We start from the raw sequence: 72089 nt of genomic DNA on the forward strand, positions 1-72089 counted from the left end.
TTCCTCAGATTCAATTTCTTCTACGAAAAGATGTACTTGAGACTCTTATGGCCAGAGAAGACCTCAAAAGTCTCATCATATAAGTAGTGTATCTATAACTTTACTTTAGTGCAAACACCACTGCAACTAGTTTCAAGTCATGGGTCAAGTAATTCCGTTCATGAGTCATCAACTGTCTTGAAGCATACACGATTACCCTATCATGCTGCATTAACACACAACCCAAGCCAATACCCAATGCATCATTGTAAACAATAAAGCCTCCTAAATCACTGGGTAAGGCTAAAATTGGGGTTGAAGTCAGTTTCTCCTTCAAGGTTTTGAAGCTCCCATCACACTACAGCGTCCACACGTACTTCGCTTCCTTACATAACAATTTCGTTATAGGGACAAAAATTCTAGCAAAATCCTGAATGAATCGTCGGTATTAGCCTGCTAAGCCCAAAAAGCTATGAACTTCTGTGATGCTCTTCGATGGATCTCATGTCATCATTGCTTCCACTTTCGTTGGATCTACCTTGACACTGTTGCCAAAAATTATGTGGCCCAAAAACATCACTGTGTCTAGCCAAAACTCGCACTTTGAAACTTGGCATAAAGCTTATATTCTCGCAACATCTCTAAAATAATATAAAGATAAACTCGGTGCTGCTCTGCATCATCAGAATACACCAAGATATCGTCGATGAACATGATCACGAACTGATCCAAGTATTGAGAAAAATCTCGGTTTATCAGATCTATAAAAACTACAAGAGCATTCGTCAACCCAAATGACATCACCAAGAACTCGCAATGCCTATATCGAGTAAAAAATATTATCTTTGACACATATTCTTCTTTAATCCTCAACTGATGATAACCCGTCCACAAGTCTATCTTCGAGAATACTTTGGTCGTCTTAAGCTTATAAAGCAGATCTTCAATTCTAGGCAACAAGTACTTATTCTTAATCATCACTTAATTGAGCATCATGTAATTGATGCACAATCACAGAGATCCATCATTCTTCTTGACAAAAAGAACAAGAGCATCACACAACGAAACTCTCATCTGAATGAAACCTTGCTCCAAAAGCACTTATAACTACTTCTTCAATACTGCTAGCTCGATAGACGCCATACAATATAATGTTTTAGATACGAGAGTTGAAGCAAGCACTAGATCTATCAAGAACTCAACATCTCTCGACGATGGAAAACCAGGCAAATCTTCTAGAAAGACATTCGCAAACTCTTGAACAACCTCTACGTCAAATATCGATGTTTCCTCATGGTTCAGAGCAACCACACTGACGAGAAATATCTGACTTTCACGATGCATAAACTTTGAAGCTCTCAACAAAGAGATCACCCTCCTGTCACTGGAGGGTCAAACTACACAAAACTCGACTAAAGACTGACTAGGTCTCTCCAACAAGACCTTCTGCCTACAACACTCCAAACTGGCGAAGTGCTCTCAAAGTCAATCCATCACGAGAATGACATTGAAGCTCGTCATTTCAAGAATGATAAGGTTCATCGAGAATGACTGACCTTCAATTGATACCACAAATCTGGGGAGAAGCAACACACAGTACGTCTTCACTCCTAAAGGGGTGGCTATTGCCACACATCGATCTATCTCGACTGCTGAAATGTCCAACAACTAAGCAAAAACCTTTGACACAAATGAATATGTTACACCAAAATCAAACAATACTTCAGCGAAGAAGTCAACAATATCCAAAGTACCTTCTATGACCTGAAGGCTCGGGCCCACCCGCGACCCGCTATCTCTTCTGCTGTTGTTGGGCTGGTTGAGTCTGCTACTGTCGAGGAGTCTATTGAAGTTGAATATGTTGCGGCATCGACCATTGCTGCAAAGGCTGAAGAGCAACACACCTCCACAGATAAAACCTGATAAAGTGTCCCTTTCAGCTACCATGCAAACAAGCGTCAGTCTCTCTAGGACAAAGCTGCCTTGCATGGTCCCTGGTACCTCTCAATAGACTATTCCTACTGTCGCTGCTGTTGCTGCCTGCCCTGAGCCTCAACTGCTTTTGATATGGGGCTGGCCTCTGGTTCTTCTGAAATGTCTTTGTAAAAGACTTCTGTGAATCCTTCTTTGTCCCTAACGATGATGGTGGTGGCTCAACTTTGCTTGAATTCTTCTTGAAGGACTCAATAATGTTGGCTAGTTCGATCACCTCCAACCGTGTTTGAGAGTACCCAACTAAGACCTTGTTCTGTAGTCCATCACAAAATCCTCACGCAAGCTTCAGGGCTGGTCTCTTGTCGATAGGAAAGATGTTGAGACAATATCGCTCTAGGTGTCAAAATCTGCTTGTATACTCCAACAAAGTACTCTGTCTCAACTCCAAAAATTTATGGGCCTTCTTATCCCTGACGAAGTCAGGAAAATAAGTCTCCAAGAAGACAACATAGAACTCTTCACACAAAGTTGGTTTCAGAGCGAAGTTCTCAAAATGGTCCAAGAATCGATCAAAACGCTTGAGTTTCGCATCTTGCCTACTACCTAACCCGGTGGAATAGGTAAAAGTTGGTAAATTATGATATAATTGATTGTTTGATTTGCAGTGACTAATGGTTTATTTGTGCTTACGGGTAACGAATGACCTGATTGGTGTCCCCAATGAGATTGTTCACAAATATATTTATTGTTATTTCTATTTCATTTTAAAATACATGGCCTTATGATGATTCATCAAATATGATCCATCAGCGTGTTGTCTTCTGTAACAGGCAGTTTCTCACGCAACATTTCCCAGCACCTCCCAGGGGACCTCGGTTGGATGCTCCATTGTAATCTGTGATTTAAAAACAGAATTTTGCAGTAGCAGTCAGAAAGTGTATATGAGCTTCTCTACATGAGAATCACCATATGTGCAGCAAAGTAGTAACATTTACAATAGGGTTGTCAACTACCAGCGGGGGCTCTGCTCATTTGGTATGAGCAGTCACGTCACCATGTGATGGAATGTTGCAAGTTCAAACCCACTGGTATATAGTTGGTTGCATAACTGTTGTAAAAGGAAGGGGGGCATAATTCCCCCATCTGTCATGGAAAAAAAAAGAAAAAATAGGGTTGTCAACCAGTAATCATCGGAGACGACCTGGATCTACAGCAATAAAATAAGACCTAGCTGAAAAAGTAGAAAGGTTTTGAGAGTAAGGGCCCAAGTTCGATCAGATAAAGGTTCAGAGTTGAGCTGCTTAAAGGAGAACCAGGTCCAGCAAAATTTTTTGCTAATAGACGGTGTCCAATCACTAAAACATGCATTGTTCTATAAGAAAAGTCACTTTGTAAAGATAATTCAATGTCAGTTGAATGATAGCAACACTAGCCCACAAGGGCTCCTGCTCATCTGGTAGGGATGAATACTTGTGAAAGTCACCAAGCTTACAAGACATCACGAGTTTGAAACCCACAGGGAATCATGCATTGCTGCAAGGTCGAATGTGCACTCCCCATTGAGCAGGTGGGGCCTCAAGGGTTTAGCCAACCTGAGGCCTGCGAATGTGCAGTCGGTGATGGATGGGCGTTTTTTATTTAGCTGAGCCAAAAAAAAGTAATAGTAATAAAAAAATAATAATAGCAACACTAGTAAAACAGTTAAAGCAACTTTCTTTTGATAGTACATATGTAGATTTGCATACATGCATAAACATATGCATGAATGTGTCTTCAGTGCTCACAAGTTTCGGTGATGTGGAAATGTACAGTAATCCACTAAAGCAGACTAGAACGGAGATGAGTCAACCTGATACATTTAACAAAACTTCAAAGTTTGGTCAGGTACAGGATGACTCTATCTGACTCGAGGATACCTGAATATAATCTTAACCACTACATACGTGGGCAGATAAGGTTAGTCCCTGATCCGACCCATCAACAGCCCTAATTTAAAACTTTATAAATTGACTGAAACAATCCCAAGAATGAAGAAAATAAGGGCTTCAAACATGGGAAGCAGAATGCATTAGATATATGAGAATTAGTTTGGTACAGTCTAAAAGAGAACCAAAAGATTTCCATAATAATGTGACAATAGATATGCAAAAAAACACTCTCCAATTTCAATTCTCACTATTACTTCCTCATCTCACTCTCACATTTGGATCGTTATGCCAAACTTTGTAATCGAGTTGATTTATAGTACTTTTAATATAAAGAAAATAATTATACAACAATGCACCTTCCAACTATGTCCTCTTAATTAGGGGTTGAGGCAATGAATATTAGCACTATTTCCAAAAGAGCACTAATGTGATGATACTTTCGGCTCTGTTTGGGAGTGCGAGATGGGAGGGGACAGGGGAGATGGCAATTTAATAAATGCACCAATCTTCACCTACCCCACCTACCACTTCAGGTGTTAATCTGGATTTGGAAGATGGGAGTGATGATAAAAGTGGAGATGATAGTAGAAAAGACCACTTTTCAACTACATCCTAATAAAAATGTAGTTGACAACTCCAGCCTCATCACCCATTCCCTTCACCACTCCCATCACCCTTCTCATCTCCTCCCCAACTCTGTCTCCCAAAGAGAGCCTAAAGTGTGTTGCTCTCAGGTACATCACCAGTTCTAATTAAAACGGGTAGTCCTCACCTTAAACATGGGCACATCAGAGATATAGCTACAAATTTGTGTTGGGCCAAGTATAGTATGGAAAATGACAACTATATCCTGCAGAAGGTTAAGCAATAGCATATAAATTCTGCAGTCTGAAAAACATTTTTTTAGCATAGCGTTAATAATGCAAAATGTGATCTAAATGGGAGAGTAAAGCATACCCTTGGGAAATATGGCTTCAGGACTGCACCATAGCTTTCAAGGAACCGCACTTCCAAAACTTAGAGGCATGACATGACATCCTGATTCATGCAACATCATTTCAATATCAAAGGCAGGTTTATAAGCTCCTGTTCCAGAGGTTGGACAAAACTGCAGTTGATTTGGGTCTGTTTTATTTCTTTACACGTGCATGAACTAGTTTCTTTGACATGTATGTTATTTGACGAGTCGTAATAAAATGGTTGCAAAAGCTGAAGATTGACCCCAAAAAGTTTCTCCACTTTATCGTGCATGCTTTTTTGAATGTTCCCATCTACAAGAAGTGAACTATTTTTTGCATTCATGGAGATGTACTCAGTGCAGGGCCTATCCCCTTCAGTATCATCAACAACCATGGTTTCAGCATGTTTGCCTTCTTCTATGCACATGCACCATTCAATCTTTTCTCCCATTTAGCATCAGATGCATCAGTGATCAGTCCCATGTGCATGTAAAAATTTACTGTTTAACTATTCAGATCAATATCTCCAGACAACAAGAACTGCTCTGAACTTCCCCTAAATAACTCACTGGTTTGACTTCTCTCTCTCTGAACCAGAGGTACTACTGCTTTCTGATCTATGTTTTTTTTGTCTGCAATAAACTTCAATATCCCCCTCTCTAGAAATATGAGGACCACCTAGAATGCACATTTTGTGTTTTGAATCCGGTCCATCATTATCTGAATCAGAGAACATTCCGCATAAATCAGCTTTAATATCACCGTGAATTACATCGTTACCACCCTCAAGGGGTGTCCTAAATCTCAAATCTTGCTGAACCAGGCAAGTCTCACAATACTTATCATATTCAGTTGCCGAGGGTACTTCTGCAGAGCTCATAATATCTACTTTATCCAAAATAGGTAAAACTAAGCCAATATTATCTTTGAAATTTGATTGAAAAGCTCCCGAAGCATCAGATCCATTATTCTCAGATTCATTCATGTCAGCGACCTTTTCCAGACTATCTGCACTAGCAAGCATTCCCTCTGTAGAAGGAAACTCAAATGCATTGCTTTTCCTGTCTAATTCCAGCTCTGAAGTATGGCCATTGGTAGCAACTGAATTTATGTTAATTGAAAACTTATCTGACACCCTCTCAATAGTCTCCAAATCAGTGTGATCAAGTTCAACTTCTGGCTTTAAATTACAGGAAGTCTCAGATGACATAGTGGTAAGAGTTCCACCGTTTGTTGCGCCTGACTTGATGAAATTGTAGCAATCAGATAAAGGTTCTGGCTTCAAATCATATGAATCCTCAGGTGATGTCACTGATGATTCAACAATGGACAGTCGGTTAGTTGCCCAATTGTATACAGATCTCAGATTTCCTTCTAAAGCTTTCACAAGGATGTCCAATTCATTCAAATCATAGCGGAAGAGGAAATATCTCTTGCTTGGATCACATGAACAGAGTAGCTTTGAATGCTCTAAACATGAGAAGCGATTTGGTGAGCATTTGCAGCCACTTGCTGACAGATGTAAATCATAAAAGCATAAAAAACATTCTTGCTCATTAGTCAAATCAAAGTTTGTATGCATCCTCCTTGCTGTAAAAAGTTTGGGAAGTGACTCTCTTCTCCTCTGCTCCATCAAAACTCGTGTCTATAGAATAACAGCAATCACAACCAAGAAAACATTAGAACGGACACAGGTTAATTCGATATTTGATGCATAATGTATAAGCACACTTTTACCTTGATTGCATTTGTCAGTACTCCGTCCTTTCCACATGCACTTTCCCATTTCAAATTTTCTTTCTTACTTTCTTTAAGTAATAATAGCTTCCAAAGACCCTTGACTGCTTCATTAGCTGCACCGAGGAGCAATTTATCATGGGATATTGATGTCTTTCGACACTGTTCACGGTAAAGTTCCACAGCACTTTGACCATGTGGCAACCAGTCAACTGGAGCAACATTGACAGCCTCAGCGCAGTTAAAACCACAGTTGAATCCTGAGTGGTATGCCCTGGGGAAAGTAAGAACGAACTCCCCAGCATGTTGAACAGTACGATAAACAGAGACCCCTTCAGATTTTAAAACTGAAGGAGATAGTTGTGTGACCTGTTGCAAAACATGGTAGAAGATACTAATGATGAATTGAAAACACAACACAAACTCTGAAAAGCAGATTGAACTACTACAAAGATGAACACAAATGTGATGACTCATCTTTCAAAATGTGAAGCTGTTACATTTTGTCAAAGTGATGACGTATTAATACAACTGAGTTTTATCTGGATTTCTCCAAATTAAACCTCTCTTTCTATGGGACAAAGAAATACATAAGTGGGAAGCAGGTTGAATGGAGAAAAAATGTTTGTTCTAGGAACGATTACTCATCTCTCAAATCTTATTTTTACAATGTAGTGAAAAGGAGTTTGTTGCTCTTTCAATTTGTTGAAGTAAAAATGATTCTGGATCTCATTTGTCAGCTCACTTCTAAGAAGAGAAGTATGGCAGCAAGAGTTACAAGTAGCCTTTTAGTTCCCATTTATCCTTTATTTTTCTATACATAACAGCAATCATGAATGTGATCACCCATTTTGATGATTCCATATATCCATGATAATACCAGTATGTTAGTAATTTAAGTATTTTTTAGTACCTTAAAATTTTTAATTTTTACGGCAAGCACGACGGGACAACTTAGAAGCGAATCAGGAATCGTCTCAGAAGCGCGGGATGACTTAAAAGCGAATCAGGAATCATCTCAGAAGCGAACTGAAAGCGACCTAGGAAGCGAGGGAGAAGCGAAAAAATAGAAAAAAGAAAGAAAAATAAAAATAAAAACACAAAAAAAAATGAAAAAATAAGGGAAAGCGAGCTTCTCTTAGATTGTGAAGCGTGCTTCCCAATTTTTTTTGGTGCTTCCTAGCACATTTTGGAAGTGCCACGTTTCGCGCTTCCGAAACGCACTTCAGGGAAGTGCGCTTCCCCATGTACTATGGCGCTTCAGGTAACCCTGGTTATTTTGCAGATTTGTGTTTTTTGTGTTTGCCCATGTATTTGTTAAATTATGTAATCTAGTATATATATTCATATGTATATATATATTGAAATACATATACATAGGTACTATGTATATATGTATATGTATCTCAATATATATATATATATGAATATATTTACTTATTTCTTTTTTGTTTTTTTTTACCCGAAAAGGGTATTTCTGTAAATTTCTATTTTATGCATATTCCCCTTGGAATATGATTGTAATTCTTCTTTTTTTCTTTTACTTTTTCTTTTTCTTTCTTTCTTTTCTTTCTTTCTTTTTCTTTCTTGGTTTTTGCGCCACATAGGGAGGCTCACCAAAGAGTCATTGAGGAGCCTCCAACGGTCACATATGTGACCGTTGGGGGCTCCCAACGACTCTCTTGGGAGCCCCCTTTTGTGGCTCCTTTATGTGCTTATAAATAGGGGTTTCACCCCTTTGTATTTCTTATGGCTTTGAGTCAAAGCCCAAGTGCTCAATAAAGTGGTTCCAATATTTTTATGCTGTTGCGCATTTGTGAGATTTTGTGAGTTGTGCTTTTTTGTACAAGTGTTCTAAAGTGTTCTTATCGTGCATGTGTGCTGAGTTTGTTATCAAGAATATTAAGGTCTTGATCTTAGTATCTTGTTAGAGATACTTTTACATGGTATTAGAGCCTCGTTGAAGAAGGAAGATCGTGCATCTCTTTATTTTTTGAAGTGCCTCAAAAAGCGTGCCTTCAAGCTATTGGAATTTGAAGTGGATATTCTTCTTCGGGCAATATTTTAGAAGCCTCTTTTAGCAAGAAAGACTTGAAAATGTTTTGAGGTAAGTGTTATTTTCTATCTTCTACCCTCTCTAATGGGTGAAAAGGACTCCCACTTCTCCCTTGGTTTTAAACTTGGTGGTTCGAACTATCATATTTGGGCCGGCAATATGGAAGCCCATGTTAAAGGAAAGGGCCTTGGGGATACGTTCAAGATTCAATACCGGAACCCGAACCCAAACTTACAATCATTGAAAAAGGGGATATTAAGATTCTTGAAGGGGAAGATAGACAAAAAGCCCTAGAAGATTACTCAAAAAAACATGATGAGTGGGAGATGAAGAATCATCCGTAGAAACCAAGATCAACGCCAACATCATTAAGTTTAAAAATGCCTCTGAAGCTTGGTTGTACCTTGAAAAAATGTATACTTCAAGGGATTTATCTCACAAGTATTACCTTCAAAAGAAGACTTTGACCCTTCAACAAAACGATTTGTCTATTCGGGAATATTTTGCCGAACTATCGTCCATTTGGGACGAGCTTGCTATGCTCGAACCAAAATGGAGCGGAGAAGCAATTGAGTTAAGACACAAACAACTAGAAGAAGATCGATTCTTCAATTTTCTAAATGGATTTAGACCCGAATTTGAACAAATTTGGTCCTCTCTTCTATCAGCCTTTACATCTCCCTCTATTGAAGATGTAATCACCAAGCTAAGTGGTGAAAAAATCCGTATGGGGATTAGTAAGAATAATCCTAGCATCCTTGCTACATTATCTTCTCAAGATGATTGTGAAGGAGTTAATGTCGTGTCAAGACCTGAGAATAATATGAAGGCCTACAAACCTCCTCATTTCAAAAATCAAGGTCAAGGAGGAAATGATCGATATGGCAAAAGAGACTATAGCAAATTAACTTGCCATTTTTGTAAAGAACTCAGGCATATCAAACCCATTTGCCCCAAATGGAAGAAAATTCTTGTTGCGGCTATGGCATCCCAAACAGAAGAACGACCATCTTCATCAAATGGGTCTCTTTCCCTTCAACAAATTGTGGATGCTCTACAACCTCTTCTCAAGGGAGGCATTTCCGGAGCCGCTATGTCATCCTCCTCACCTCCCGGTAAGACGTCTTGGCTCTTAGATTCCGGTGCATCTTTTCATATGACTCCAAGTGCTTGTTCTTTTTTCGATTTTTCTAAAAAATCTCTTCCATCTTTTGTCTCAACGGTGGATGGAACACCTCTTGAAATTAAAGGAATAGGCAATTTTGAAGAACAAGACTTCTTTATTCCAAAAATTTTTCTTATACCAAAACTAATTTTAAATTTACTTTCGGTCTCTCAACTCTCGGACTATGGTTGCGATATAAAATTCTCTTCTAATAAATGTTAGATTCAGGATCGCCAGTCCGGAAAGATGATTGGGGAAGGCTCTAGGAGAGGAGACCTCTACTATGTTGATTTTCTCCAAATTCCCAAGAACCAGTTTTGTAATGTTGCTCAAAACAAAGATATTCATGTATGGCATAAGAGATTGGGGCATCCCAACATTGTTAAAATATCTTGTTTGCCTTTTACTAAGCATCTTTATAATGAGAATTTTGTATGTAATGAATGTATTCTTGGCAAAATGAAAAGTCTACCGTTTACTCAAAGATCCATGTTTACAACAAAATCTTTTGAAATTGTTCACTCCGATGTATGGGGTCCGGCTCCTGTGATATCTAAGGGAGGTTTCTCATACTATGTTATTTTTGTGGACGATTACACTAGATTTTGTTGGATATATTTTCTTAAACATAAACATGAAGTTTTTTCAATTTTTAAAACATTTCATATGATGATTTTAAATCAATTCAATGGAAGTTTAAAAATTCTTAGAACCGACTCGGGTGGCGAATATCTTTCAAATGAATTCAAAAGTTATCTTGAAAGTCATGGTATTCTCCATCCAAAATCTTGCCCAAAACCCCCACAACAAAATGGGTTGGCTGAACGAAAACATAGGCATATCATTGAAACTACTACCATGAAAATTGTATGGATCCATCAGCTGCTTGAAGATATGAGAATCACTATTGAAGGGCCCACTAAGTCATGCTGTGATAACAAAAGTGCAATTTATATTGCCAAAAATCATACTTTCCACGAGCGGACTAAGCACATTGAAATGGACTGCCATTATGTTCGTGAAGCTTATCTAAAAGGAATCATTGATCTACCTTATGTTACTTCAGAATATCAGTTGGCAGATTTCTTCACCAAAGCTTTATGTGCACCACCACGATTCAACTTTCTCCTTGGCAAACTTTCGGTCATCATGCCCTAAGTTTGAGGGAGGGTGTTAAATTATGTAATCTAGTATGTATATTCATATATATATATATATATATATATATATATATATATATATATATATATATATATATATATATTGAAATACATATATATATATGTACTATGTATATATGTATATGTATCTCAATATATATATGAATATATTTACTTATTTCTTTTTTGTTTTCTTTTTACCCGAAAAGGGTATTTCTGTAAATTCCTATTTTACGCATATTCCCCTTGGAATATGATTGTAATTCTTCTTTTTTCTTTTACTTTTTCTTTCTTTCTTTTCTTTCTTGGTTTTTGCGCTACATAGGGAGGCTCCCCAAAGAGTTGTTGGGGAGCCTCCAACGGTCACATATGTGACCGTTGGGGGCTCCCAACGACTCTCTTGGGAGCCCCCTTTTGTGGCTCCTTTATGTGCTTATAAATAGGGGTTTCACCCCTTTATATTTCTTATGACTTTGAGTCAAAAACCAAGTTCTCAATAAAGTGGTTCCAATATTTTTATGCCGTTGCGCATTTGTGAGATTTTGTGAGTTGTGCTTTTGTGCACAAGTGTTCTAAAGTGTTCTTATCGTGCATGTGTGCCGAGTTTGTTATCAAGAATATTAAGGTCTTGATCTTAGTATCTTGTTAGAGATACTTTTACAGTATTGTGCTTATATTGAGGTCAACGATGTTTGTCTTTTTGTGGACACTGTACTTAACACTGGCAGTCATGCAGGAACGGAACAGGAATCTAAATTAGGGTGGGCACAAACTACGCTCATAAAAGTAAAGCTATATGAAAAACCAAAAAAAAATCACATAAAGAACATGAAAAAAACCTAAAATCATAACGGAAATCAAACATGGAGTCATGATTATTGCAAATTGAAAAACACAAAACTCTAAAATCCTAATAAAAATCAAAGATAAAATCATGATTATTGTTAATTGAAAAGAAAAAAACATAGAAAAACAATCAAAACCCTAATTAGACATTCATGTCATTTGAAACAATGCAAATCGAAAACCTAATGCTAATTGAAAAAGAAAAGCACATAAAAACCCCAAAACCATAATTAAACATTCATGCCAATTTTGAAAAACTAAATCAAAACCCTACTTCGTACAAACATCATAAATTATGCATTTATGCTAATTGATAAAAAAACACAAAATCCTCAATATTATAACTAAAATCAAGCATTCATTATTCATGGATTCATGCCTAAATAATGATGAAAACCTTCAATTGGACATCATCAAACACTTTGGTAGTGTGCTCTCGCCATATCAATAGTTGATTCTAACATGATGCAACGATAATACCATAGATCAAAATAAGCAGAAATAATGGCACAAATGTGTTGGGCTCATTTGACCTCTAATTCAGATTCATGAAATTTTCTCAGACATGGATCCAAAGGTAGATATGTTGTAAGTAGAAAAAAAACAAAAATTGCTACATCGGACAATCATAAATTTGATTATGTACGACATTTGATCCATATTTATCACTTTTTCCTCGAACTTGAATAATTGTTTAAGGGAGAGAGAAAACTCATTTTAGTTTCAAAGATGAACTTGGAAAAGGATGAACTCAACAGAAATGCTAAATTGCTAGCATGCTTTTATATTACTCTTCTCTTGACTTATGGCACACATAACTATATGTCAGCAATATGCTACAGCGATTAGCACTCTTATAGAAACAAGAATTTTCATAACCCAGCAGTATTATCATGCTGGAGTTCTCTTATGAAACATGACCAAGCACATGACCTTCAGCTTGTCTTCAATCTTCACAGAAGTTCTGCCCTGTTCTGGATTTGTGTTGATCCTACATCCTTGGAATTGCTGGCGAGAATTATGTGCTCTCTTCTTTGTTCACAGTGCAACCACCACACTGCAGCTCTATGGTGCAAGGGACGACTCAAAGAGGTCATGTCCAGGTGGTGCCCACCCTGACACAACCTATTACTGAGTGGGCAGTTGAATCAGGGTGAGCAGTGGCCCCCCGTGACCTGACCTTTCATTTGGTCAGGGTGGGGGGCACAGACCACCCTGTCCAGACCCCTTTATTGGGGGGATTTTGGGGTCAGGGTGGGCACATGCCCACCTTGGCCCCAATGTGGCTCCGCCAGTGCAGTCATGTAATATTTCTTTAATGTGTTTAATATAAAGAAAGAAAAATAGGTTACAATGCCAGCAGGAAAAGTGACCTGCTAAGATGTTGCTCCACCAGTGCAGTCATGTAATATTTCTTTATCGTGTTTGATATAAAGAAAGAAAAATAGGTTACAGTGACAGCAGGAAAAGTGACCTGTTAAGAGCCCAACTGTCCATCTTTTACGTTCTCTCGTTCTACACCTCAAGATTTAACCATCCATAATGGTACCATAAATAATTCAGCATTAGCAAAATTTAGGCGTCAAATACCATGGTAAATAAATGCATGATTTACATTCAAATTTAGCAGATCCAAAACAGTTTTATGTCCTCAATGCCTTAAACACTTCTAAAAATATATAATTGCAAGTGTTTCTTGCATAATCCAAAACCGAAGATGCACTTATCATTGCTTCTTTAATAAAAAAACATGCTTTGGATTGAATCAATTTAACAAGAAATTTTGATTTTTACTTCATTAAGTTTAAGTGCAATATGAGCCATTGTTTTATTATCACACTGAAACCACCTCTAAACATGAAACTTGATTTTTACTTCATCAAGTTTTAGTGCAACTTTCATCCTCAGCTAAGCCATAGAGAATATATTTGTAAGTTCAAATTAAGCAAACACCCAAAATTTTGCCCTATGAAGCCAATTAGGAAGGTTTGGGAGATAAAATTGTTTAATACCTACTTATTACTCACTATATATATATATATATATAGATGAGTGGGGTGTAACGTCAAACACACAAAATGTTCAACATTACATCGGATGCACGCACACCGCTGATCACATGTGATCAGCAGATAGCGTGCAATCTTAAAAAAAAGGTTTTTAGTGGCTATTGCGACCGCTGCTAAAGACCCTAGAGGAATTGACTGCGCTAATGCCTCCTTTTTGCACCAAATCAACGTGCAGCCCACGTTCGATAGGAGTCCACTATTATGCCCAATTGATATATATATATATATATATATATATATATATATATATATATATATATATATATATATAGTCAATTGTAAGTACAATCTAATTGGAATCTCATCATGGTAGTTATTTTGACTCAATCTAACCTCATAGATGTGTTCAAAATGGTCGATTTAGTGGGAATAGACTGTTGGATCATGTTTTTTTTTGGCATAAAAAATGTTTCTTAAGTTGAAAAGAAAAAAAATTGGTGCATTTACAACCTTTGACTTTTTTATTATCAGAAAAACCTGCAAACAGGTCGGATTAAAGATATGATCTACATGCTTGGTTTTAAAGGGACCAGATCCGTTTTAAAGGGACCAGATCTTGAATCATCTGATTGTGATAAATAAGCAGGATTTTTTATGGCTTGAAGATCGATGGCTCAGAATTTTCATAAATATTCACACACCCAAAAATCATATTTTTTGTCGAAAAAGCATGATCCATCTAAACACATCTGTAGGGTCAGATTTGCCGAAAAAATATTGGAAATGCCTAGTCCACACTCTAGTTCTCATATTCTAGTGGCCCTATATATATAACTTTAAACTAGTAATATTACGGTTAGCAACATCAACCAATTAGAATGACTAAACCACCCTTAAAAGTAATCACATTTTTGAAATTACATAGTTACTTTTGGGGTGTAGAGTGAGATTCATTTTGGAAGAAAACCAACAAACCATATTTTTAACATGTTCCCCACTTTTTTGTTAGAATTAACATTATAGATATGATGTATATAGTTTCCTTAGTAGAAAACAGGTTTAGAATCATGTTTTTGCAACATGTAAGTTGGTTTTCCAAGGCTTCAAAAATCAATGGTTCGGAATATACCATAATTTCATGACTCAAAAAATCATATAAGTCGAAGAAAGATGAATTGAAGTGTGATCCCTAGCAAACAAACCATGCTGAACACATCTCTGAGGTTAGATTGAGCGGATACAACTTGCACTTATGATTTTCAAATAGATGATACATAGAGTACACAGCAGCAAGTATATAAACATCTCTCTCTCTCTCTCTCTCTCTCTCTCTCTCTCTCTCTCTCTCTCTCTCTCTAGAGAGAGAGAGAGAGAGAGCTGTCACACGAACACTCCATTTTCCCTCCGTCCCCATGTCAACACGCATGTCCCCATGTCGACACCTGGACACGCCATTTTACCCTCCTTACATACAAGTTTGTATTCAATTTAGAATTTATAATTATATTTTCAGTATATAATATATATTTTAGATATAGAACATATATTTAGACTATATTCAGTTTATTTTGAATTTATTTTGTATTTATGTGATATTTAATATACATATAGCCATGTACCCATACCCCCATTTTTTGAAATTTCCGTGTCGTACCCTCCATACCCGTACCCATACCCATACCACATAGGGAGAGAGGACTACAAAGGGCTTCTACTGCTGGCCTTTGTTTGAAGTGTTCATTCTGTATCAATACTAACTACAACTACGCCCGGCTCACTATAGAATCTAAAATTAGCCAATATTACAGCAGTCAGCCTAGCCACCACATCATGATGGAAAGGTTACATTTTGCATCTCCCAAAGGGTAGGGGCTGCTCACATAAGTAGGGGGCTTTGCCAGCCTAAATCCAGTAGATGGGCCAAATGTGCTTAAATTTTACAAAGCAGTGTAATAAGTGAATGACAAATGATAGATAACTGTCAATAATAATTTGAATACCACAGTATGTGATAAACCACGTAATCAGTCAGAGGTATAACACATAATCAGCTAGACGTATATCTATATCATATAATCAGAGGTATATCATACTCTTTTAGCATGTCAATGGTTGCCAAAGCCAATAGAAAGTGAAAGTCCAATAGGTTCATGCTAGATTAATAAACAAAATTACCCTTTAGCAGCACCATTGCAAAAAAACTTCCTAATCTAGTACATTCCAATGATATAAGAAGGATTGAATGTTAAATCGATGAAACAAATTTGTAACAGGATATTGCTTTTGTAGTTTGTAATCAAGTTCTTAGGAAATTTTCACTTCAGAAATCAGCTGCCAGCCAATTTATATAACCTGGTGGCCTATGCATGATTCAATGATCCCAAATTATTTATCAGAATATACGCTTCTAGCACCATCTCTGACCCTCCCCGCCCACATATCCTACTGGAGATTGCAGCTTAATTTCACATAGTACAATTCAATCTTCAAAATACATTTTGGACCCAAAGAATTGCGCTTTATATTTTCTATATTAAATTTTTAACACTGATCTGTTTGCAATGCTATAGTACATCTGGCCTATCATTTTTATTCATAGGAATCAATTGTCTTTTCCACAAAATTCCAAATCAATAATGTCAAGTGTTTGTTAGATGGTCTAGGTGTGAGGCTGAGGCAGGCAGCAAGTCAGTTTCTAAAACATTGTTAATCACAATCTAGGGAAGGCTGGTGGATAAGTTGCATTTGTCCTTGAAGATATGTTTAGAAGTCCCATACACGGTTAGTTCCTTAGAAGAAATCATGTGTAAAACAAATTTGCAAGCACAAAGTGGCACAGAGCAAGAACTCTTTGTGAAAAGTGAAATGAGTGATACCATGCAGTAAGAACAGCAAGTGCACAGAATTTCTGATCAGAAAAAAAAACGTGACTCACAAGTTCATTCAGTAAAGCAGGTTGTTCTTCAAACAGATCCGGTAAATGTTTTCTCATTGCATTTTCCAACTTCAAAGCGTCACTTCCTGGGGCCCCATACCATAGCTTTGGATCCCCCCAGTGGAGATAATTCAATGAGCATAGGTGGTGATCCTCAACATGCTACCACAATAAAGAAATAAATTAAAAGAAGGTACCAGAAGAACATAAAACCAATTAATGTCAATACAAAATGGTAAACATATCAAACTGTGTCCAGTATGGCATAAATAATATATTTGTAGAGCACGTATTATTCAGAGTGGGACAGTAATTGATACTACACCAAGTGAAGAAAGTTTCAACCAGACTATAGGTTCCATAACATAATCTCATGTACCTACCCAGCAAAATGATGAGAAACACATTCCTATGTATAGCCATGGAACCAGAACACCAGAAATATCTGCCTGTTCAAAAGCAAGTATAGATCTAGGAAGGCGTGCAAAATTGTTCAAGTTCCAACCAGATGTTACGTAATAATCAGAATCACATTGACAAGTCAAAGCCTCCTTTGGAAACCCACTACCAAAATTTTCAGTAACCAAATCAGCACCATAATGCACCTACAACAAAAAGATATGAATTTAAGTTAAAATGACAATTTAAGGGACAACCGGCTTCCAGATGTAGACTAGAGGGTACCTCAACTTCATCAGATGCTTTCTCAACCAATCTCCAGTATTCACCTTCAATATCGTCAACCGACAATTCCAACTTCCTTTTGGGTTCATCGTCACTGGAGGATAAATTCTTAGAGGAATCTTTAACTCCAAAATATTGTTCCTTAAAATTGTCTGCATATTTTTGAAAAGCTTCTAGAGTGTACTCTGGACCAGGATGGAAGCCAAATCTTTTATCCTTGTCACAAGCTGCAGATTCACTGACTTCAGATCGGCTAGAATTATTATGCCTACGAGGCACCATTGTCCATGACTGTCTCCTTTTCCTCCTCCTGCAGGTTTTAGTTTTCTTTCTTGCGGGTTCTCTATTCTGAAGTTTGTCAACTTCTTGAATTCGAGTCTCAAACTTAGAATTTTGCCACAGGTTTCTCTCTTTTAAAAGACAGGGTGGCTTAAAGGAAGAAGGTGGGACAATGCGGCATATACCAACCACTTCCACCTTCGAGTAGATGCTTTCAATGTATTTAAGTGTATCTTTGAACTCCTGCAACAAGAATGATTTCATTTTTGGTTGCTTTACGGCAAAGAAATTTTTACTCAAAAATGATAAGACAATAACCTTACCTCTTCACTTGGATAAAATACAGGGGCTTCATCGATGATCGGCCTACAAGCTTCTTCAGGTCGCCATTGTGAAAAGACCTTTCGTAATATCAGACAATAGCCCAATCATGACATGTGTGTGCAAAAAAGAGAAAAATATATAAGCATGAAAAAGTTCTGATAACAGAAAACTTTTGAATCAAACAGATCTTGCAATGTCTCATTATCTACAAAAATTAATCTGATGAACACCATTTGTGACAACAAAAACCAACATAAATATGCTATATATGTGGAGTAAGAATTTCAACAACAATGTGATGATAATATGACATTTTAAACTTTTCATATTTCTTGATTTCCTAACATCAATAAAACTTGTGCTTTTCTAAATTTTTTAATTTTATTTTTTTCAAAAGTTTTCACATTTAATATTATTTGAGAACATCAATAAAATGTTTTTAATTCTTTCTTATTTTCCAAGACTACCAGAACTTTATTAACAAGAACTACCGGTTTCTAAGAACTTGCAGATACCCATTATGTTGCCAAGAAGTTGATATTCATTGACTATGTTTAGTACCAATTATGCCCCACACCAAGTGATTTGGATGTTAAAATAAGCTCTCGAATAGTGATAACGTACCTGCCTAGATTAAGCTATGATAAACATCTTAATAAATAAATCACAGTATCAGTAGTGCTTGACCCAATGCATTCTGGACCCCAAATGAATGACACTGTTTGGATCCACTAGACCTTTTATAATCAAAATTCAAGGTAATCATTGTTTATTCTTTATAACATACATATATAATCATTAGTACAAACATTGTTTCATCCAAGGCATTCTGGATATACTTATCGCTTATTCTTTAGAGAAACACATATATAATCTAATCATAGTATCAATATTGTTTGGTTCAAGCCATTCTGAATATCTAATGAATGATGAAATAACATCTGATGCTTCTTTTACAGTCAGAACCAACAACCCACATGCATGATGCATGCACACATCCATACACATGTCTGCACATGCACACACGCACATGTGCTTGTTAAAATATGTTGTAATTTCGTATATATATTTTATATATATAAGGTGATACATATACATATATTACATATGTATATGTATCTACCTATATATATATATAATATATATATTGATAAGGGTAGTTTAGGTATTTTACACATTCATTTTCGTGAATATGGTTTTGTAATTTTATCTTTTTTCTTCTTTTACTTTTTCTTTTTCATTTAATGCTTGTACTTGCATTGGGAGGGGCCCAACCCACTAGTCGTTGGACCCCTCCAACGGTCACATTTGTGACCGTTGGAGGGGCTCCAACGACTATGTGGAGCCCCTCTCAATGCCTCCTAAAAGCCCTATAAATATGGGCAGCTCCTCTTGTATTTTCTCAAGGGATTTGGGATTATAGCCCAACCTCTTTAGTTGTTTATGAATCTTATGAGTGCATTTGCACATTTGTGATTCTGTGTGTTGTGCTTGTTGTGCACAAGTGTTCTTGGGTGTGTATGTTCACACATTTATTCTCAAGGTTATTGCGTTATCGACTAAAGTATCTTGTTGAAGATACTTTTACATGGTATCAGAGCCTCGTTGAAAAGGAAGAATTGCGATTCGCCCTCTTTTGCATTCCTCGAAAAGCGTGCCTTCAAGTTTTTTGAAATCAAAGAGGATCACCTTCTTCGAGCAATATTTTAGGAGCCTCTCTTGTCAAGAAAGACGCGAAAAGTAATTAAGGTACGTATTATCCCTTGAATTCTTTCCTCTCTAATGGGCGAAAAAGACTCTCATTTCTCTCTTGGGTTTAAGCTTAATGGCTCAAACTATCACGTTTGGGCCGGTAATATGGAAGCTCATATTAAAGGAAAGGGGCTTTGGGGTTACGTTCATGGATCCATACCGGAACCGGAACCCAAAATTACCATTATTGAAGGAGGGGATATTAAGATCCTTGAAGGGGATGAAAGACAAAAGGCCCTTGAAGAGTATTCTAAAAAACATGATGATTGGGAAATGAAGAACTTCAAGATCTTATCTTGGATTTTCTCATCCGTTGAGACCAAGATAAACGCCAACATCATCAAATTTAAAAAAGCTTCCGAAGCTTGGGTATATCTTGAGAAAATGTACACCTCAAGAGATCTATCCCACAAGTACTTTCTCCAAAAGAGGGCTTTGACCCTCCAATAAAATGACATGACCATTCGGGAGTACTTTGCCGAATTATCCTCTATTTGGGACGAGCTCGCAATTCTTGAACCTAAATGGAGTGGTGAGGCAATCGAATTAAGGCACAAACAACTTGAGGAAGACCGGTTCTTCAATTTTTTAAATGGCCTTAGACCCGAATTTGAACAAGTTTGGTCCTCTCTTCTCTCCGCCTTCACATCCCCCTCACTTGAAGATGTTATCACCAAGCTAAGTGGTGAAGAAACCCGTATGGGGATTGGTAAAAATAATCCTAGTATTCTTGTTACTTCCTCTACTCAAGAAGATGGTGAAATGGCTAATGTCGTGTCAAGACCGAGAAATAACATGAAATCCTATAGACCTCCTCATTTCAAGAATCAAGGAGGAAATGATCGGTATGGCAAAAGAGACTATAGCAAAGTGACTTGCTACTATTGTAAAGAACCCGGACATATCAAACCTTTGTGTCCTAAATGGAAGAAATTGATTGCAACGGCTATGACATCTCAAGTTGAAGAACGACCTTCTTCATCAAGTGAGTCTCTTTCTCTTCAACAAATTGTAGATGCACTTCAACCTCTTCTCAAGGGAGGTACTTCCGGAGCCGCTATGTCATCTTCTTCCCCCGGTAAGACATCTTGGCTTTTAGATTCTGGGGCATCCTTTCACATGACCCCTAGCTCTTGCTCTCTTTCAAATTTTTCTAAAAATTCTTTTCCATCCTTTGTCTCAACCGCGGACGGAACATCTCTTGAGATTAAAGGAATAGGTAATTTTGAAAAACAAGACTTCTTTGTTCCAAAAATTCGTTTTATTCCAAACCTTAACTTAAATCTTTTTTCCGTCTCCCAACTCTCGGACCATGGTTGCGATATAAAATTCTCTTCTAATAAATGTTGGATACAGGATCGCCAGTCCGGGAGATTGATTGGGGAAGGCTCTAGAAGAGGAGACCTCTACTACGTAGATTTTCTTCAAGTTCCCAAGAGTCAATTTTGTAACGTTGTCCAAAACAAAGATATTCATGTATGGCATAAGAGATTGGGTCATCCCAATATTGTTAAGATCTCTTATTTGCCTTTTATTAAACATCTTTGTAAAAGTGATTTTTTGTGTAATGAATGCATTCTTGGAAAAATGAAATGTTTGCCTTTTCCTCAAAGATCCATGTTTACGACAAAACCATTTGAAATTGTCCATTCCGATGTATGGGGACCGGCTCCGGTAATGTCAAAAGGAGGATTTTCATATTATGTGATCTTCGTGGATGACTACTCTAGGTTTTGTTGGATTTATTTCCTTAAACATAAACATGAAGTTTTCTCAACTTTTAAAAGTTTTCACATGATGATTTCAAATCAATTCAATGGATGTTTAAAAATCTTTAGGTCTGACTCTGGAGGAGAATACCTCTCAAATGAATTTAAGAGTTATCTTGAAAATTTTGGTATTCTTCACCAAAAATCTTGTCCGAAAACCCCTCAACAAAATGGGTTAGCCGAACGAAAGCACAGGCACATCATTGAAACAACTAGGACTTTACTCATTTCTCAAAACATTCCAAAAAATCTTTGGGCTGAGGCAGCCCTTACTTCTGTCTATCTCATAAACAGACTCTCATCGAAGAATTTAAACAAAATTTCTCCCTTTGAAAAACTGTACGATAAGGAACCTGATTATAGCAGGTTAAGGGTCTTTGGGTGTAAATGTTTTGTTCTTACTGATAAGAATGACAAACTTTCTCCTAAAGCCATTCCTTGTGCCTTTCTTGGCTATTCTGAAACCCAAAAGGGGTTTCGTTGTTATGATATCAAAAGTGATAAATTGTATGTTTCCAAAAACGTGAGTTTTTTGGAAAATATCAGTGGATTTGAACGTTGTGACCCCCATAATGAAAATATGGATTATTCCTTTTTATTTGATTTACTGAATAAAGACGATGATACTAGTGATAATGAGTCAGATCAAAGTAACCCAAATGAATTTGAAACCGAGGAAAACATCTCCTTGCCTCCTTCGTCACATCAACCTATTGAATTACCTAGAGACCCTATCACCTACTCTCATAGAGATCAAAACAACTTTAGGAGTGCTCTCGACAGATATAATGATGTCAGTCCCAGTGCCTCTCAGAATGAAGTGATCCCTCGTAGAACTGAGAGAAGTAGAAGGCCTCCTTCTAGGTTCATTTCCCATGACTCTTTTTCACCAAGATATAGAGTCTGCCTTAGTGCCATCCACTCCTATATAGAACCTAGAAATTTTGAAGAAGCACGAAAGTGCCCTGAATGGATTAATGCAATGGACAATGAACTTGAAGCTCTGAGAAGAGCCAAAACTTGGGAGTTTCAAACTCTGCCTAAAGGCAAGAAAACAATAGGGTGCGGATGGGTTTTTAAAGTAAAAACTAAAAGTGACGGATCCCTTGAAAGGTATAAAGCTCGCTTGGTTGCAAAAGGATATAGTCAAGAATATGGTATTGACTATGAAGAAACTTTTGCTCATGTAGCTCGTATGGTCACTATCCGATGTCTTATAATCGTTGTCTCTATCAACAAATGGAACATCTATCAAATGGATGTTAAAAATGCCTTTTTAAATGGTGATTTAAGCGAAGAAGTTTATATGGATGCTCCTCCTAGAATGGAGACTCCTAAGGGAAAGGTGCTTCGTCTTCAAAAAGCACTCTATGGCCTAAAACAAGCCCCCATGGCTTGGTATGATAGATTTAACTCTGTAATGATTGAGAATGGTTTTTCCTCTTGTTTTAGTGACACTGCTCTTTTTGTTAGAAAATCCAATGCAGGGATTGTTATTTTACTTCTGTATGTTGATGACATGCTCATCACTGGGAGTGACTCTAACGGGGTTAAGAGTATAAAATCTATCTTAAAAGATAGATTTGAAATGTCTGACTTAGGTTTTCTAACTTATTTTTTGGGAATTAAAGTAGCATACTCTCTTAGAGGATATTTCTTATCCCAAACTAAGCTTGCTTCTGAGATCATTGACAGGTCAGGTATTACAGATGAGAAGCTTTGTGAAACTCCTGCGGTAGTAGGAGCAAAGATGAAAATTGATGATGGAGTTCCCCTTTTGGATCCTACACACTACAGACAGCTTGTAGGATCATTGATGTATCTGAGTATTACCAGACCAGATATATCTCATGCAGTCCATACTGCAAGTCAGTTTCAGCATGCGCCTACATCCGTTCACATGAGTGCCATCTTATGAGTCGTAAGATACATAAAGGGTACTCTAAATAAGGGAGTTTTTCTGTCCTCTTCTTCTGACTTAAAATTGATTGCGTATACTGACTCAGATTGGGGAGGTGACCCTAATAACCGTCACTCTACCACTGGTTTTTGTGTGTTCTTAGGAGACTCTCTAATATCGTGGAGATGCAAGAAGCAACAAAAGGTGTCACTCTCCTCCACAAAAGCTGAATATCGTGCCATGGCAACTACTACCATGGAGATTGTTTGGATTCATCAATTGCTAGAAGACATGGGGATTACAATAGAAGGGCCCACTAAGCTTTGTTGTGACAACAAGAGTGCAATCTACATTGCGAAAAATCACACCTTTCATGAGCGGACTAAACACATCGAAATGGACTGTCACTATGTTCGTGAAGCATATCTAAAAGGAGTCATTGATCTTCCTTATGTCACGTCCGAATATCAGCTGGCAGACTTCTTTACTAAAGCTTTGTGCGCTCCGCGATTCAACTTCCTTCTTGGCAAACTATCGGTCATCTTGCCCTAAGTTTGAGGGGGGTGTTAAAATATGTTGTAATTTCGTATATATATTTTATATATATAAGGTGATACATATACATATATTACATATGTATATGTATCTACCTATATATATAAAATATATATATTGATAAGGGTAGTTTAGGTAAGGGTAGTTTAGGTATTTTACACATATTCATTTTCGTGAATATGGTTTTGTAATTTTATCTTTTTTTCTTCTTTTACTTTTTCTTTTTCATTTAATGCTGTACTTGCATTGGGAGGGGCCCAACCCACTAGTCGTTGGACCCCTCCAACGGTCACATTTGTGACCGTTGGAGGGGCTCCAACGACTATGTGGAGCCCCTCTCAATGCCTCCTAAAAGCCCTATAAATATGGGCAGCTCCTCTTGTATTTTCTCAAGGGATTTGGGATTATAGCCCAACCTCTTTAGTTGTTTATGAATCTTATGAGTGCATTTGCACATTTGTGATTCCGTGTGTTGTGCTTGTTGTGCACAAGTGTTCTTGGGTGTGTATGTTCACACATTTATTCTCAAGGTTATTGCGTTATCGACTAAAGTATCTTGTTGAAGATACTTTTACAGTGCTCACATGTACAAATTAAGTGATATGTGGAGGAAACTTGATCAGTAGACATTACAATAACTACAGGCTTTTCTGGTTCAAATTCTAGAAGGGCTATCTCCCAGCTGCCTACGCAAGAGAACAAAAAAACAGTTTAATTGATCAGGGTTAGGAAACCAAGTTAAGGCACAATTATGGAAGTTAAAGAATCACATGAAGTTTATCAAGTTGGTGCAAAACTATTTCTTTAGGAAGTTCTTTGATAAGAGTCAATGAAGAATTAAAAAACAAATCCTAAAATGAATGAAAAGAAAACTGCGGCAACAGGAGAAAAGGGAAAACTCAAAAATGTTGACAATCATGTGCCAAGAAATGGGAAAAGAATGTAAAAGAAAACTTTTCTTTTTTTTCAGAACATGAACTTAAATGAACAGAGGGAGAAGATTCTGATGGTTTGAAACAGGTCAAAAGCAGAAAATTAAAGAGTTTGATATTTTTCCTTTTTTATTAATATGGATACACGTCCATTTTATCCATGAGAACCATGATAATTAGCATGGGCAGTTGTTCATACTGTGCATAGAAGGGTGATCTAATATTTTTTTTACTGAAATAAAAAAAACTAAGTAAAACATGTTAAGGGTATTTTTCTTTTTCTTTTTCCACTGGGATACAAGCATCATTTTAGGTAGAGTGATAGGAATAATGTAAAACCCGCTAAAAAAAATGGACCCGGGCCGGGTCGGGTCCGGACCCGACCCAGGCCCCCCTTCATTAGGGTTTCATAACCAGACACAGAGGGAGGATTTGTTAAAACAAATCCTCTCCCCTGTGCGCCGCGCCCTGCCCACGCCGCTCCACCCTCCTCGACAATTAAGGAAACCCCTTGGGGGTTTCCCCGATTGTCGCCTTCCCCGAGTCTTTAAGAGAAGGGCATGAGGGGAGGGGAGGCACACATCCCTTCTCTCCTCCTCCTCCTCCTCCTCTCCTCCCGACGCCGCTGCCCTCGATCTCCTCTGTGCTCGCCACCTCCGCCGTCACTACGCCCCACGCCGACGCCGGCCACCGCCTCCCAGGTACGCCACTCTCCTCCTCCCTCTTCTCCTCTTCGTCTCTCTCTCTATCACCTCGCCGGGAGGCCGACAGGCGGCGCACGGCCCCTGCCGCGCCCTCCCGCCTCGCCTGTACCCATCGGAGGCCCGACAGGTGGCCTACGGGGCCCCTGTCGCCTCCCCCTCTCTCTTGAGGTTGCAGGTGAGCCTACAGGGGGTTAGTCACCCCTGCGGCACCCCCTCCTCCCTTCTTTCCCTCTCTTTGAGGGCTTGCCGAGAGGCTGGCAGACGGCATACTGCCTGTGTCGTGCTTTCCCTCTTCACCTCCCTCTTTTTCCCCCTTCTTAGGGGTTCGCAGGGAGGCCGGCAGGCTGCGTGCGACCCCTGCCGCGCCTTGCGTATCCATCAGGGGCCTACGGGGCCCCTGTCTACGCCTTCTCTTCCCTGTGAGAGATCGGGCGACCCACAGGAAGTCGGTCGTCCCCCTGTCTCCCTGCCCCTCTTCTTTTAAACCCAGCAGGGGCCATCTTCGTAGGGGTCGGCAGGAGGCTGATGGCTCCTGCCGCCCCGATCCCTCTCTCGTCGGCAGGGGCTAGCCCCCTGCCCCTTCGGTGCAGACGGCAGGGGCTGCCTCCCCTGCTGTTTTGCTGCCATCGGCAGGGGCTCGACCCCTGCCGATTCGCCATCGTCGGCAGGGGCTAGCCCCCTGCCCCTTCGGTGCAGACGGCAGGGGCTGCCTCCCCTGCTGTTTTACCGCCATCGGCAGGGGCTTGACCCCTGCCGATTCGCCACCGTCGGCAGGGGCTCGACCCCTGCCGATTCGCTGCCGTCGGCAGGGGCGCGACCCCTACCGCTTCGTTGCTATCGGCAGGGGCTGCCCCCCTGTCGATTTCGCTGTCATTGGCAGGGGCTCGCCCCCTACCGCCTTAGTGCCGTCGGCAAGGCCTCGTCCCCTGTCGCCTAATTCTACCCTTGCCCTGTTGCACCATTAATTATATTAACATAATTGAATATTTTTCACACTCTTGCAGATTTACACAACAGGTCCCGATCGTGCTCCGCGGCTCAACCCTCGTATTATCCTCACGCGTAGGCGTACGCAGCTGCACGACATCCCAAGGTAGGGTAAAGTCGCACAAAAGGGCAATTGATGAACGTATTTAAGTTGAAATAATTAGGATGCCCATGCTAGATATGCTTAGATTTATATTGCTTCTGCGTTGCATATTTTCTTGTCTGCATATTTATGAGTCGATGTATGATTTTACTCTTTGAGTATTAAATTGCGTATTTGCTTATGTGATTGAAGGTGGTTTCGTACTTTTTGCCATACTTATGCCCTTAATTGCTTGCATATATGCTTGTCTGTTCGTTCCTATGGGTCGATGTACAATTTCATTCTTCGATCATTATTTTGCATAAGTTGATTACGAGTTGAGGTGTGGTTTCATATTTCTTGAAATACATATGCCCTTGTTTGCTTGCATCCATTTTTGCCTGCACGTTTCCTTTGAGTGAGGTACGACTTTGTGTCTCGTGTATTACTCATGACCTTATGTGTTTGTCTGTCTAACTGGTCAAAGTATGGTTTGGCACCTCGTGTGTTACTTATGTGTTTTTCGCTTGATGTGCGGCATCGCAAGTCGAGAGTTGCTTGTCGTCATGTTATAACCTGCATATGCTCACACTTATGGTAAATATGTACTTACATAAATGAAGTCTTGTGCCTATCCTGATTCAGTTGTTTTCAAAACACTAGAAGTTGTACTTGCGCATTGCAGTTCTTTAAATGAGGGTTTCCTCCTGCGAACCCAGTGCTCTTCAAATGGCACAGCTCTTGCAAAGTTAAGTTTTAATCCTCGCAGGATGTCGAAGTTGCATTTGAGTCCTCCCAAGTCCGCACACTTGGGAGAAATATTTTATAACCCTGATTCGAGTTGCGACCTAATTCGAATAACCCCGATCAGGGGTATAAGCATATAAATGAGTGGGGTTCTGTTGAAGGACCCATTCTGTATTTATCAATCTAGTGTCACATGTCGATAATAAGATAAATTTTGGATGTAAGATTGATAGTGTTGCGCCTTGCGTGAATGACTTAATGTGGCATTATGGCTTTTAAGGATGAATCGTGCCAAATGAGCACTCTTATATTCTTTGGATCGTTATGAAGTTGTGTGTTGGGTGTTCCTTTTGAGAAGCCCACACACCTTCCTTGTTCAGTATAGCGTACTTTTAGACATGCATAACATGTTAAGTACTTTGTTGATCGGACGAGAGATCCGAGATGACCTTGCATCATTGAAATATGAAAAATGTTGTTGAAGTGAATTCAAGACTTATCTTGCCAGGCTGTGTTGTATTAATTCTTTTGCAGATAATATCTGTTGGGGTTTCTTTTGTGAAACCATATCCCTTTCATCGTACTCGTACTTATGACATGTACGACCGTACTTTTTGACAAGTACGTCTTCTTACGTTGCGATGATTGGATGAGTAGGTTGTGGCAACCTCGATGAGTGCAAATAACAAAATGTTGTGATCACCTAAATAAGTGATGTGTTCGCCTTCACCGGCAAGATACTCGAGTGGGTCGAAAGACCAGAGTATGTAGAATGGGTCTTCAGTTAACTACCCCTGATGTACTCATTCGAATCGCTGACTCCTGTCAGGAGAGAGGACAGGAAGGTACAAAACTTTGATGGACAGGCCATTAATGGCAGTTACGAGCAAAAGACTCGGCTTCCTCAGTCATCAGAGTTAGGGGAATGAGACTACTATAATTATCCTAGATGGTAGTTCTCCATGATTGGGATGCATCCATTGTTTATGCTGCTTTGGGTATTTCTCTCTTGGTCACCGACCGTCCCCTTAGGTGCGGACTCAGTCAGCTATTCGGGTTATCATAAAATACATAGCATAATAAACCCTTGGATCAGTCTAGGCTGTTTCTAGAGTCGTGCCTTGTGCGTACCCGCTTGGCCAGTTAATATTGAAACATAATTTAAATCTGATCACATAATGTGTTCAATCATGCACGTGTGAAAGTTATAGTGTACAACAGGTTCAATACTTATGGAATTGTGTGTGTGGTTGATGAAGCATTGTATTTTGCCAGTTAACTTTCTTGTGCAGCGCTTTGCTTGTAATAGTTAGCCTACTTGTGTCAATAAAATGCTTGTAATAATTTTAGCATTGTGCTCATGGTCGTTGCTCTGTGAATCTGTTGAAATTAAATTACTATATAATTGTCTATCTACTTGACATATTAAATTATTTTGCTTAATTATGTTCAATATTGTCCTGTCTGTGCACCTACCAGTTTTTAGTGAAACTGACCCATTTTATGGGCAGGTTTTGGATAGGTAATACAGTCTGCGATGACACGATGGTGTGATGAGGTCAAGATAGAGCTTTTTCCCTGACGTTTCGCTCCTGAGGACATGTTGGTAAATTTGGTATAAAGTGTGTTTCAAAATTTCTCTTTTATTAAACCGTGAGTTAATAAAACGGTTTTAGTAAGCTTCTTCTTGGTTTTAACAAACGAATTCTCAATTATTGAAACTCTGTTTCTAAACCATTTGATTTCAATGGTTGTGCGGGATTTGACAAAAGAAAAGTTTACGCTGTAATGTGCTCAAGATCCATTGACTTGTGGTTTTAAAAATATCATTTTCCGCTGAAGTATTATTTAAACTCTGATTATTGTATGATTTCAAAGCTTTCTAAACTTTTCTAAAAAGTTACAAGTCTGGATTTTTGGGCCGTTACAAATAAAGTGGTCAGTTTGTGCTTAACAAATAACATCATCGCTTAAACCAATTACTCTCATCGTTAAGATGAAAAAAAATTTATCAACCAACAAAATGCCAAACTAATAATAAATAACTAAGAGAGTCAGAGCTAAATAGCACTCAAAAGTTCCCTGGATCAATGGCTTAAATTAGTAGCAATGTTTGTCAAGATAGCCACCATATGATGCCAAAAATTGTACAAGACAAAGCAAGAGAAGATTATGGACGAAACATTTTAATCATCCAATCATTTCCATGGGCACAAGATCCAATGCCAATTTCTATCCAAAACAACACGAATTTCCCAAGTGGATGAAAAATAATTTTGTTGGTGATCAAAGATGCATTATAGTAATTTAAAAGATTACTCTTAGAAACATAGATTGAGGAAAAGTTGTTCTCTCCAAAAAAAAAGAAAAAGAAAAAATTTAAGATAACATAGGTGTATAATTAATTACTAATATCATAGTTGACTAAATACTAACTTCACAGCATTGCTCAGCATCCTATTTAGATTCTGAACCACTATCAAACAACTCATATATCCATGTTTTACATATGAGTGACCACATAACCATCATTATTACAACTATGAGTATTTGGATCACTTAGGGGGCAGAAGCTACTCTTCAGAAGCATGTTCGTTTTTACCTCATTTTATAAAATTAAAACTGAATTAAACCCATATGTATTGTTTTTGAGTTTTTTACCTTTTCATGACTTCCCCTCCAAGAGTATTTTATTATGATCATCATGCACAATCTCCAAGTTCTGAGGCTTAGACCTTTGACAAGTAATTTAGGGAACTCAGAGTTTCACATATTCATCAATGGAGAAGAAACACAAAGAAGAGAGAAAACTAGAAACTTCATTAAGATGCAAAATGAATGGTTACAACAATATATAAGGGTCTATCCCTCTATGGCACTACAGGACAAAAATAGTTGGCTCTACAGCCCTACAACTAAGACAAAAATATAACAGTACCCAATATGTACATAAGAAGGGGTAGCACTTTGAATAGTAAATCTTGTATTACACTTTTCAACACTCCCCTCAAACTTGAGATGATGCAAGCTAAATTACCCCAAGTTTGGAACAAAATGACTGAAAGTGTAATTGCACAAGACTCTTAGTGAAAATGTCTACTAGTTGCTCTTTTGAGCCCACACGCTTCCTGTGGATCCCACTCGGATTTTGAAAATGAAAACAAGGGGTTTTCCACTAAAAGATTTTTTTTCTTTAAAATGGACCCAAAACCGGATCCAGACTTTGAAAAAGTGTGGGGACTGTTTTTCAAAGTAAAGTGCCTTTCCTCCTCCGATGAGCATGGATCAGCTAAACTAGGAACCCTTAATCTTTGTTTGGAGTGGCGTCGTTGTAGAGATTCATACCTCATATGCAAGACCTAGGAGACAACGAGTTCGGTGACGAGAACAACCAAAACTCAAGAAAAAGACAAAAGCAAACATCATACGAGCGTTAGGGCTATCAAAACTTAGAAAACACACACAAAATAAACGAAATACGAGAAAAAAAACAAATATCACCTCGGGCTTGGTAGCCCTTTCTACAGTTGACGAACACGGAAGCGCATGGGCAGCACTTCGACTAGGTGCGGACTCCAAAAATGGGTGAGACAAGGGATCTGAGTCCTAGGCTAGGCTTGACTTGATCGGCTAGGCTTGACTTGATCAGATCGACTAGGCTAGGCCTTGTAGAGACTCGAGCGGAGTGAGGAAGTAGACACAAATGAACTGCAAAGGCTGAAATAAGAGGGGATGTCTCCCTATTTATAGATTTTTAGGCAGATCCGGATGTGTTTCATGCGTATCCAGGATCTATCTAGATAGTCGACTTCTAAATAGGTTGCCCTTTGAATTGAAGGTTGGGATTGCATGGCTTACCCTAAGGAATCATTTTGGAAGAATTACTAGGCTTATCCTAACATTTTAGAAGGCCTAAACTCGAGAATCCATGATTTAAGTAAGTTGGTTTGGGCCAAAGCATATTTCTCTAGGCGAAACAAGTCTAAAATGGCAGGTTTAAAATAACTTTCACTATTTTCATCATATCTCCCACAATATAATTGATATTAACGTGAATTTTGTTTTATTTGACAGATAACACATTTATCTACAACTTTGGTTTGAATCTCAAGGCTCAAAAATGTAATTTGATAGGCCAAAAATCTATTATAAGTGGGGCCCAGTTGAAAATTGGGGTTAACCTTAGGCACACTTTACTATTTTGGCCATAAATCCCTCCCAGAGCATCCATTTTGACCTATGTCACATGGGTGTGGGTGCGGGTGCGGGTGCGGGGGTGCGGCACTTTCAAAAAACTTGGGTGCGGGGGTGCGGCAAAAATATAAAAAATTATATATATATATATATATATATATATATATATATATATATATATATATATATATATATAGTTGAAAAGTTGGACATAAATGATCTTGGGTGTGTTGACTGCACCCAGGGTCAAGTTGACCGCATCGGGTGCGGGTGCAACGCGGGTGCGGCACCTAGTTGGAGAATCCCTGTGACATAGATTTTGACCCAAATTTGTTTTATTTGGAAGGTAAGACATTCTAGAATATTTTTCCTTTTTGGTAAAAATGTCAAAAATGTCCTCTTGTAAGTCAAAATCATGTTGGAAGTCAATTTTGCCATATTTTAGACCTGTAATGACCCATTTGAGAAATCCAATCCAAGATCCAAATGGGTCAGAATTGGGGTGTCTACACTTCCATCCTCAAGTACCCTCCTAGTAAAGTGACAATCTATCTCAATGTGCTTTGTCCTCTCATGAAACTCTGAATTTTTTGCAATGTTAATAGCACTCATATTAAGGAGGTTCTTCCACAAACTGAAACACTGGTTCCCCATAAGCCATCTAATCTATATAATCTCAACAGTAACCTAAGCCATGGTTTTGTACTCTACCTTTGTAGTAGATAATGTAACTCGCTGCTAGTTTTTGCTCTTCCACGATAATAGAGAACTTCCAATGAAAACACAAAATCCCGTAATGGATACCAAGAGCAAAGGAGAAAACTCAAGACAAGGAACTCAAAACAGAGAAAGGAAGATAGAACTAGTATTACTTTAGAATGAAAGAATACAACCCTTTTTAAGGGAACTACCTCTTTGTTACACTAAAGGACAAAACTTGTTGACCTCACAACTATGAAAGAATGATAGAAATACCCCTATAAATTAAAATATACACACTTTTGAGGGGCAACACAAGAACTATATTACATTCCAACACTCCCCCTCAAACTTGAGATTATGCTAACAAAATCATTCCAAGTTTGGAAAGAAATGTTCTAAAATGAGAAGGTGAAATATTTTTTGTAAACACATCAGTAACTTGCTCTTTAGTTCTACATGTGAAAGAGAAAAATACTCCAGTCATGTGCATCTATCGCCGCCAAGCCCGCCTAATCGTGGGTGCCTAAAAAAGATAAATTAAGCAGGGGTGAGACAAACCACAAGTCTCAGTAGGTAACACGACCACCCACTATGCAATAACGAACATGGGTAGGTCACCAAACCAAATTGGACTCCAACTAAGTCCATGGCTAACAACGAGTCTCAAACCTCAACTCTATGTGGGATTTGACTCGACAAAACCTCTAACTCGAGAGGTCGCTCAAACAACTGTGCATAACCAAAATGCATATATATATATATATATATATATATATATATATATATATATATATTTCATTTAGGTTCATCTTTTGCTCTCTATCAATGCACACCACAATTTACTTAAGTTTTCACTTTCATTATTATCTCTACGAGAGTGAAATGACAATCAATTTATATGTGCTTTGTCCTCTCATGAAATTCAAGATTTTTGGCAATGTCAATTGCACTCGTGTTATCACAATAGAGAGGAGTCTTCTCATGAATGCCTATGCCAAGATACTTCAATAGTCACTCGATCCATATAAGCTATGTTGTCACTTGTGACATGGCTCTATATTCTGGTTCAGTTGCAAACAATGCTACTCTTTGTTGTTTCTTGTGCTTCCACGAAATCAATGAACTTTCAAGAAACACGCAAAATCCAAATGTCAATAATTTATCTCTAGTGGATCCCCCAAAATCAGCACATCTATTACTGCATTGTATCTCTAACATACCTAGTTATCCTTAGAACTGCAGCTAGATGTACTGATCTTGGTGCACTCATAAATTGACTAACAATATGCACATCATATGAAATATCTGGTCTGGTGATGGTTAGGTAAATTAAGCTTTCAACTAATTGTCTATATAAAGTAGGATCTTTCGATGCTTATCCATCCAAAGCTCTTAGTTTTGCGATTGCTTTGATAGGAGAATCCACTCCTTTTGTATCCTCAACAAGTTTTGCTTTAGTTACAAGTTTTGTGGCATACTTATGCTCGGCCAAATAAATTCCACGCCTTAAGAAAGCAACTTTAAGGCCTACAAAGTATTTCAAAATCCCCAAATCTTTCATTTAAAATATTTCGGATATCTTCTCCTTAGTCTCTGCAATCTTTTGAACATCATCACTTGTAACAATCAAGTCATCCACATACAAAAGGAGTATACACCTCCCATGACATGATGCTGAAACAAATAAAGCAAAATCATGATGACTTTGTTCAAAACCCATTGACTTCACAGCGGAGCTAAACTTTTCAAACCACGCTCTTAGAGCTTGCTTAAGTCCATATAATGCTCTTTTTAGCTTACACGCTCTTCCTTCTACATCAGAATAACCTTGAGGGGGAGCCAATGTAAACTTCTTCGTCAAAGTCTTCATTCAAAAAAACATTTTTCACATCTAGGTGCCATAATTTTTATGGCTTAAGAGTTTCTACCGCAAGGAGAGTTTTAATGGAGGTCATATGGCCACTGAAGCAAAGGTTTTTGCATAATCTATGTCACATTGTTGATTGTAGCCTTTGACAACTAATCTTGCTTTATTTTTTTCCACTGAGCCACATGCCTTAGTTTTAATTCTGTAAACCCATTTGCACCCTATAACATTCTTTCTAGGTGGTAGTTCAAAAGCGCCCAAGTTTGCATCCTTTTCAAAGCATTCAATTCTTCATCCATTTCTCTCTGTCATTTTTCTTTGAAAGTTGCCTAGCTCAACATAGGAATGGATAAGAGCAAAAAATGAATGATGTTTTAGAGGGAGACTCATATGAAACAATGTGAGTGGGAGGACTAGAAACACGAAAACTACAATGTACTTGGGCAAGAGGAGAGGGAATGCCTTGAGTTGCAGTGTTAGAATCAGTCGAAAGTAGATCATTGTTAAAGTTGTTAAAGAAGTTCGTGAAGAGAATGTGGTGCAATTCATTACAAATAATGCACCAAATTACGTGACAGCTGAAAATATGTTAACAAAAGATAAAACCTTCTTTTGGACACCATGTGTGGCGCATTGATTGGATTTAATGTTAGAAGATATTGGGAAGATACCAATTTTATAAATACAATATAAAAAACAAAGAAAATCACAAGATACATCTATAGCCATATATGGATATTAAATTTTATAAAAAAGTTCGCAAAGAAGAGAAAACTTCTACATTCAGGCATCACTCGTTTTGCCACATCATATCTCATGCTTCATAGCATTGGATGCCACAAGAAAGAGTTGAAGTTGTTGTTCTTGTCTTCAGAATAAAAAGTCTAATGCTAAGAAGATTTCTTGTATTGTTATTAATTATCATTATTTTTTAGTTGTCATATCATATGCAATTAAAGTTATGTTGTCTCTCGTCAAAGTATTGTGATTAGTGGATGCAGATGAACCTGCCATGAGATTTTTGTATGAAGCAATGGATAGAGCAGAGTTGTCAATCGGGGAAGCAAGAGTGAGAAGCGATAGCAAGAATCGAGACACTTCCAAAATTTTAGGAAGCGAAAAGCGCTGAACGACTTAGAAGCAAATTAGAAATCGTCTCGAAAGCGAAAAGAGAAGCGAACCAGAAGCGACCTAAGAAGCGAGGGGGAAGTAAGGGAGAAGCAAATAAGGAGAAGAAAAAAGAAAAACAAAAATAAAAACACAAAAAAATGAAAAAAGAAAGGGAAGCGAGGGGGAAGAGAGCTTCCCAAGCGCGCTTCTCAATTTTTTTGGTGTTTCCCAGCACGTTTCAGAAGTGTCACGTTTCGCGCTTCCGAAATGCGCTTCGGGGAAGAGTTCTTCCCCATGTCCTATGGCGCTTTCGGTAACCCTGGGATAGAGCAAAGGAGGAAATTGCTTTGAACCTTAGCAATGTTGAAAGAAAATATAAACCTATTTGGAACATCTTTGATAAACGATGAGATTTGCAACTCCACAAGCCTTTGCATGCAACTGATTATTATTTAAATCTTTATTTTCATTATGTTGAAAAATTCACCATAAATAAAGAAGTTATGATTGGTTTCTATGACTATGTTGAAAAAATGGTTTTTAATGTAAATGTTCGATTGAAAATTACAACACAAATAGATGCATTTAAAAAGGCAAAAGGGTTGTTTGGTAGAGAGGTAGTTGTTACAACAAGGAAACTAAAAAGTCTTGATAAGTTTGCAATTATGTTAATAAATATAATTTTTTATGTTTTATTTTTTTTTGTTAATTGTGAGATTCTTATTGTTTTTATCATTTTTTTTTGTGTTTTATTTTAATGTAGTTAATTGGTATTAGTGAAGGTCATTTGGGCATGAAATCCTGAGCTGGTGAATTTTGCAATTCGAATACTAAGTTTGACATATAGTGCATCAAAATTGGAGTACTTTCTCATTGGTACGTGACTTTGTATTTTGTTTTTAAAATAAAATTCTATAAGTTTAAATATTTTATACATTATTATCAATGATTTAAAATTATAAGTGCATTCAAAATAGAGAAATATTGATGAATGCATTGGTTTTTGTCATGTACAATATGAAGCTAAGGGAGAGAAATATGAAGATTAAGGCTACCATAGACTCAATATGTCTAGATCACATATACTTGAATGATGAGTGGATTGTTGAGAAGGAAGATCCAGTGTTTTCTAGCAATCCTAATTGGTTGGAGGATTCATGGTTGAACCAAACCTTCGACAAAAGTGTCATTGAGCATGTGCCTATTGAAGAAGCCGCTTCACATCATGGTTCACAAGGTGGTTCTAGGCAAGACAATATTGCAAGGTCATCAAGAGCTCTAGGTAAAGTTCTATAACCTTTTACCTTGTTATAAACATAAATGTATTTTTTAATTATATTTAATAAGCATTTAATACATGATTTTTTATTAAAGAAAAAAGAAAAGGATAAGAAGCAATTGATATGGAGAAAGAAAGTGTAGATGATGAAGAGACAGAGAACAAGGATGAAGGAAAACATGTTTATATGGATTCCTCAGATGAGTACATTGAAAGCTTGGATACTAATGATGTCGAGACACAAGAAAAGCCTAGGGCCTAATTCATATGGTAGGACTATGGACATTTGGCATATGTTTTTGTGTCCTTCATTTGCACTTGTAATGTTGTAAGTTGTAACCCACTCATTTTGGAGTCTTGGACAAATACATTAACTTTTGATTGTTAATGTTAATATTTTATTAGATACTTAGATAGATCAAGTTATTGCATTCATGTTACTTTTACATGTTATTCTTACATTTTTTGGTATTTATTTGATATTTCCTATTTTTTATTGGTTGTTGCTATATGAATAAAGCATTTCTTTTATTTATTTGTATTTTTAAATATTTTTAAAATTTTTAAAAATATATTTTTGAGGCTTTCTCTTTATGCCACGAGGCTTGCTCCTTGCTTCATATTTGGTGGAGCGCTTCGCTATGCCCGAAAATTTTTCACAACATTAAGTATTAATAAATAACTAAGCGACATGAATATGTCATTCCCAAACCAACCAAAGTTAAAATCAAAGTAAAAATGCTTCAAGTTTTTGTGAAATCAACATGATCCTACAATATAGATTTTCACATGATCAACATCCTGATGTCCCTCATAACTTTTTGCAGCTTCAGAAGACACACTATACAGCATAAATATTAAATCCTTTTCTGTTTGCAAAACTTTTGGCTTATAATTTCATATTTTTTAATCCCTATGCACCTTTATACAAGTTCTTGTCTATGTCACAGGGATTCGGCTAGCAGGGTGCCGCACCCGCGTCGACGCGACTCGACGTGGATGCGGGTGCAGGTGCGACACCGGGTGCGGTCAACCCAATCCTGGGTGCGTTGACCGCACCCAGGATCATTTCGGTCCATTTTTGTTTGGATTTTTTTTAAAAAAAAAAAAATTGCCCTACGAAATGGGCTTCGAAATTTTTTTAAAAAAAAAAATCTGCTAGCAGCTGACAGCAGCTGCCTTTTCAATTTCGTAAAAGATTTTCTCTCTCCACAATAAATGACAGCAGCTGCTGCTCCTGCCTTTTCAATTTCGTAAAGGATTTTCTCTCTCCACAATAAATGACAGCAGCTGCTGCTTCTGCCTTTTCAATTTCGTAAAGGATTTTCTCTCTCCACAATAAATGACAGCTGATAGCAGCTGCCTTTTCAATCCTTTTTTGTAAAGGATTTTCTCTCTCCATAATAAATGATAATGATGGTTCTTTTTAGTAAAGGATTTCCACTGTTCTCTTGACGAAATGGGTGCGTGCAGCTGTATATAAAATGAAATTTGAAAAAACCTGCGTCGCATATATATATATATATATATATATATATATATATATATATATATATATATATATATATTTTTTTTTTTTTTTTTTTTTTTTTTTGCCCCTGCCGCACCCCGCACCCGGGTTTTTTGGAAGTGACGAATCCCGGCACCCGCACCCGCACCCATGTGACATAGGTACTTGTTATCTCCATATATGACTCTTCCATCAACACATGAAAAAATTCTAGCAATGAACCCTTTGTTTCTTTCTTATATTTAGCCAAGTTGGTTTCTTTAACATTTTCTATAAGGGGCCTCCAATTTCAGATCGTACACATTCCCTATGCTTGAATCCAAGTACTTACAACCACATTGACAGTAGATGTGAGAATTTGCCCTCAAATTTGTGAATGATGAAAAAGGGATTTACATTACCTTGCTATGTTGAGATGGAGGATAGATTGCACACAACACACCACTCGACAGTCTAATAAGATTGCACATGTATACACATCGACAATCTGATCAGATTGTACATGTGTAAACCGTGACAAAATCTAATCAGATTTAACATGCTCAAACAGTAGCAAATCTGATCAGATTACATCTGCACTAACAGTGTCAAATATGATCAAATTGCACCCACCAAGCACAGTGGCAGATCTCATAGCAGTCCTCTAAAATAACATATAGACAAAATTTGGTAATAGTTATCAAAATAACATCTATATATAGGTCTGATCAACATAAAAAACAACCTATAGGCAAGTCTGATCCAGTCATAAAAAATAATATATGGTAAAATCTGATCACAATCATCAGGTTAACATATATTCAAATTTGATAACGATTATCAAATTAACATATAGTTAAGTCTAACAACAGTCATAAAAAACATATGGTTAAATATGATAACGATAATCAAATTAACATACGCATACAAGTTTGATCACTATAAACAACATATAGGCAAGTCTGACTACAACATAAAAAAAATAACCTATTGTAAGTTTGATAAAACTACACTCACATGGCATGTAGGCAAGTCTGATCAGACTACATACACAATACATAGTGCAAATCTGATCAGTTTGCACATGCTCACACGCATGTGCAATCTGACCAAAGGTAGAACTCTACCTCTTCTAGATAATACCTCTTTTTAATTAATTATTTTAATTATTTATTTATTATATGATAAAATATAATACGCGATTGAATATTCCAAAAGGAGTCACCCTCCTCAAAAAGCCTTCATATAGTAGAGTTCTACTTCAGGTAAAACTCTATCTACCCAATTTAAATTTTAAATTGATCTTAAAGTTTTAAATTGACTATATATGGATTTCGGATCCAAATCCATATCCAAGATCCAAATCCATATCCAAAATCCAAAATTCAAATGGATCCTATCTTGACCAGATCTTAATTAATGTGGGTCCTGAACTGGGTCTAGATCCATATTAACTTGGATCAAATGGAGCAAATCCAGTCTGATCCAATCCAAAAAAAGGCAAAAATAGAAGCAGGTTATTTTTAAAAAATGTGATTTTCGAGCCAACCATAACTCAATTTTAGAAAAATAGGGCACCAACGTGCTCAGAAGTATGAGACACATCTAATGGTATACATACTGTGAAGGAAAAAAAGATGTAAGAGCCTATGATCTAGCATATAGTAGAAACAATTTTCAACATCCTAAGCACTGAACACACAAAACATACTGTGAAAGAAATTTGGAAAGCAGAACATGAGGAAAATATGTCACCATGAGAGTGATGAAGCCCACATAATTGTCTACACCTATGTCACATAGGTGTAGATGCGGGTGCAGATACAGGTGCGAATGCGGCACTTTAAAATAACTTGGGTGCGGGGGTGTGGGAGGGTACAACAACAACAATAACTACGCCTTCATCCCAAAACAATTGGGGTCGGCGATATGAACCAAAAAAGAAAATCATTTTGGGTCTTCCACATGAATCCTTCTCCTCCAATCATTTCTATCCAATGCCATGTCCTTGGTGAGGTTCAAAGCATTCATATCCTTTCCTATCATCTCCATCCAAGTCTTCTTAGGCCTACCCCGACCTCTTTTAACTAATACAATTTCTCATTTCTCCATCCTTCTAACTGGAGCATCATTAGGCCTTCGCCAAATATGTTCAAACCACCGTAAATGATTCTCTCTCATCTTATTTTCAATGGATGCAACGCCTACCTTCTTCCGTATCTCCGTGTTTCAAATCTTATCTTTTATTGTATTTCCACACATCCATCTAAGCATACGCATCTCAGCTAACACTAATGAAATAAAAATAATTATCATATCATTAATTCATCATGTATAAATTCATGCAATAAATCAAATTAACAATCTACAATTGTTATTCCTCATCAATAAAAAATAACACCACACTGGTGCGGAGGTGCATATATATATAATATAGATAAAACTGGACTTGGTTAGTGTTAACTGAATCTACTTTTGGACAGAAATGGACCTCAATGTGGTTGACTTCACCTGACACAAAAGAAGTCATGTCCAAGAATCACACCCGCATGGGTGCGGGTGCGGTGCCCTGTTAGAAGAGTCCGTGTTACATAGGTCTACACCTAAAAATAACTTGATACAAGGGAACAAGACAACTACACATATCTGTGCTCAGGATAAAGCCTTCTTAAGACACAAGTCAATTTTCTTTCCATAAAAAGAGTCACAGCTAGGGATGGTGGATTATATCTTCAGCTAGACATGCATGAATGCTTCTTATAAATATGATTAATATTTCATAATCATGTTGCATGTTGCAACTCCTCAATAGCAAAAGCACATTAACGATGTCTGTAAGAGTCTGACTCCAGCACCAAATATTAAACAAACTACCCTGCTCCAACTAGGGTTAGGAATTACTGAAATCCTGCTTATTATTTCAATATCTAGTAAAACAGCTTATCTCCATATTAGTGGTTCGAATCATTGCTACATTTCTAGCCCTTGGATGATCATGGTTAGTTGTAAATATTCTGAACTAACATCACTAAGCCTAATTCTACCGACTAGTGATGCTTTCATGAAAAGGCTACCATATGAAAACGCATTTACAGGAGTGAAAAATAAGGCCAAGAGTAACATAAGAATGAAAACTAAAACATCATAATCGACCACAGATCCTACGTTCTCTGATTCTTGTTGAGATCTGTCATTAATCATGCATCATCATCAAATCTCATAAAACAATTGACGTCCAAATTCTAGTACAAGGATAACAAATTCCACAAGGCTAATATGATATGAATGAAACAGCCTCACAATCAAACAAATACCAAAGAATAATCAAAGGGACAAAAATCAAGAAATCAGGACCAAAAAATCTTACTTGTTCCTGGGGATCTCCTTCGCCCATGAGAAGTTAATTTTTGAACATAACCAATTCACTTCTACCAACCAAAAAAGATGCACATGAAAAGAACATAACAGGAAAGAAAAAAATCGCCTCAAAATCTAACCAAAGCAAGAATGGTCAAATCCTGACATACCAACGAACCAACAAAAACCATAACCATGAAGCAATCCACAACCAAAGCTACCGAAACACTTTGAAAATTTTACCTTAGGAAGAAACAGTTCCAAAAGGAAAAAGAAAAAAGGAAAATGGGCAAGGGCAAGAATTCCGCGAGAAAGGAAAGACCCTCCAACAAATTTAAGACAGACCCGACTCCCAAACCAAACACAAAAGCAAATATTCCAAGTTAAAATCTGTTTTTGATTCAGGAAAGCAGATCCCCCCTATGAACTAACAAAAACGACTAAATACCCACAAAAGATTGGATCCAGAAAAAGAAGGCGGATAAAACAGAATGAACGAAATAACCTCAAAGACGGGTAAAATTTCAACGAGGGGGGCCTCCAAGGGACAGCAATTTGTGTCAACTAGAAAACCAAGCACTAAAATCTCCACATGGGTGAACGGTTATTGAGAGACCTTTGGTGAGGGACACCAAAAGAGAGGTCCAAAGTACTTGGATATTTTTCTGTCGAAGGCGTCTTGGATGCCGTTCATCTTCAAGATGAGCGGCACTCAGAAAACTGTAGAAAAGCCAGACGTTTTGAACGAATGTGAGCCGTTCATTTTTCGGCCATAGCCATTGATGCCATTAATCTGAAAATTAAACGGCATCAAAAAAAATTATGGGGCCCCACCTAGGTGCAGAACAGATGGGTTTTGGCTGTCGTTCTGTAGAAGGTGAACGGCATTCAAGGTTTCTTGGATGGAAAAATGTGAAGGCACCTTGTCTCACCAAAAGGGCGATGTTGAAGTAGAGGTGGGCTCAAAGTTGGTTGCTTTGCCCGTTCACCGGAGGGTGTTGCGTGTTCTCCCCCAAAGACAGGCAATGTTTGCTACCGTGCATGTTTGGGGTTCGAATGAACGTCACGAATATAAGCACGTGGGGCTCGTATTCATGTGTCTGTCGGCATCACTTAGCATTAGAGTCTGGTGTGGTTGCAAAGACTTAAGTACAATTTCCTGCTATTCTCGCCATGAAATGATGGTTCAAGAAAATGACAAAAATGTCCTTCATTTAAAAAAAAGAAAACAATGATTCGAGAAAAGAACAAAAATGTCCTTCATCCAGAAAGTCGAGTATGATGTTAACTCTTCAAAGTCCAAACGTCTTATTTTTGCCCTAAGCAGTAAACTTTTGCATTATTTGCTATAACAGGAGCTCCCTTTGACAATGCAAACTTTGCCATCGTCTGCTGCCATCGAAGTAGCAGCCTTTGTCGTCGTCTCGAGTCAAGGTTCCCGCCTTCTTGTTTCTGCCTTATGTTACAAAACATTCCCGGGTTCACGATTGACTGGTTCAATCATTGGTGGGCGTCATAGGAGCATTTGTCGACCATCTCTTTTTACAGTCTTCACTTCTTTTTCGTTGTCGTTAAGCATTATAGAAAAAAACAATGATGCATAAACATTCCAACAAGTGTCATTATACTGTGATTCATTCAATTGTTTTTTTGACTTGCTTAACTTTGTCGGTATCCGTTGTTATATGCATCTTGAATAAATCGTAGTAAACGTATGTGCTTGCTAACGCAAATTGATATCTTGCTTATAACAGTGGTGAGCTTATCATCTGATTGTAATGAAGATGATCTATCTCAATCATTTGAAAGATATGGAGAAGTGAACATATGTATTAATGACGCACCTGAAGAAGTGAACATGTGCACTAATGATGCATATGATAACAAAAGTGCAGACATTGGATTCACTCTTGACTTGAATGTTTCAGTAAAAGAAATGCAATTCGATGATGAGGTAGACGTTCGTGACAGTACACTTGATAAAGGTGCAGGCACTGAGAATGTATATGATAGTACATCTGACTATATTCCCACAGAAAGAATGCAGTTTAATATTGAGGATGATGCATATAAATGTTACAATGTTTATGCCTTAAAATTTGGCTTTAGTGTTATAAGATATTCTTGGTCAAAAAATGCACAGGGTGTCGTGGTGAAAAAGACATATGTTTGTTCTAAGGAAGGTTGGAAGAAGTCAAGTGGAAATCCAAAAAGGAGCATGCCAGAATCAACATGTGGATGTCTAGTGAGAATGGTGTTAAAAAGACTTACGAATGAGAAATATATAGTTTGTACTTTAATCAGTGATCATAACCATGATTTATCTACTTCATTTATGACTCCTATGTTAAGGTCACATCGTAAAGTAACTGAAGTGCATGTTGTAATTGCTGAAATAGCTAATAGCACCGACATTGCACCAAGAAAGACATATAATTTGTTTGCACACTTAGATGGTGGTCACGAGAATGTGCCATTCACACCTATGGATCTAAGAAACCACTTGAGAAGGAAGAAGACAGATAACATGAAGAATGAAGAAATATGTTCTTTGGTTGATTACTTACAGAAGAAATCAAGCATTGACCCTGGTTTCTTTAGTGTAATGCAACTGGATGAATATGAATATGCTATGAATATGTTTGGGCAGATTCAAAGTCAAGAGTAGATTATGAATTCTTCAATGATGCACTTGTTTTTTATACGACAATGATGATTAATACTGAACAATGGTCATTTGCGCAGTTTGTCGAAGTGAACCATCACTCACAGAGTTGTATATTAGGCAGTGTTTTTTTGTATGACCAGACCAAGAAAAGCTTTGAGTGATTGTTCAGAGTAATAAGGTGAATATGCTTATACACTGGATGGTCTTATTAAGAAAGAGTTTTTGGATAAAGCTATTTTCATGAATCATGAGCCAAAAAAATTGAAGTGTTAATATTTTTGTGGATCACCGTTCATGAAAATGGATTCATCCAAAAAGCTATGGAACAAAGGAATCGCGTGTGAACTCTGTTTAATAATGTACCTTTCACATGTATAAATCCTTGTAATATGTATCATTCACATGTATAAATCGTAGTTAGTGAAAATTGGGTATTGTATGTGAACTTAGTGCTTATACAATTAGTGAAAATCATTGTCTCATCTAGCCTTCACATATACAAATTGTTATATATATAAACTATATCGTCCATATTGTATAGGAGGGCCTCTACAACATCCGGTATTGTCTGAGAATAATTTGTTCACAAACAAAGTCACACGATGTACAAACTTAGTAAAGAACAAATCGAGAATAATTCAACGATACAAATCGATGTAACTTTATAAATATAAATCGATTTCGTAATCAAAGACTAACAAAGACATATCGTTGTTGCGGTAACTTCATAAATACAAATCGATTTCGTTCTTAAAGACTAACAAAGACATGTCGTTGTCGCGGTAACTTTAAAAGTATAAATTGATATGATTTACAACCATAATCATTTACGAAAATACTGAGTCTTTTTTACCTGATCACAATGGTTTGGTTTAGATAAAATACATGACCATCATCATAAAAAAAATATATAGCATCATCAGTAGGTAATTAACGAGATGTCTAATTGTATCAAAAAAATAGATATGTCTTTGTTTGTCTATGTGAACGATATTGATATGTAATATAGTGAATTACTTATAACATTTTGCAACTGATGCTTAATTGGATTTATACTTTACTAAGTCTAAACATCGTGTTGATTGTTATATACGGGCGTAAAACCCTGCAAAATGTAAAACCCTAATATAGATCTATATATAAAACCCTACCCTACCCGACCTGACCCATTGTCCAGGTCTAAAACCCTAATCTATTTAACCTCTCGTCCTCTTTCTTTTCTGCGGCAGCGCAACTTCTTCTTCTTCTTCTTTTTTCTCCTCCACCTTCTTCTTCTTATTCTTCTTTTTGTTCTTCTTCTTTCTTCTTTGTTCTTTTGTGTTCCTTCTACCTGTGCTTAATAGATGGGGTTTGTTGCTGATAACGTAATTGTTTTATGCCGTGAGGAAAGATTTGTATAATCTTCGATGATGATTATGGTGGTTATTTGCATGATAGACATGCGGGGTAATGCAAATGTCCATCTATTTGATCTATTCCTACTGTCGGACCCTCCATTGTTCGCAAACTATACTTCATAGTTGAAAAAATATCTGCCTAATCTTCGATATACTTCATGATAAATACGTAAAAGCAATTTATCATGTAGCCCCTCGGCTCCTTTAAGGGGACGGTTCCTGACCTTAAGTTCTGAAGCTTATTGTCAAGAGCGTACCAATGCTAGAGTCTCTAAGAATCGGCCCCAGTCTGAGGAAAATGTTGCAGTGAGTTGCCATTACTATTAAGCTCATTTTCTTGGAGAGGATGTATCATCAGCTGCACATAGAATCGCTTTGCAACATAGAAGGATGCAACGATGAATGATACAGATGTTTTGGTGATCTTTTCTGTAAAAATGAGAGTCTCTAAAAGATAGATATGCGTTCGATGGAAGTGTCCTCTCATAGATATTGTAACTAAATATTAATATTTTTTTATATATGAATGTGGTTGTAAATCATGTAATTAATGTAAATCATATGGATTTGAAGTTACGAAGTTACAACGAGAACAATATATCTTTGTTTGTATTTGTGAACAAAATCAATCTGTTTTTAAGAATTTAACTCATTTTTTATCGTTGAAGTAAAACCCAAAATCCTTAAACCCTCAACCCCAATCGCCCATAAAAGCGATTACGAAATATCGTTGACATAGCCATTGGCCGTAAAAGCAAATCGTGATAGCACGTAGCCTTCATATGTCATTGTGTAAATTGCGATGGTACATATCGTTCACTTAGACAAAGCTCATTGGCTAAAAGACAGACGTCATTGTGTAAATCACAAAGGTATAATGATTTACACAATGATGTCTATGTCGGTCACAACTGGATGAAAATCGCTCTGTGCATGAGTATAAATCGTGGTAAAAGTGCACTGTCAATGTTTGTGCAAATCGTGATCACCGTTTATGAATGTTTGTGCAAATCGTTTCAACATTATATAAACGCTTGTTCGATTTTAATTTATGAAAGTTGATCATTACAACTATTTGTTCAGTGACATTTGTGTGTTACACTGATTAAAATAGATTTATATACTTATAGAAAGTCATGTTAATAAAAATAGCTCATTTTCACTTTACACAATGTTAATCGCTTTTACGATTTTCAATTATGAAGGGCGAGTATAACAATTATTTGCTTTTAATATATAACAATCCAACTTATTGGCGTGTTTAGTGAAATTAAAATTTTATTTATTTCAACCTAGAGATATTTACATAATTTGTATACATAGTCTTACAAAAAATTTTATACAATATTTGGTTGTACAGTCTATAAAATTTGTTAGAAGTCGATGTACATCATGTTCAGTGACATTTGTGTGCTATATTGATTAAAATAGATTTATACACTTATAGAACTTCACGTTAATGAAAATAGCTCATTTCCACTTTACACAACGCTAATCGCTTTTATGATTTTCAATTACGAAGGGAGAATATAACAAGGATTTGCTTTTACTATATAACAATCCAACTTATTGACGTGTTTAATGAAAGTGAAATTTTATTTATTTCAACCTAGAGATATTTACATAATTTGTATACATAGTCTTACAATTTTTTTATACAATATTTGATTGTACAGTCGATAAAATCTGTTAGAAGTCAATGTACATCATATTATTCCTAGGGGGGTCACGTCATTCCTTGCCTTCTAGGTATTCTTGTCGGTTGAGTTTTTTTCTCTTTCGCAATTAGAAACTTCGTCAATTTTCCGCATAGTTCTGTGCGGAATTTAGACATATCAACCTGTAATAAAAATTTAATGTGACACCAATATATACATTGAGTTTCAAATAATAGAGGGTAATAAAGAGCATACAACGTTGAAATCAAGTTCTGGTCCATTGTATATTGCTTCAGTATACTTCATTACAAATACGCCACAATCGACGTCATTATTTTGTAAAAGAGCATCGTGTGTTGAGTGAAAGATTCGCTCGCCAATGTCGACACTCAAAATGTCTTTGACGAATCCCACCTGTGATTAATGCAGAAGAAAGTAAAATCCTGGCCACCGTACATGATACAATACCCTTATATATGGAAACTTACGAAATACAAAATGTCACGATGTAGACCACTGTGTAAGTCCAATGAATTGTAGCACCATAGTTGTTTTTCATGTAAATCCATCACGTATAAGACCCAATGCTTTTCAGTTTGCCAGAGTGTAGGAATCAATATCTGCAAATCGATAGTACAAATTGTGCTAGGACTGTTATGCCTAAACCTTGTATAAGAGGTTTGTTCACTTACCTTTTCACTTGACCAAAAGTCTCCGCAATGATCATTGTTACCCCAGTATAGTAGTCCATCTTGAAATCTAATGGAGTATGGCAATCGATGGATGATACTCTATTGGACAAAACAATGATAATAGTAATGTTAAAACACAAAGCAACAAAAGTAAATCAAAAAATAAAATAAACATAAAAGAGAACCAATATACCATGAAATAAGGGCTGATTATGCATCTAGTATTGGTTGTTGTATTGCTTTGAATATACTTGACGAAATCGGATATAGTTTGTTTGCAGCAAATATGAACTCGTGAACATACATACCCATGGCATACGTAAATATATAACTTATAGTGGTTTCATACGTACAAAATTACTGATAGTGTTCCTTTTTGTATATTCGTTTTGCATCCGTTTGATGTTATCTTTGAGCGATTTGCTGAGTTTTTGGGCACTGCTTTTTGTGGATGTTCCACTAGCATTAGCAGAATATTCAAGAAACGATATTCAATTTCTGTTATACAGTATACAATACAAATCGCATAAATGCCATAAAAGAGACAAATTTTGAAGAAAATCGACACAATGTTTAGACAATATACGCTTGATTTACCATCACTGGTCGTGTAGCCGTCATCTTCTCCTTCCTTGTCTCCTTCATCGATATCGATACCCCCTTTGCGACGAAGCAGGATATGTGTTTGATTCATGAACACGCCATTTATAAAGGAATCGTCGGTTTGTCTGTTCCTTGTTCACGAAACAAAGCAAAGCCACACCATCTAGAACTTGTGTGACATGTCATTCATATATAAAGGAAACATCATTTCACAGACCACTAGTTTTCAAAAAAATAATGCCAGTTTTCAAAAAGTGTGAGCAAATAAATTGCATTGCGCATTAATTAAATTAAAAAATGTCATTTCATCTACCTTTTACAAAACTAATCAATGCGATAGGACGTATCAGTCAAATCATGATAGCACATCTCGTATGGATTTGTTTTTCAACATCTTTTTTGTCTTTTATATGTTATTGTGTAAATCGCGATAGGAAAATCGTTAACTTAGACAAAGCTTATTGAATCAAATCATGATAGGACAAATCATTGCAGTGAAATCGATTTGCAACTATGACTTAAATCGACATGAAGTTTTAAATTGTGATAGGATATATTGTTCACATAGACAAAGCTCGTCACCCTAAATCCTAAACCCAAATTCCTAAACCAAAAACCCATAAACCTGAAGCACAAAGCTCGTCAATCGCGACATTATATATCGCTATCGTTCATAAAGACAAACAAAGATATATCGTTGTCGCAGACCCTAAACCCTAAACCATAAACCCTAAACACTAAATCCTAAACCCTATAACCTAAACCGTAAACCCTAAATCCTAAATCCTAAAACCTAAAACCTAAGCCTAAACCCTAAACCATAAACCCTAAACACTAAACCCTAAAACCCAAAATCCTTAAACCCTAAACTCTACTACCTAAACCTTAAACCTTAAACCATAAACCATAAACCCTGCTACCTAACCTAAACCCTAAACACTAAACCCTAAAACCCAAAATCCTTAAACCCTAAACCCTAAACCCTAAACCTTAAACCTAAAACCTAAAACCTAAAACCTAAAACCTAAACCCTAACCCTAAACCCTAAACCCTAAACCGCTTTTGACAGTTTTTGCATGAGTACAAAATACTGTAAAAGTGCACGGTCAATCATTCATGAATATTTGTGCAAGTCGTTTCAGTTGTTTATGAATGTTTGTGCAAATCTTTCCAGACTTATATAAACGCTTGTTCGATTTAAATTTACGAAGGCCGATCATTACAACGATTTGTTCACTAACATTTGTGTGTTACACTTATAGAATGTCACGTTAATAAAAATAACTCATTTCCACTGTACACAACTCTAATCGCTTATAGGATTTTCATTTACGAAGGGCGAACATTAAAAGACTTTGTTCACTATACACAACGGTAATCACTTTACAATTTTTATTTACAGAGGGTGAGTATTACAATGATTTCTTAACAGTATACAACGATAATCGCTGTTATGATTTTCAGTAACGAATGGTGAACATTACACTGATTTGTTCACCATATATATCGCTAATCCCTTTTGCGATTTTTATTTACAAAAGGAGAATATTACAACAATTTGTTCATATAGACAAACTTTGTAAAAAGCAAATCGTGATAGGACAAATACTATTTACAAAATGACATCTATGTCAGAGCCAACCTACGCATGGTATACTGAGGCATAATGCCTTCTTCTTTTAGAAACCACACTAATGGCCTAAAAGACTTCAGATTTCTTAAATTGTAAGTAGAGATACATGTACAGAGAGTTGTCGTCTATAGAGGTGACAAATAAGAGTCCAACATATTCATGTGTTTAGTAAAATTGAAATTTTATTTCAACCCAGAGGGATTTACATAATTTGTATACAGTCTTACAAAATTTATCTATAAAATTTGGTATACACAGTCTACAAAATCTGTTAGAATCTTTGTGCATCATATTAATCCTGGGGGGGGGTCGCGTCGTTCGTTGCCTTGTAAGTACTCTTGTCGGTTGAGTTTTTTTCTCTTCCACAATTAGAAACTTAGTCAATTTTTGACATAGTTCTGTGCGAAATCCAAGTATATCATCCTATAACAAAAATATATTGTGACACCAATATATAAATTGAGTCCCCAATAACAAAGGATACTAAAGAGCATACAACATCGAAATCAGGTTCTCATCTATTGTATATTGCTTTAGTATACTTTATTACAAATATGTCACAATTGACGCCATTATTTTGTAAAGGAGTATGGTTTGCATAAAGCAAGCTCCACTCGCCAATGTTGACACCCAAAATGTCTTTTAGGAATCTCTCTTGTGGTTAATGCATAATAAAGTAAAATATGGGCCACCGTAAAAGATACGATACACTTATAGTCAAACTCTTACCAAATGCATGATGTCACGTTGTACACCAGTGTGAAAGTCCAATGAGTTGTAGCACCATAGTTATTTTCCCATAAATCCACCACGTATAAAACCCAATGCTCAGCAGTTTGCCAAAGTGTAGGAATCAATATCTGTGAATCAATAGAATATCTTAGAAATTGATAGACAAATCGTGTTAGGAATGTTAGGCCTAAACCTTGGACAAGAGGTTTGTTCACTTACCTTTTCACTTGACCAAAAGTCTCTGCAGTGATCATTGTTACACCAACATAGTGGTGCATCTTGAAATCCAATGGTGTATGGCTTTCGGTGGACGTAAGTCTGTTAAACAAAACAATGATAATAGTAAGGTTAAAATATAAAGCAACAAGAGTAAATAAAAAAGAAAATAAATAAATAAGAGAACCGATATACCATAAAATAAGGGGTGACGATGCATCTAGTAATGCTTGTTGCGTTGCTTTGAATATACATGATGAAATCGGATATAGTCTGTTTGCAACAAATATGAACTTGTTAACATACATACCCATGGCATACGTAAATATATAACTGATAGTGGTTTCATACGTACAGAATCACTGATAGTGTTCCATTCTACAAATTCATCTTGCAATCGATTGATGTTCTCTTGGAGCTCTTTGCAGCATTTTCACCAACCTTTTTTTATGGACGTTCCACTGACATAAGCAGAATATTCAGTAAATGACATTGAAATTGCTTTCTACAGTACATAATACAAATCAAATATACACCTAGTCACAAGGTTTAGACAATATATGCCTAAATCGCCATCGTTGGTCGTGTAACTGTGGTCGTCTCCTTCGTTGCCATCGTTGGCCGTGTAGCTGTCGTCGTCTTCTTCATCACCATCGTTGGCCGTGTAGCTGTCGTCTTCTTCTTCATCGACATCGTTGGCCATGTAGTTGTCGTTGTCTCCTTCCTTGACAACAATACCCCCTTTGCGATGAAGCAGGTTATATGTTCGTTTCACGAACATGTCATTTCTAAAGAAATCGTCAGTTCGTATGTTCCTTAATCATGAAGCAATGCGAAGCAACACCCTCCACTTATACGATGTATCATTCATATATAAAGGAAACGTCGTTTTACCTACTGCCCGATTTCAAAAATCGCACGCAAATTAATTGCATTGCACATTAATTAAATGAAAAAACATCGTTTCATCTGCCTTTTACAAAACTAGTCAATGCAATAGGACATATCTAGACTGAGCATTTGGTATCAAGTTGTAAAATGATTTATGTTTATGAAGTTACATCGATTTTACTTTATCTAGACTGAACATCGTCTTGATTTATTTATTATTTTTCTTTTTTGCCATTTATGAATCAGTCATTGTGTAAATCACGATAAAAAATATCGTTCACATTGACAAAGCTCGTAACAACAAATCGTAATAGGATAAATATTGTTAAATTATGAAACTTAAAGTATTATGGTTGTAAGTCGATTTGTATTTATTAAGTTACCTAGATTTGTAGTTTACCAATAAACATCGTGACGATTTGTACATCGATTTACCTCGAGTTATAGTTTATCTAGTCTGAACAATGTCTCGATTTATGTGATGAGTTTAGGTGGGGGAGTGACCCGACCCGACCCGACCCGTTGTCCAGATCTAAAACCCTAATCTATTTAACCTCTCTTCCTCTTTCTTTTCTGCGGCAGAGCAAGTTCTTATTCTTCTTTTTTCTCCTACCTTCGTCTTCTTCTTCTTCTTTTCCTTCTTCATCTTCCTTGTATTTTTCTTTCTTCTTTATTCTTATGTGTTCCTTCTACCTGTGCTTGATGGATGGTGTTTGATGTTGATACCGTAGTTGTTTCATGCCATGCGAAAAGATATGTATAATCTTTGATGATGATTATATTGGTTATCTTCTATGGGTACATCGATATATTCATGACACATATGATTGTGGCATATTTATCATGAAGTATATCGAAGCTTATGCAGAATATAACGACCATAATCATCCTCAATCTTTGCCGTCATACTGAAGCAAACACATATATTTTGCATGATAGACAGGTGGGTGCTGATGACCATCTATTTGATCTATTCCTACTGTCGGACTCACAATCGTTCGCAAACCATACTTTTCAGTTGAAAAAATATCTTCCTAATCTTTGATATACTTCATGACAAATATGCTAGGCGTGCGAGCTGCATCTTCTCTGCCTGTTGGGATCCATACCTTTATCTGCTGCTAATATACTTTATAAAAGAAAACTTGCAAACAGATAAGGACCTCCATTGGTAGATAGATTTGCCTTCAATCGTTCCTAGTGACTAGCGAAGGCCACTCAGTAAACTGAAGCTGCTGCTGATGATGATGATGTTGATGTTGATGATGTCTGTTTCGAAGCACATCACTATTTTGACGTGAGTTGATGTTGATGATGATGTCTATTTTCTTTGATCTACTCAGTAAACTGAAGCTGCTGATGATGATGATGATGTTGATGTTGATGATGTCTGTTTCGAAGCACATCACTATTTTGACGTGAGTTGATGTTGATGATGATGTCTATTTTCTTTGATGATGGTGATGGTCATGTATTGTATCTAAGCCAAACCATTGGTCATGATGTATTGTAACTAAATACTAAGGTAAATGAATATGGTTGTAATGTATCGTTGAAATTATTTATAATAACGAGTGCTAAATATCTTACGACTGTTACTAAGAATGCTAACGATTATAACAACTTACACTAATGAAAGTTAAATGCTAAAGCGATAACGATTTGTACTAAGAAATACAAAATCCTGCAATGATCATTACTTAAGAATGCAAACGATTACAATGATTTACAGTACTGAAAGATAAATGCTAAAGCGATAATGATTTGTAGCAATGATTACTTAAGAATGCTAAACATTTCAATGATTTATACTACTGAATGATAAATGTTGAATTATATGTAACCGATTTTAAACCATCTACCTCATTTAATTACAGACCATCTAAAATAAACTTAGCAATATCTTGCATTACATTAATTCTAGCCCACCGATCGATCTTTAGAAAACCACAAATCGTAGGGCCACATTAAGACTGCAACATGATAATATGCTCCTATACCCAGGCCTACAAAATCAATATATTAGTAAGACTATAACCTTAAACAATTTTTTTTTCTACTTTTTGCTTTTTATCAGTCATTCTGTAATTCGCGATAAGACAAATTATTGTACATGTATTGTATATGAATCATTATACCAGATATTATTCGAGAGTGATATAGACAATGACGTCTGTATCGGTGAAGTTAACTTGATTTGTTCTTTACTAAGTCTAAACATCGGGTTGATTAATTTATTTTTCTTTTCTGCCATTTTCGAATGTCATTGTGTAAATCGCGATGGAATGTATCGTTCCCTAGTACAAAGCTCGTGAAGAAAAATCGCAATAAGATATTCAAATAGATTTGGATCGATTATTTGATGGGTTTAAGTGGGATGGTTGTACAGATCGTGATAGAACACCTTCTATAAAAAACAAATCGCGATCTCTTATATACAACTGCTTGCAAATCAATCATGATCTCTTATAAAAAACAAATGCGATCACTTTTATTTATGAAGGCCAAACATTACAATGATTTGTTTAGTGACACTTTTGTGTTATATTTATTAAAAAAAATTAAACAATTAAAGAATGTAATGTTATAAAAAATAATTATAGAATTACAACAAAGATTTATAGAATTACAATAAATAATTATCGGGATAAAAAGAATCACTATCATTTATTCAGTGACACTTAACGACTCAGATGGAGAATGACGACATACAAATCATCTCTTTCTTTTACTTGGTGGACTCTCTATCATTGGTGGCCTCTTGGTTCCCTCAATCTTATTATAAACACTGGTCATCATCTTTACCAGTGACCGCATTTGTCTCTCCAAATTGCTCACTTCCTTTCGTAAGTTCTTATTCTCCCTCTCCAACATCTCAAACCTTGTATCGAAGACTACGTTATCTTTTGTGAGCTGTGTTCACTCCTCATTGTATACTACAACTGAGGTAATCATTGTTATAGCCGGAGGGAGACAAAGACATGTTTTCTATGCTAGGATGTGACATGATGGGGGACAGGAGGGAGGCATGGGTTTCCAATATTCTCAATCTCTAGATTTCGATGCATGGGTTTCCAATATTTTTGAAAATAGTTGGAATCATATTATCATTTTTTATAATCATACGCTATGGCACAAACACCTCCTTTGTTCCAGTTATCCAATTGTTTCTTGTAGCATTCGTGACAATTCACGTTCTTGCCCCCCCCCACTATTCATCTTCCTTTTGACTTTCACATGATTCTTTGGGATAGACTGTCCCAAGCCAGATTGTAGGAAAACTCGACTACCATGCTGTAACTCAACTTCATAATTGCTAAACAGCCAAATATTGCGGCCAGACAGTCTCGCACCCTCAGCAACAAGCTTTTGGTTCTCATCCTCCCCATCTTCTTATGGTCTCCACACACAACCTGTATATTGGAGATTATGGTTTAGGTATAGACAATTATTCATGCTAATGAATGCTAAATATTAAAATTATTTATAATAACGAGTGCTAAATACATTACAATGACTGTTACTAAGAATGCAAATGATTACAACAATTTACAGTACTGAAAGATAAATGCTAAAGCGATAACGATTTGTACTAACGAAGACAAAATCCTGCAGCGATGATTACTTAAGAATGCTATACATTTCAACGATTTATACTACTAAATGATAAATGTTGAAACGATTGTAAACAATTTTAAACCATTTACCTCATTTAGTTGCAGACCATCTAAAATAAACTTAGCATTATCCTCCTTGATATTTATTCTAGCCCACTGATCGATCTTTGGAAAACCACAAATCGCAAGGCCACACTAAGGACTCAACCCGAAAATATGCTCCCACGCCCAGACCTATAAAAACAATATATTAGTAACACTATAACCTTCAATGAGCTTAGTCTACAAGTACTAAATATGTAATAAGCAAATACCTCAACAAATGGCCAAAACCCCCAGACGGTTTTCATACCTTTACTCACACGGTAAAGTTGACTGTACAAGTGTGCGAGCATAGCAACACCCCATGCATAGTTGTCGACTTCATCTAAGTCTATCAGGAACTGCAGCTACAAGTAACTTATTCTCAAACCAGAACAATCGAAAAATAAAGTAAGACTAAAAAAATAAAGAAGGAAGCTACGCAACTCTTGGTCATCTCTTTCAGATACACATATAGCAGACCGACCTTCCCATTTACTACGGAAAGAAGAAACTTTTATCGATGTGGAATTGCTTCCACCATAAATACATTGACTCCGGTCATCCATCGACATTCCTAGAAGGGCCGTGCACTTTTCTCTTGCGTTATAGCTTGAATCCCGTAATAGGACAACACTTCTATGGCACTTAAGGCCAGTAATCCGCGCCACATCTTCTAGGGTCATGGTGATCTCAAAAGAATCAAACTGAAATATGTTCGTCTGATGATTCCACTTTTTTACCAGATGGGTCATGGTGTTCCAGCACGTTTCAAAATAATGTTGGTTTAGAAGGCCACCGAAGTGCATATTTCATAATCGATCCTTCTGATATTCACTCAACTGTCCATACCACGACAAAACTACAGACCACTGACACCGCCCTCCGAGCTTTTCACCTGGTGCTCTACTTCTCTTCTGACCTCTCTGTAATACAAATTAGCATATTATTCGTATCAATTGTAAATTAGTCCCATTTATACTTTTACACCTCGTTGTACACAATAATCACTATAAATAATAATCGTTGTACACACGCTATCACAGTAATCGCTAACACAGTAATCGCTATACATAGTAATCGCTATCACAATAATCACTATATATAGTAATACCTATCACAATAAATCATTCACAGTAATCGTTATACATTAATCACTATCATAATAATCGCTATACATAGTAATCACTATCATAATAGTACCTATCACAGTAAATCGTGATAGACATGATCGATTTACGTACCTTGGTCACACTTTTCTCCTCTTCATCCCCTCTCTTCATCCTCTACCTTTCTTATTGTTCCACCGCCTCCCACTGCTTTTCTACTTCTTCCATCCTTCGCTCCATCACCTCCCTCCTCTGCTTTTCAATTTTTTCCTTCATTTTCCTTTGCTTCTCTTCCTCCTTCTGCCTTTTCCTTTCCCTTTCCTTCTCTTCCGCCTCATGCTTCTTCCTTTGTCTTTCCTTATCTTCCTCGTCCTCCTTCTCCTTCCTTTGCCTTTCCTTCTCTTCCTCGTCCTCCTTCTCCTTCTCCTTTCTTTGCCTTTTCTTCTCTTCCTCCTCCTTCTTCTTCTTCAATTGCATTTCCCTCTCATTCTTCTCCTTATTCTTTTTTTGCCTTTTCCTCTCCTTCGCCTCCTTCTTCATTTGCCTTATCCTCCTTTGCTTTTCAAAATATTCTTGCTAGATCAGTTGCCTTTCATCATCTTCCTCCTCCTTCTTCTTCTTCAATTGCCTTTCCCTCTCCTCCTCCTTCTTCCTTTGCCTTTGCTTTTCATTCTCCTCCTCCTTCTTCCTTTGCCTTTGCTTTTCATTCTCCTCCTCCTTCTTCCTTTACTTTTCCTTGTCTTCGTCATCTTTCTTCTTCTTCATCTTTAGTTCTTCTTCATTCTTCCTTTTCTCTTCATCCTCAATATCTGATGGATAATCCTCCACATAATACAATTCCAATGCTTTGTCCTTGTCTTTATCATTCTCAATCTTCATTATATTTTGGTACCTTTCATAATGCTCATATAGATGGGACTGGCGGATAACTTCTCTAATATTTATCCCATAGAACGAAGGAGAATTTCTTGTGTGACGATCTTTAGACATTGCTAACCTGCACAACAAATAAATTTAACCGCATCATTATATGTTACAACCGCCTCACTAAGTATATAATAATACAAATTATCTCATTCGTTACACAATCACCAACATTACAAATCATCGTAATATTTGGCTTCATAAGTAAACATTGTTGTAAGATTTAGCAAACTTAAGTACGAATCGAGGTAACTTCATAAATACACATCGCTAGTGCTTTAAATGTATAAATCATTGTTGCTTCAAACTTACAAATCGTTGTATAAGTCACAACCTTCATAAGTACATATTGTTGTAACGTTTGGCTTCATACGTATACATTATTGTATGATTTATCAAACTTAAGTACAAATCATGGTAGTTTTATTAAATCATTATTGTTTCAAACGTATAAATCATTGCTGCATCGAACATACAAATCATGGTAGAAATTTAGCCTTCATAAGTACACATCGTTGAAATGTTTGGCCTTCATAAGAACAAATCATGCTAACTATTTTTTGATGCCCAAAAGGTGGATAGGTACAAATCGATTTGTTTTAGTATAAAAATAGGTGTTATTTAGCATAAATAGTAAAACCAGTTGTAAGATTCAACATTCATATTTACAAATCGATTTGTTTGCATAAAAAAACCTTGGTAATCCGACAGTGGAGGAGAAACACCCAGAAGGTAGATACAGCCAATGGTGGCAACGATGCTGCCACTGCGCAGTCGATGACAAAGGATGCTCTGGTGGCAGCAGAAGACGAAAAAGAGTGCTCCGACGACAGTAGATGATGGCAAAGGGTGCAATGGTGTAGACAACAACAAAGGATGCTCTAGCGGCAACAAACAATAAAAAAGGGTGCTCTAGCGGTAGCAGACAATGACAAAGGATATGGCGGCACAAACGATGACAAAGAATGCTCTGGCGACAACAAACAACGACAAATGATGCTCCGACAACAGCAGACGATGACAAAGGAGGGTTTGGTTGCAGAAGATGATGACAAAGGGTGTGTCGTTAAAAGGAGCTTCTGTTACAACAGATGGTGCAAAAGTTTATTGCTTAGAGCGAAAATGAAATGTTTGGACTTTGAAGAGTTAACATCATTCTCAAACCGACGTTTCAATTTTCTAGATGGAGGATCTCAAACCATCATTTCCCTTTTTTGAATGAAGGACATTTTTGTCATCTTTCTGAACTATCGTTTCATCCCAAGAATGGCGGGAAAGGGTACTTATGTCTTTGCAATTGCACTGGATTAAGATGCTAAGTGATGCCGACACACACGGGGATACGAGCCCCGTGAGCTTATATACGTGGCACTCATTGGGACCTCCAAACACGAACTGTGGCTAACAATCGTCTTCGGGGGGAGGGGGGACATATAACCTACTTCGCCCGTTCACACATGTTAACGTGGCCAACCAACTAGGGACGAAATGGTTCCAATCTGAAACAGCTAAATACACAGGGATTCGTATCAGAATCGAATTCAGAACAACGATGTTAAAAAAAACCATCCTAGAAGCATGAGAGCAGTTTTGTTATTTGGAGAGCTCCTCTCTCTGGTTTGACACTTGGAGAGATGGGTGGTTAGAGCATGATTTTTGGGTAGAGGTGCAATCTCTTGTTAGACCCATTTTAGAATCGGATTTAAAAGTTAGACATGAACTCAATTCAATTTAATTTGGGTTGGAATTTGGCTTTGGGTATGACTATAATTAAAGAACCATATGGGTTAATGGGTTCAGGTGCAAATTGGTTTAAGTTCAAATGGTCAAGTCTTAGGGCACTTTTGGAAGCCGGAAAAACTCTCATGGTAAAAGAAAATTTTGTGTATGAGAAGTTTTGATATGATAAATTTTTTTAAATAATTTTTTTTACATGTTTGGGTAGCATGAAAAAAATTAAATAAAAAATCTTTAAAAAATGAGAGAGAGAGGTGCCGGAGAGGGTGCTGTGGTCAAAGATGGTTCAGGGGTGAGGAGGGCTCGAGCCCCTCCTAAAGTTATGAAAATTTTCCTAGTAGGAAAGGAGGGGCACAACCTGATGAGAGCAACATGCCTTATATATATATATATATATATAACTAAATTCCTTGCAATTAAGATGTAAAGATTTCATTGAGATCGTGAAGGAGCTAATCCCGTTAGCCTTGGCATGCTTTATTAGGAATAGTAATGAATTGTCCCCCTCCCCTACCTAATCCCTATTAATAAGCACACGCCATAGGGATCATGTACTTTTCCTAAGAAAGTGTGGCCTGCCAACATGGTCGTATGCAATGTTATTAGTATATGTGTATCAGTTGATACACATTGTATCGACAAAATTTTGATACGATTCAGGGCTGATTCAGCTAATTATTAATAAATATAAAAAAAATACAAAATAATAGTTTTTAATATTATTTTTTATTTATTTTAATGGTTTTAACAGGTGTCACACATATTGATTTTTGTCATTTTTTAGCCGATACAGAATGATTCAGCCGAGTATCGGTATCAGCCGATATAGAAGAATCGACAACCCAACAATTCAGAGCCGATAGAGATACTGAAAACATCCGTCGTACATACAATATTGGAGGGTGATAGCTTATCATCTATCGTACAATATTGGAGGCCCATAAATAACCTCATTTTGAACTATTTTATTATATTATAAATTTTTTGTGCCTCTCGATACAATTATTTTTTTTTTAAAAGCCCAGTCCTAGCCCAACCCTGATTCCATATGAAATAGATTTTTATCCATTTTTGTAGCCCAGCCCAGCCTTGACTGCAACAAATAGTTCGATTCGTCCATATGAAATAGATTTTTATTGATAATTGTAACCATTTTTTATTTTATCTCAAAAAAAAAGTTTTTGGGGGCGCTGCCCCCGAACCCCCAACTATCACACAAAATTTTTTTTGCTACACCCCTGTCCCCCCACCCCCCCCCCCTCACACGAATCCTAGCTACGCCACTAGTGGTGGAGCTTTTTCATCACAGTTTTTCGAAAAGTGGGTGGTGGTGGTGAGATAGATGGTGATAATGGTGGTTATAGAAAATTATCGTCAGGGTAGTAGTAGAGATTCTCCGATGTTGTTTTCCAAAAGGTAGGTGATAGTGGGTAGTGATGGATGATGAGAAAGGCGGTGTTATGAGAGGTGAGTGGTGGTGATTGTTGTGAGATGGATGGTGATGATAGTGGTGGTGAAAAATCATCAATCACTATTTTCTCTTGGTACGAAACATTCCTCCACCTTCTTAGGAATGTTTCTTATCAAAAAAGCATATTTTTTTATAAAAAAACTCTCACTGAAAAAAGTCTCTTTTTGAAAATATAAAAAAATGGTACAATTTTCTCACTTTATATCACTTTTCCTACATCTTTCTCTCTTTCAAATATGCCCTTAAGGCCACTCTTTTTTATTCGAGTATAATAAATAGACTCAAAGCTGATCAAATTTGATTCATATATCTAGGTTCAGGTTTCAATGGCTAAAAATTGTAGACCCACATGAGTAAACTGGTTAAGTAAACAATGGGTTGGTTCTAAATGAGTTGGATCTTAATTTGATTCATATTCGAGTTTGATCCAGACATTATTAAAATTGTAAACTTGTACAATTTAGGTGTAAATCAGGTTGAATATAAATGAGTGGGTTTGTTTAGGTTATACGATTTTATGCCGCCGGAGAAGAGACCGTATATGCAAAAGTCCCGCATGGCCATGTCTCTTACTTGGGGGGTGGTTTCCCGTCCTTCATGGAAAAAAGTTAGATTAAGATTTTTAACTTTTTAGAGTTAAAAAAGTTGTTATCATAAAGCAAACCTATTAGATATATTTCTCTTAGTGATAATTTTATCATAATCGCACTACAACAAATCAGTGGATTAGCGACGACTTAATTCCGACGCTAACCGGCTTAACAACGGATTAGTGATGGATATCTTCTATCGCGAATTTTTTGACACTAATAAGCGACGACATATATCCGTTGCCAGTTCCGTCGCTAAGTTGTGACCGAATAACGAATGGCAATGTCCGTCGCAAAGCCGTCGTTACTAAACGACAACCTCAATTTGGCGACGACTTTACAGTCGTCGCTAATCCGTCGCTAACTTATACATCTAGCGATGGATATATTCGTCACTAATCCACCACAAACAAGGAAAAAAATAAAAAAAAATATTTGAAAATTAAATATCGAGAAAAAATTTCTCCTGCTACAATTTATATTTCCTGTACAATTTATATTTCATGTGAATAAAAAATAAAGTACATATAAAATTACATATAAAAGGAAACTAAAACAATTAATCGTTCCACTTTAAAATTCACAAGTTTTAATTATTTACAATTCAACAATTACATTTTCGAAACAAAAAAAAAGTAGAACAAATTCAACACATTAATCTAATCATCGCCAAGATTTTGTGCATCTTCTTGTTCATTGCCTTGATCTGTCCCTTCAGCTCTGCTATGCTGATTATTGCCAACAACCTACATAAGAAAAGAAAGGTCAGTATTGATAAACAAAATATATTGAAATAAAAAAAACTCTATATGTGATTCTATCATGCTCATATGTGCTCTAAGGCAGGCAAAAAACTCTATATGTGATTCTATCATGAATGATGTGTTCTAAGGCAGTCAAAAAACTCAATATGTGATTATAACATGCTCATATGTGTTCTAAGGTAGTGAGAAAAACTCTATATGTGATTCTACCATGTTCATATGTGCTCTAAAGCAGGCAAAAAGTTGTATATGTGATTTTATCATCCTTATATGTGTTCTAAGGCAATCAAAAAGCTGAATATGTGATTATAGCATGCTCATATGTGTTCTAAGGCAGTCAAAAAACTGAATATGTGATTATAGCATGCTCATATGTGTTCTAAGGCAGTCAGAAAAACTCTATATATGATTCTACCATGCTCATATGTGCTCTAAGGCAGACAAAAAGCTGTATATGTGATTTTATCATGATCATATGTGTTCTAAGGCAGTCAAAAAACTGAATATGTGATTATAGCATGCTCATATGTGTTTTAAGGCAGTCAAAAAACTGAATATGTGATTATAGCATGCTCATATGTATTCTAAAGCAGTAAAAAAAACTATATATGTGATTTTATCATGCTCATATGTGCTCTAAGACAGGCAGTCAGAAAAACTCTATATGTGATTTTACCATGCTCATATGTGCCATAAGGCAGGCAAAAAGCTGTATATGTGATTTTATCATGCTCATATGTGTTCTAAGACAGTCAAAAAACTGAATATGTGATTATAGCATGCTCATATGTGTTCTAAGGCAGTCAAAAAACTGAATATGTGATTAAAGCATGCTTATATGTGTTCTAAAACAGTAAAAAAAACTCTATATGTGATTCTATCACGATCATATGTGCTCTAAGGCAAGCAAAAAACTTTATATGTGATTCTATCATGCTCATATGTGTTCTAAGGCAGTCAGAAAAACTCTATATGTGATTCTACCATGCTCATATGTGTTCTAAGGCAGTCAGAAAAACTCTATATGTGATTCTATCATGCTCATATGTGTTCTAAGGCAGTCAAAAAACTGAATATGTGATTATAGCATGCTCATATGTGTTCTAAGGCCGTCAAAAAAATGTATATGTGATTCTATCATGCTCATAGCTCTAAGGCAGGCAAAAAACTCTATATGTGATTCTATCATGAATGATATGTGTTCTAAGGCAGTAAAAAAACTCTATATGTGATTATATCATTGTCATATGTGTTCTAAGGCAGTCAAAAAAACTCTATATGTGATTCTACCATGCTCATATATGCTCTAAGGCAAGCAAAAAGCTGTATATGTGATTCTATCATGCTCATATGTGTTCTAAGGCAGTAAAAATATTATACTGAAATATTATATAAAAGGTGAGTACTGATAAACAAAATATACTGAAATAAATTATATCCAATGCACCTAAGTTAAGGCAATCAAAGTCACATGAAATCTAACGACATGCAATATATTGCATGAAACTTTCATACCTGAAAGGCACCTGCAATCGAAGTTCTCCTGTTCAACAAAAAACTGTTGAACTCAGATCGGAGAACGTCGGCGATGGTTTCATGGAAGTAGTCACGCATTGTGTCCTTAACGATCTGGCGTACATCATCACCGAAAAAAATAGGATGCTGCTTGGAGCTTATGTCGACGAAAGAAGTCTGTGAGCCGTGATTGGAGGAAGCAATGACAGGTGAGGTGTTCATATTACTCCCAAACCCGAACACACGACCCTTTTTGGGTTCATCTGCTGCAGTCACCCATGCTGCAGGATCAAATGATGGATGCTGAGTAGAGTCATCGCCATATCGCTCTACCATCTATTGCTCATATGCCTCCTACAAAATAATGTTTACAGTATGCATTAATAATTAAGAATTACAATGTTTATGATAACTTGTATATTGCAATGATTATTAATAGAATAAATACATATCGTTGTTGTTCTCGCCTTCTCTGATACGAAGTCTCCCGTGATCTTTCGTTTATGTGTTTCAACAAACACATCCTTATATGGTACAATGGCTCTTTTTTCTGCTTCATGCGAAGTTAAATGATAAAAGATTTAGTTAACAGGTTTGCAACAATACTTATAAAATTGATATTATATATTGATGAGTTACCATTTTCTTCAGGTGGCTCCCAAAAGTCTTAGATTCACCTGTGTGTAGATGAGCTTCGAGCATTTTCGCTCGATTTTGTGCAGCCTTCGCAGAGCGATTTCGAAATGCATCCCCCGCCCACTTATCGCACATTCCCTTCCAATAATCTCTCCTGATAGTAATAGGGCCATGACCCTTCCACTATAGTGGATCATCTATTCCGCCAGATGCTTTTTTTGCTGCAGTCTTCATATTGTGCAGCATGTCTGCAAATCGATTTACAACCACCTTCTGTCACACTTTCCTTGCATCATGTTCCTCCATCGTAGTCGTGAAGCAATTTGAAGCTTATATATATTTTCAAAAAGTTAGTAGACATGACTATAAAAAAATTAAATATGAAACACATTAACTATGACAAACAACTGTATACCGTGAATGAGGACCGCAATCTGTCTATCACCTCTTTTGGATACTCTTTCCATTGAGCGACCGGTCCTGGTAGATGTTGAAGAAGTAAATTCCTAATCTCGCGTACTATTTCTTGTGGCTCAAACTTCATGCTGCATATGAATTGGTACACAATAAATATCAATATAAAATATTTATAAGATATGCAATAAGTGAAAATGAAATACTTACGGTCGATTATCGATATACACTATTTGAATGAGTCTTTTTGTGCCAGACTGAGAAGACCCTGCATCCTGTGTTGGCTCCTGACTTGTGTGATCAACTGGTGTAGGTGGGTCATGTACATGCGAAACATCATCTGTAAAAAAATATGTTAGAAATTCTCAGAATGCGCATTTCAACTAATCAAGAATCCAATTAGTTAAATGATATACCTATCACAGGAGCCCGTGAAGATGAAGGCTGAGCCTGGCTACTACTGGATGAACGACCATTGTAAGATCCACGAACCATATTCTAACAAATAAAAAATGACATACAATACATTCAAATAATTTGCATCAAGTATTACAATACATTCAAATAATTCAAATCATTCGCATCAAGTATTGCAATACATTCAAATCATTCGCATCAAGTATTGCAATACATTCAAATCATTTGCATCAAGTATTACAATATATTCAAATCATTTGCATCAAGTATTGCAATACATTCAAATGATTCACATCAAGTATTACAATACATTCAAATAATTCAAATCATTCACATCAAGTATTGCAATACATTCAAATCATTCGCATCAAGTATTACAATACATTCAAATCATTCACATCAAGTATTGCAATACATTCAAATGATTCACATCAAGTATTACAATACATTCAAATAATTCAAATCATTTACATCAAGTATTGCAATACATTCAAATCATTCACATCAAGTATTATAATACATTCAAATAATTCACATCAAGTATTGCAATATATTCAAATGATTCACATTAAGTATTATAATACATTCAAATAATTCAAATCATTCACATCAAGTATTGCAATACATTCAAATGATTCACATCAAGTATTACAATATATTCAAATAATTCAAATCATTCACATCAAGTATTGTAATACATTCAAATCATTTGCATCAAGTATTACAATATATTCAAATAATTCAAATCATTCACAACAAGTATTGCAATACATTCAAATAGAGGTTTGTATTACAAGATTTTGCTCACTAGCTTGAGAATTTTTCCTCATCACTTGTTTGACTTTCATATTCTTCTTCTTCTTCTTTTTCTTCTTCTTTATTGTTTGCCCATCCACTTGGCATATCATTTGGATCACATTCTTCTATGAATATTTCATCGGCCAATGGAGATATGACATGCATATCATGCGCAACTTCGTGACCATAAGAGAAGTCGTAGATATCATCTGATTGATAGTAATCACTGTCTTCAACTAACTTGTCTTCCTGTAACTGATCATACTTAGGGTATAGTTTGGACTTCACCTTGCAAACTACCCACCATTCATTTCTATCTAACTTTTTTGTACTCGGATATGAAGTATAATAAACTTGTTGAGCTTACGAGGCTAATATGAATGGTTCATATGCTGCAAACCTTGATTTATGATTCACCTCCACAATGCCTGAGGATTTGTCGAGTCTTGTTGCAGTTGGATCAAACCAATGACACTTGAATAAAGTTACCATATTATTTATGCCTAACTAAGTCAACTCCATTATTTTCTCTATAACACTGTAGTAATCATGTTTATTTTCACCGTAGCTGCTACCCTTGACACACACGCCACTATTCATTGTTGATTTGTTTATACCGTAATCTTTTGTATGGAATCGATAACCATTTACGATGTATCCGTTGTAACATTGCACAACTTTGGTCAGACCATTTTCTAAATCACATATTCCTTGATCTTTAACATCACCATGGCGGACTTACGCACAAACATAAACAATGATTGTGATCACGACCAATTAAGTAACTTAGTGTTGTTTACAAGTACACAATTTATGTTAGCATCCTTACCAACTATTTCAACCACTCCATAAACTTAGTTTCACGTTCTTTTTGTACTTCTGCATCAGTGAGATGTGAAACTTCTCTTCGCAACTCCATATAAAATCGTCTGCAAACCACAAATACTTATATTACCGAACCATGTATGCACATATAGAACATAAAAGGATTTATAATTGTGTTGCGTCTACATATACTTACTCGATGTATGGGTCGATCACTGAGCAATTAAAAAGAATATAGATGTGTGTTGCGTCTTGCTCTCGATCTGTCAAGAGCCTTGATCGGCAACTACCAAATGCATGCCCAAGTGGTTGAAATATCGACAGCTTGTCAGCTACAGTTACTTGTTCTCCATCATCGTTACAAGGCAGGCATGTGTAACATGTTGGAATTTGAGGTTCAAAGTACATAGATGAGAAATTTGAATTTTCTTCTAAAGTGTACGCCTCACAAATAGAGCCTTCTACTCTTGCTTTATTACGAACCTTTTTTTTGAGGTCAAACATGCATCTGTCAAAAATATATATTTCAAATTTGAAATATCTGTCATTGAAGAGACAAATATAAGAAAACATATATCTTTCAAATTGGTACATTCATCGATATTGCACAGGGCCACCAACCCTTAGTTCATATGGCAAATATATGATCAAATGTTCCATAACATCGAAAAATGCTGGCGGAAAAATCTTTTCTAGCAGACAAACAATGGTGATGACAGAGTCCTCGAGATTCTTTACATCAGATACTACGACTTCCGATGCACACAATGTTCTAAAAAATCCACTCAACTCAGACAATACCCCCCATATAGGTTTGTCTAACATATCATGGAATGCTAGGGGTATCAATCGTTGTATAAAGATATGACAATCATGACTCTTCAACCCATATAATTGTCCATCGTCAATCTTCACAGCCCGATCAATGTTAGAGATATATCCATCTGGAAATCTCAATTGTCTCAACCATTGACATACATGTTTTATTTGATTAGGTTCAAGCACGTACTTTGCCTTTGGTTTCAGTACTTTGCTATTATACTCTTTGAGTTCCAATTCTGGTCTTTTACATATTACTTTTAAATCCATACGGGCCTTCGGATTATCCTTCATTTTTCCTTTAACATTCATTACTGTATTAAATACATTATCAAACACATTTTTCTTCACATGCATCACATCAAAATTATGTCATATCAATAGGGTCAGCCAATGGTAGTTCCCAAAAAATAGATTTCTTTGTCCAATTGTGATCCTTCCCAAATCCACGGAAGGGTGTAGGACTGCGGACATTTGTTAATACATATGAAAAGTATCACAATCTTCTTAGAATCTCTATGCCAGACAATCTTGTAAATGAACCTTCCATTTCAGTTGTGTCTGCTCTAAACGCATTCCTTTGTCGTCAGAACGGATGGTCGCTGGGTAGAAATCGACGATGACACTTAAACCAACAAGGCTTTCTTCCATGCATCAATCTAAAAGCTTTGGTATCCTCCATGTAGTACGGACATGCCAACCTCCTATGTGTGCTCCAACCAGATAACATACCATATGTAGGGAAGTCACTGATTGTCCATAAAACAGCGGCCTTCATATTGAAATTTTATTTTTTTGTGGGCATCATACGTGGTAACACCGTCATCCCACAGTACTTTTAGTTTATCAATCAATGACCTTAAATATACATCAAGATTTTGGCCAGGTGAGGTCGGACCAGGGATCAACAGAGACAAGAAAAGATTTGGATGCTTCATACACAAGTTTGGTGGAAGGTTGTATGGAGTTACAAATACTGGTCAGCATGAGTATGGAGTTGTTCTACCCCCAAATAGATTAAATCCATCTGTACATAGACCGAGTTTAACATTTCTCACTTTTAATTGCGAAGTTCTGATGAGTACGATCAGAGTGCTTCCAAGCTTCAGCGTCAACAGGATGTGTGATCTTGTTTTCATCGTGTCAAACTTTATTTGCATGCCATCTCATGTGTTTAGCTGTCCTTGAGGACATATACAATCGTTGCAATCTAGGAGTGATAGGAAAATAGCGGAGCGACTTGTATGAAACTTTCTTTGATCTCGTGCTACCATTGCCTCTTGTCTTTGGCTTGAACCGAGGATGCCCACAGGACGGGCATGATATGTTGTTTTCCTGATCCTTGAAATACAACATGCAGTGATTTGGACAAGCATCAATCTTTTTATATCCCATACCTAGAGCGTTGACCATAACTTTCGCACGATAGAAATTTTGTGACGATTTCTCATCTTTGGGCAACATACTCTTCACAATCATGCACAAACGGTCAAAACATGATTGACTTAAATTATACTCGGACTTCAAATTCATTAGTTGAAGAACTGCAGACAAGATAGTGTGACTCTCGCAACCGTTCCAAAGTGGCTCATCAGCATCTCTAAGTAAATCATAAAATCTACTAGCTGCATCGTTTGGTGATTCTTCATCTACTGCAGTTCTTACATCACTAGGACTCATAGCAGAACCCAGTTCTGTTCCTGCGACATCAAATATCAAATTTATATATGGATTATTGTGCACCACATTCACCCGTGCATCAAAATTGTTTCTAAACTCTTCTCCATGAAACGTCAATTCTGATAATCACTCACAAAACTCTTCTTGTATAGGTGATGTCTAACGCCATGAGGTTCTACAAATCGATTATTCTTACAAATCTTGCAGGGACACGACCTGTGGGATCCACTGTACTGACACTTGCCGTTGCAAATTCAATAAAACTGTCAACACCATCCATATATTCATGCGATAACTCATTGTACACTATCCTACGGTACATCCATTCAAAGTTTGCAGTCATTTTGTCGTATGATGTTATGAATAGTATCCTAACCAGTTAAAAGAGAACCATTAGAATGCTATGATGAAGAAAATATCAAATTTATCATGCAATATATGATGTCATACAATCACAAGAATTATGATGCATGCATTGATAACTTAATATTTTCATGTGCAAACTATTTATGACACGATACATTCATTTGAAGCATGCTTTCATTATACAATTTCACATGGAAGCCATAATCAAATTGAAAGTAACTACATGCAAGCATGGATACAATCACATCAAACATTACAATACATTGAAATCATTCATATCAAACAAATGTCAAACATGTACCTGAAACAAACACACTTCAATATCCCGCTAACTACTACCATGCCTAGCATGGAATCCGTACTCCAAAAATAAGAACACTTCTATTCTCATACATTAAAATCATGCTCAGCACGATCTCTGAACTCCAACAAAGTAGTCCTAGATATCAACAACTAAGTGAGTGTGTGAATAATAAAATGTTACATCTAATAAATTAAATAACATGTGATGCGCTTGCATCACTTACTCACCATGGGTATTTACCCGATTTGCATTGTTTTTGTCACTTACTTACCACGGGTGGCGAGGAACAAGCGAGTTTCGTTGAGAAATCTGCAAAAAACACTGTGTTAAAATGAAGTCACCACATGCCGAAAAAAAAAACCGAGGCAAATGAAAAAATCTTGCATAGGCCTTTTATCTAAAAAATGCGGCCCTTCCAGAAGCCGAACTTTGGTGCACGTATTAGCTCTAGCTTTACTAGAGTTATTCGAGTAGCAGGAACCATCAAACAAACCATAACTGATTTAATGAGTCATTCACAGTTTCACAGAACATAGGGGGGCGACCCCCCTGCCGAAAATGCAGGGGGGGGGAGGGAGGCGACCCCCTGCCTGCCGGAAACGCAGGGGGGCGACCCCCTGCGCCCTGCTGCCGGAAACGCAGGGGGTCGACCCCCTGCTGCCGAAAACGCAGGGGGGTCGACCCCCTATTGCCGGAAATGCAGGGGGTCAACCTCCTGCCGGAAACGCAAGGGGGTCAACCCCCTGCCTGCCGGAAACGCAGGGGGGTTGACCCCCTGCCGACGGAAACGCAGGGGGTCGACCCCCTGCCGGAAATGCAGGGGGGTCGACCCCCTGCCGACGAAAATGTTTACATGCGCGTCGTCGGGTGGAGGCGGGAGGCTGACAGGGAGCGGTGGACGGTGGGGGCCGGAGAGAGGCGACAGGCGGCGGGCAGGAGCAATGGAAGAGGCAGCGAAACAAGAAAAGAGAAAGAGGGCTGGGATTCAGGATTTATGCAATATTTAGCGACAGAATTATTGCGTCGCTACGCTGTCGTAAATCAAAATACGAAAATAGCGACAGAATCTATTCAGTCGCCAAATCCGTCACTAAATAGCAACGAAATAAATTTTGTCGCAAAATACATCACTAAATGGCGTGACTATTATGACAAAACCTTCCGTCGCAAAATCCATCGCTAATTAGCAACGACATTTGCGATGAAATCTATTCTATCGCTATTTTCGTAAATATTATTCATTTTAGCTACGGATTTGTTTATGTCGTTAATCCGTTGCTAGTTAGCGACGAAATTATTCCATCGCTAACTTTCGTCGTTAATTCCATATTTTCTTGTAGTGTCGGTATACATTAGGTTCGGGTTAGGATTGGTTTGGGTACCGGGTCTAAAACAAGTTGGAGTTGGGGTGCATATTGTATAGTCTCTTGGGTTAGGGTAGCAAATAATTTTGGTTACAGAGTGGGTTCACATTCAGGTTGGTTCGGATATATATTATATAGAACGAGCCTAATTGGTTTCAAGTCTATGTTTTCTATGGCCATAACTAACCAATTTCTTAAATGGTTTCAAATTTTAGACACCATCCAAACCCATGAGTCTGTCAAAATTGGGTGGGTTTCAGACATTGGTTTGCTTCAAATATAGCCAACCTAGTTATACCCTTATTTTTTTTTTGTGGGGGTGGGGGGGGGGGGGGGGAATAATTAAGCAACAACTATAGGTGGGCTAGATTTGCTTGTGTATTTCAAGTCTTCAATAGGGTTGAATATGTGCAAGACATGGATCTGACCTTCTGTGGTTACACCAGATCTAGATCCGGACGAAAGACGAGTATCTGTTGCCATTACTTTCGTCTATGGGCCTACCACTACTGCTCGCAAGCATGAACTATGGCTTAAACTTTGCCATATTGCTTCTGCTCCATCACCCGTGGCTCATTATCGGAGACTGGAACTGCATCATCTCCTTGTCTGAGAGCAATAAACCCGCCTCCTTCTCCTTGTCTATTATGGGGTTCAGAATCTTTCTCTTTGATACTTCTCTGTCAGATATCCCTCTAAATGGCGAGAGGTTCTCTTGGAGGGATACCTGCTAGCGCAAACTTGAT

The 72089-nt window shown here is 37.0% G+C and overlaps 1 protein-coding gene across 3 annotated transcripts; it reads right to left on the minus strand.

Moving 5' to 3' along the window:
• Positions 1 to 1586: 1586 nt before the first annotated feature.
• Positions 1587 to 41976, minus strand: LOC149822594 (putative lysine-specific demethylase JMJ16). Of its 3 annotated transcripts, XM_089981669.1 has the most exons (10): positions 41433 to 41976; positions 17996 to 18073; positions 17394 to 17915; positions 17093 to 17314; positions 16710 to 16871; positions 6539 to 6907; positions 4800 to 6446; positions 4615 to 4692; positions 2928 to 3057; positions 1587 to 2809 (listed from the first exon to the last, which is right to left on the minus strand). In XM_089981669.1, the coding sequence occupies exons 1-7, from the start codon at positions 41457 to 41459 to the stop codon at positions 5367 to 5369; spliced, it is 2460 nt and encodes an 819-aa protein (XP_089837795.1). In that variant the 5' UTR covers positions 41460 to 41976; the 3' UTR covers positions 1587 to 2809; positions 2928 to 3057; positions 4615 to 4692; positions 4800 to 5366. The 3 variants fall into 3 exon arrangements, with proteins under 3 accessions (XP_089837795.1, XP_089837794.1, XP_089837796.1); XM_089981668.1 differs by lacking the exon at positions 4615 to 4692; XM_089981670.1 differs by lacking the exons at positions 1587 to 2809; positions 2928 to 3057 and adding an exon at positions 3430 to 3556.
• Between the last annotated feature and the right edge of the window lie 30113 nt (positions 41977 to 72089).

The sequence above is a fragment of the Nuphar pumila genome, chromosome 11 (assembly GCF_984573655.1).
Source record: "Nuphar pumila chromosome 11, dmNupPumi1.hap1.1, whole genome shotgun sequence".
In the NCBI taxonomy this organism is placed as follows: domain Eukaryota; kingdom Viridiplantae; phylum Streptophyta; class Magnoliopsida; order Nymphaeales; family Nymphaeaceae; genus Nuphar; species Nuphar pumila.

Bases quoted from the DNA above. Each gene is read 5' to 3' on its own strand.
- LOC149822594 (XM_089981668.1), bottom strand. From the start codon at position 41,459: ATGGGCGAAGGAGATCCCCAGGAACAA. The intron at 18,074-41,432 runs GTAAGATTTTTT...ATATTACGAAAG, and splicing joins AAGGAGATCCCCAGGAACAA to GTCTTTTCACAATGGCGACC. The intron at 17,916-17,995 runs GTAAGGTTATTG...TTCTTGTTGCAG, and splicing joins TATTTTATCCAAGTGAAGAG to GAGTTCAAAGATACACTTAA.